Source organism: Chlamydotis macqueenii, chromosome 3 (assembly GCF_036417535.1).
Source record: "Chlamydotis macqueenii isolate bChlMac1 chromosome 3, bChlMac1.mat, whole genome shotgun sequence".
Classification (NCBI taxonomy): domain Eukaryota; kingdom Metazoa; phylum Chordata; class Aves; order Otidiformes; family Otididae; genus Chlamydotis; species Chlamydotis macqueenii.
In genome coordinates this window covers 101,284,770-101,356,334 of record NC_141558.1, presented here as the reverse complement: position 1 = coordinate 101,356,334, position 71,565 = coordinate 101,284,770, and the positions used below count along the sequence as shown (strand labels likewise).

Below are 71,565 nucleotides of genomic sequence, written 5' to 3'. Positions count from 1 at the left end.
TACGGAGCACAGAAATTGGCAGCATGTATTTAAACAGCTTCCTGCACCGCATGGAAAACTTTGGGAGGGATCCGCTTTAGTTGTAAATTCAGAAATATTTCAAAGTTAAATCTTTTGGGTTTTTAAAACAACATCTGCAAAATTTATAAAAGAGATACAAAAAAAAATAGTAGGTAAGACTAATCTCAACCATGTGTATATCCTAGTCTATAGTTACCCTTAAAAAAAAAATCCAGACATTACATCTAGTAGCATCTTAAGAATTAACTTAACCACATATTCTAACAAGTCTTCCGTACATCATCTCCCCGAAAACAACTTTGTTTTTCACCATTGTAACTTTTTTTTTCATATTTCTTGAACAACAAAAATAGATTAGAACAACTTTGCTTTCATCATAAGCCACTGACAGAAGGTCTTTTGCTTAAAAATCTTACATAAAATAGAGAAAGAAAAAAACCCAAGTGATTTCCATATAAATTTAAAATAAAAATCCTGGAAAATACTAAGATTGTTCTTAACCTGTTGACATAGAAACTTATCCCTTGTACTAACTGTGTTTTAATGCAATTTAAAAAAATCCTAACACAGATTTTTGTTGTTCAAAAAAATTCTATACGACTGAAGCATTTTACAACTTTTTGTTTTCAATATATAGTCATATTTCCAGCCTGATCAATTGGCCAAACACTAGTAAAACTGTGTCAAATACCTTCTTCTACCCTGGGAAGGTTCTCAGCTTTAAACTTATTTCTATCAGCTCAAGGCTGTACTGACAATGTTTGGTCCGTTTGATTTCAGCGGCCAACAAAAAACTGGACCATAGTCAATCATCAGTTACTCTTATTTGTCAGCTTGAAGAAAGTCTGGCAGCCTTTCTGTTTGTAATGCAAAAGCCAATAAGTGAGTATAGTTCTGAAATGACAAAGCAGTTTATTAATTTGAATGCTGGCTAATACGGGATTCCCCCCCACTTCCTCACCGTTTCTACAGGGCGAGTTTCATCTGTTCACTTAAGCCTGCCGTCTCAAGAGCACAGAAAGAGGAGAAGCAAAGTGCCGTCCAAAGATGTCTCATGGCTGCATTGCAAATGATTCAAAATACCCTTCTATCCATGCAATTGACTTCAAAATACTCTCATAAAGATCATCAAGCATATTGTGAAATGAGGCACCCAGCAGTATACAACTGGTATACAACTCCAAAGGTGCTGTTCCCCACATACATGGCTGCAGCTGTCACGGCACAATGGTTTACACAGTTGTTCTTTTTCAAGTCTCACCTGCTCACATGACCACTGTGCTGGAGAGAAGTTTCTCACCCTACTCTCGCGGGAAGTCCAGCTTTGAGAAGACACGTATGATGTCCTGAGCTTCAGGCATCGGATTTTTTTTGCAGAGGGAGGACGACAGCTCTAGAACACGGTCACAGTACCGTGAGTGCTGTGATGCTTGTGTAACTGCTTACAGTTACACTGAAAGAATAGCAAGAAGTCAAGTAATTACTGGTATCTCCTGCAAATCTACTTTGATTTCCTAATTGTATGACCTAAAAAGCTAGGGTGCAGGCTCAAGGGAGGAACATTTAAATCTTCAGAAAATGGGCAAGTCATAAACCAGAGCTCAATCAAAAATACAGGTTGCATGTATATATATATGCCTGCTGCTGTAACATAGACAATACATACAGATGCACTACTGCTTGCATTCTGTACTGCAGGCAGTGAGATGTGAAGAGCACGTGTGCCTGCAGCACTTGGGCATGTGTCCTCCATGACTTTGGGTGTCACTCAGCCAATGCTCCAAAACCGTAGAATCATAGAATGGTTTGGTTTACGTTGGAAGAGACCTTTAAATGTCATCTAGTCCAACCTCCTTGCAAGTAGCGGGGACATCTTCAACGATCTTGCTTTCCTGGTTTAAGCACTGTCTTTTGAAACCAGTACAGTCTTTATTACTCTCTACTGTCAGCATCCTTAACCTCATAAAGCCAACCTACACATGCAAAGTCAAGCCAGGTTTCTCACAGTGTCTTGCCAACCATTCATGTCAACCTTGGTGGGCTCAGTTCAAATTCTGACACGTGGCCACTGTTAAAGAGCACGTGGGAGGAACTGAACCCACTTAAGCAATGGCTGAATGCTTCGTGGGGAAGGGTCCTGGATATTTGAACTCTTAGGAATGCACATTATCTGTAGGTGTCACCAGCTCTGCGATCAAAGTTGAAATTACAGCACTTCTGGGTAAACACAAGCTAATTTTGATCTCTGCTGTCTGGGACCCCAATATCAGAGCAGCTGCAGCAATTCCGCCATTAGGGAAATTTGTGAAAGCTCATCCAGGCCACAGTGATGTATCTTACCATCACTAGCCCCAGTCTGGGACCAGGCCTGGCACCTGAGCCAGCAGACAATCACCTGCCTCCATCAGCTGATCAGAGATCTCTCTCTCTCTCTCTCAGCATGAACAACACAGGCAGCCCAACCTACGGTGTTACCAAAGCACTACCTTTGGGAAGACGAGGTGCTGATTTACCCTGAGGTGAACCTGCTGAAGTCAGCAGGGAAACTAACCTTGGCAAACTCACCTCAGGACAGCTCAGGTTTGCTAACTGCCCTGACACCAAACCACACCTTTTTCCACCAGTGAAGCCTAACTTCAGCATTCCACAAGAAGAGCCTTAAAGGATCTAAAAGTAGTGCTGGCAACTGTGTTGTTCTTTCCAGGACAAAAGTAAATAAACAAAGAAAGAAAGAAGAAAAAGGAAACCCCATGTTACAACAGCTTAGCTTGTTTGATCTGGGGCTATTTAGGTTCACAATAATAAGCTTGCTTTCACTTCCATCATGAAAGTGCTTTTTTCTCTCATCAGACTAGTGGAAAAGTAAAAATCACAACTGTATTTTTTTTTCTGTGAAAACAGTCCATATTGTAGAAGATAGATATCATCAGGGTATTAAAAAAATGTGTTATGCAATGTCTAAATTTTAAAACTTGGAGAACAGAAGAGGAAGCACTCTTCATTATTTACAAATTAAAGCACCTCTGTTTGGAGACCTTCCTTCTCTGTTTTTTCTTCAACTCATTTCTCAAATAAGTTTCAATCTAACATTCAAACAGAAAACAAAATCCCAGCTCATCAATCTATACATTTGTTTTACAGTGTCCCACAGATGTTTAACCATGCTTTACTGACCACTGTACGGTTTACCTGTGAGAGCTGATGCACTTCGTCTCTCTTGCCCTACATTCACTGTCATTTCTTTGATTTTTCAATTCCTCTCTGTCAGGACTAGGCTTGCCTGAAGGTACGAACAACAACAGACATCCTGTGAACTGGGAGAGAAAACCAAAGCATAAGAAAGATGAGAGAAGCTGCTGGTCTTCATGATCTTGAAATGAAAGATACGAAATTATAAAAACAGGAAACTGAAAATGGATGTCCACAGCTTCAATACAAATAACCACATTTTTTTTGTTTATATTTCAGATATTATATATTTTACATATAAAAAATATATCGCAACATTAAGAATGTGGCAATACCAAAACCAACAGGAAGAGTAATTAGCAGAGTCTGATTTAGAAATGTGCCACATAAAGAGCTCTATTTTATGCAGCATTTGAAATGCACACTTACCTTGAGGTCTGTCGGTACCAGAGACCGCCCAGAGCAGGGATACTGTCCCTGCCCAAACTGAGGCCAGAATGATTGCTCCATTCTAGGATGAATGCACAGACAAATACTTCCACTTCCGACAGCAAACACTCTGTTGACCTCTCCGTTATTTTAAAGAGTAAGCATTACATATCTGTTGTGGTTTACTTAATTTTTTTTCTTCATAGTCCTCAAGTTGTGCGGTGGGTTGACCCTGGCTGGACACCAGGCGCTCACCAAAGCTGCTCTACCACTGCCCTTCCTCATCTGGACAGCAGAGAGAAAATATAACGAAAGGCTCATGGGTCGAGATAAGGAGAGGGGGAGATCACCCAGTGATTACCGTCATGGGCAAAACAGACTCAACTTGGGAAATTATTTTAATTTATTATCTATCAAATCAGAATAGGGTAATGAGAAAATAAAACCAAATCTTGAAACACCTTCCCCCCACAGCACAGCAACTTCTCCCCTTCCTTAACTCTGTTATTCCAGAGGCACTACCACCATCACTGATGGGCTTGGCTGTGGCCAGTGGTGGGTCCATCTTGGAGCTGGCTGCCATTGGCTCTGTCGGACATGGAGGAAGCTTCTGGCAGCTTCTCAAAAAAAAACACCCATGCAGCCCTCCTGCTGCCAAAACCTTGCCATGCAAACCCGATACAGGTTGATTAATTATATTTGATATTACAACAGTTCACCTAAAATTTCAAAACAAAAGAAATGCTTATTTTTTAAAAGGTATGTATGATGCAAGTAATGTTCAGAAGAACCTATACTTCAAATTAATGTAATTTACTGAGTTAATTGTTTTCTGTTTTTATTTGCCATAATAATCAAGGTAGATATTTTGAACTTAAGTTTTATTTCGCTAATAAACATAAAAATATTACAGAATTAGGAATTTATATCCAAAAATTTTTGAATTTAAAATGTTTGCATTTATTTCCTTCTGGAAGGCGTCTTAAACCATGTTCTACCATTCGTAATTGCATGCAAAGAAACAAGACAGATGAGAGGTGAGGAGAGGAAAGAGAATATTATGCCTGATCTTTCAGGAACCATGTAATCATATGTTTAAAACACTCCTAAACAATGAAAACATAGCTCGAAGAAAACACTCAGGGTTCATACATTTCCCACCATGCTATGTGTCGCATACAGTACTGTGAAGAACTGTAAGAACATCAAAGAAAAAAAAAAAAACCTGAAAAAAACCTAAAATAATCCTGAAGCCCACAGGCTCCACTCAAGCTGCCTTCAGAATAAGCATGAGACATTCCCACGTGGCCTGTAACACTGAGAGAAATACCCATGTACACCCTGCTTCAGTTTTTGGAAGCAAGCCTCTAAATTGTTTGATGTGGGGTTTGACTGGACTGGTTGTGCCAGAAAAATACCTCAGGCACCATGGGTGGGCTTTGCTGGACCACGCATGGTGAGACGGGATGGCTTTGCTAAAGTGTTAGACAAAGAAGAGCCCGTGGAAGCTGTGAGCAACAGATAAACCACCTGCACGAAACCACGTTAACAAGGGCAGGAGGACAAATGACAGTAAATGACAAAGTCCTGCAAAGTAAGTGGCATGTGAAAAAGGAAAAAGGAAGAGATTTATTGCACACTGGTGATCCAGTGTCTGTGGTAGGAATGGAATAAGGAAATGGAGCTCAGGACATACATGTCATTTTCTACAGCGCTGTTTTTACTAAGGGATAAAAGCAGACTCTGCCCTGAGGGACCCACCACCACAAAACACAAAAAACATCACCACCTAGTGAGGGTCTGGATCGTGTCGGGGGAGCTCAGATTGCTGAGAGTCCTGCTGCAACCTGCCAAGGACCCGACACACACATAATGCTGCAGATTTACAAGCAGTAGTGAAGCACCACCCTTCCCAGCACCGGGAATGCCCCTTGCCTCCTCTGTAAGGTAGTTGAGCTCTTTCTTACTTCTTTGCCGTGCTCAGGTGCCTGTGAACCCCGTCCCCCAAAGATTCAGTGCAAGATTATTCGGACAGAATAACCCCGATACAAAAATGTGAGCATCTCCCCACAATGAGATTTCAAAGCACTGTGGTAGAAGCGCGGCTGTGCCATCAAAACACACACCTCACACCATGTGGGCTGTTACTCCAACAAGCCAGCCTGATGAAGGCTGCCTGTGGGACAAGCCACCCTTCAAGAACCACCCAACAAAGGCTGAAGAGTATAACGTGTGGTGAAACACCATGATGTGATCCATTAACAGATGATAAGCCATAGTACTACCTTCACGTTTCTTCTCCTCCTTCCCTAACTGACTTGCAATGATTTATCAGGTATTTATCAGGAATTATTTTTTCATTTGTGTTTCAGTATATTTCTTACATACTTCACGTACTGGGAAAACTGCACTAGTTCTCTAAAAAAAAAAAAAAAAAAAAAAAACCAAAACTCACTATTCATCTATGGAGACTACAGAGTTGAACTGAATTTTCAGTTTAAGACAAAAATGAGGAAACAAGAATAAGAACGTAATAATGTATTGCATACTTTTAGTTATGTTATACTCTGTAAAGAAACATGTTTATAGCAACTGCTTAGAATATCACATCCCATACCCAAGTAAGAGTAAGTTTTGAAAGGGGAGGATGTAAGACAGGGAATGAAAAGTCCTGATGGAAGATGCTTAGGGAAAAAAAAACAAAAAACAAAAACAAAAAAACAACAAACCCAAAAAAAACCCACAACCGTAACATTTGGGTTAAGTTTTCTTGGGTTTTGGTCTTTGTTTTTTTTTTTTTTTTTTAAACAATAAAGTTGAAAACAAACAAAATCCCAACATCCTTCCCACTAAACCAAATCTACCAACAATAATAAATACAATAAACCTCAAAACCAAATGCTCGCCTTGGCACAGGAGTGCTGAGTTTGGACACTACAGTATCCAAAGGTTTTGCGTGAGGCTGTTCAGCAAAGCTGCTGCTCATACTGGTCAAACTTTTTGTTACAGCTTTCCTTAAATACTGTGGCCAAAGCTGTTTTGGTTGTGGGTTGTTTTTTTAAAAAAATAAAAAATAAAAAATGGTGTAATGGCTTCAGACGCCTAGTTAAGTGGCCTGTTTCCCAAAAGTGCTGACAACCCAGGAGCTCCTATTCACTTCAAAGCATAGAATTTAAGGGTGTTTGTTGCCTTAAGATTTATGGTCTCCCTACATCCTAACCGAGAGATTCAAGAAATTACAACCAGTAGCTCATCTCCATTAAAATTAGAAAGAAGTGCTAGACTGATTTGTGGCATCTGTTCCAGAGGCCAACACGTTCATGCCTTCACCCTGCCAGAGGAATAACTCACGTGAAGAAATGGGGATACTCCAGAGAAAGCTTTTCTACGGGGCAGTGGGGCACCCCACTGCCAAATCCTTTAGCTGACAGAAGCAACAGCATGTGAGAGAGAGGAGAGGATGAGAGCTGTCCCTGCCTGCAGGCCAGTACTAAATGAACAAAATATTATTCAGCTCACTGCTTTGACTGTATTCCTGTCCGCGAGCCAGCTTAACAAGATTTTGTAAAAAGGGAACTACAAGCTGGGAAATAACAGTCCAAGACAGCATGTGGAAATTCATAGCTAAACAAAATAATACCATCAGGAGCAAAAACATTGATGCATGGGCGGGGGGGGGGGTGGCGGGGAGGGAAGAAGAAATCATACCACCTAACAAAGCTGTTGTACAGCCAAGCTGACAGACCAAACCTACAAAATCTATACAAAACTCCTTTACATTTAGATATCGATGTCCACTGGGATTTGGGGGACTGGCAAAACCCCAAAATACATGAGTTATTTCACTCAAGGCAGGATTGTTTCCCCAGTGCTTCCTGAAAACAGGGCATGCTTCACCCATGAAAATTTTGGAGGGCTTTCTTGTGAGGAAAAAAAAAGTAGCAACTGGGAAGGAATAAGAGTCCATAAAAGGATGCCAGCGTTAGGAAGCCGAGTGACAGACAGGAAGGAGATTTCCACAATTGGCATTTGGTGAATTGCAAGCTATAAAAACTGTTCGGAGATTGCTGGTCGTCTGCGGTTTCTAGGCACAGGAGTTTAATTTTGTCTGTTACTAAAAGATCTTAGTTTATTTAAAAGATTTATTTCAGTATTTCTTTGTATACTAAATTAAAGCAAGAAAAGTGAACAAATCACACTTCTTACTCTTAGTAGGTTACATTTTCAATGACCGCATAGCTAGAAAAGTGGTCTTTCTTTGCACCTATTATTGGAAAAAAATAGTTACTCACTGTTGTAGTTACTGTTACAAAGCGCCTTTTTTCCAATAATTCCATTTTTTTCCAAAATAATTCAATGAATTATTTTGCTTTTATTGTGCTTAGTGTACAGTCACTTTTTTTCTGCTTTTTATCTGCTTAGTCTTTATTAATTTGCATAAATTGTTGAAACATGTATGCACCTATGCTGTAGTTGCACATTAATAATCCAGGCCCTCAGTGCCAATTTGTCCATTTTAGCTGAGCTGGAGATAGAAAATCCTTTCCTGCACTCCAAAAAAAAAAAAAAAAAAAAAAAAAAAAAAAAAAAAAAATCTTTCAGAGGAAAACGTGAGTACAGTCTTTCTGAAAACAAATTTCTTCTCATAATTCAAAGAATTTCATACATCCACTGCAGTGGAGGTAGGGAAGAGGTTTGCCCTTTCTCTTCAACCAGCACAAAGTCACATTGTAAAGAACAGATGGAAATCTTGAGAGATACAAATGGATTTTAAAGGCTTAATGTTTAGCCATTAGAAGATAGGGAAAAAAAGTAAACAAAACCAAAACTACTTTCTTTTTTGTTCTTCTGGAGCTGTTAAGTGGTACAGCTTCACCACCACCCTGCCAGGCAATCCTTCCATAAGGCAATGCCCAGCCGTAGGAGTTGAATGAAGACTGGCTTACGTACAAGCGTCACTGCTCCCTTCTGTCGCAGGCAGCACCCTGTTGGACCACACCAGCTCTGCTTAACTAATAATGGCTCTGCAAGGGCAGGTTTTTGACATCTGCTTTCAAATTGTCTCTCTTAATGGGATTTCTCAGTCTACTTGGCTGTTTTGCTTCTTGCAACAAAATGGCTTTCCTACAGACTTCCCTAACTGGAAAAAAATATATTAATTTCCAGCAATAAAAACCACGTGGATCCTCCCATGAACGCACCAGTCTTATTAAAAGTAATAAATACTGGCTACACCGTTCCTGCTATGTTACCCCCTCTATGCAACATCCTCATGCCTCTCAACTTCACACCTTTTTCCTTTTTTTTTTTTTTTTTTTGCTGTTTTTGCTGTTTTGCTGGGGTTTTTTTGTTGTCAAGTCCCAGTAGCACTCTTACACATACAAAGCAAAGAGACAGACTGATCTTTGATACATACCTAAGAAATTTATCTGCGTTATATTGTTAAAAGAAACTAGTTAATGCAACAAAGAAGATGAGGCATAACTTTTCTTTCCTCGTCGTGTTATGGGGCTCTTAGGAGCAGATACATACCAACACTTCCATTTGATAGAACTACTGGTTGGCTAAATTGGAAATTGAGGTGTTCCGGGCATAGAGCAAGGGAAAAGAAGCAAAACCACCTCATACAGGATACTTTACAAAGAAACATATGGAAAAGTTGTAGACCAGTAGTAACTGCTTGAAGGTAATATCCACAGCGGTGGGTTTTTTTTTCCCCAGGGAAAGGCACCAGCAGGTTTAGTCCATGAATTCTTGTCCATCTCCAAATTCTGGAAGCCTCTTCCCTCTAAACTCAACTAGAAAGAACTTGGGCAGGAGGCTTTTCTTTTATAGAAATACTGATATATACTGCTTGTTTGTACACGCTATTACTTGCACGCTTTCAAACTCCAGGCCATGAACACCAGAAAGCAGTATTTTCCAGTTTCACACGACTGGCAGCTCCTGCCATCCCCCAGTAGATGGCAACGTTGACCTGACTGTCATCTCCTAACGCCTGCTGCCCACCCAGAACGTACCCACAGCATCCCTCCTCTGGGCTTGGGGTACCTGTGTGCCTTGGAGCCCACCTTCCCTCCATACACCTTTCTCTTCAGTAACCTTTGCAGTTTGTTTCTATACGCTGCCTGAGTCTCCGTGAGTTTGGATTATTGATTGCCTTCTTGCATGTCACTGTGGTGGCTCTGCCCTGGTCACCACGCAGTTTCTCGCTCACCCTCCCCCTCCCCAGTGGGATGGGGGAGAGAAATGGGAAGAAGGGAAAACTCATGAGTTGAGACGAAGAGAGTTTACTAGATTAGAAAAGGAAAACTACAATAATAACAGAATATAAGGATATTAAAATAGACCAAATGAACAACGCACAATTTCTCACCACCCGATGTCTCAATGATCGATACAGCCTGTCCCAAGCAGCGATCACTGAAACAAAACCAAGCAACAAGCAAAGGAGCAAAAGGGAGCCAGCAAGGTAGAGGGAACGATGCCAGCCAGTGAGGTGCTCCCCCGGCCAATCCCCAAATATATACTCAGCATGACATTTATGGTATGGAATACTCTCTTTGGCCAGTTTGGGTCAACTGTTCCTTCTCCCAGCTTCCTGTACCTGCACATTAATGAGACTTTGAAAGCCAGACAGTGTCCTTGGTCTCATTCACAACAACTCATATCATCAGTATGTTTATCAACATTCTTCCACTGTGAAATCCAAACCACAAAGTCTACTGAGGGGAAAATTAACTCCATCCCTGCCAAAACCGGGAGAGTCACATATACCCAAAGAAGATGTACAGAGAAGTGATTTCAGCTACCTAGTATGCCAAATAGCGATGTATACTCAGAAATACAGTAAAAAGAGGATAAGAAAAGCCCTAGGACTTAGCTTTCTGAAAGAAAAGTACATTCAGACTTTCAACAGAATAAAAGGTGTCTTTTCAATGTGTACAATTACAATCCCTGGCACTACAAAGTTATAGCTGTCATACTACTGCATTCCACTGTTATGCAAATGACATGATGGCACTCGAAGTAAAAGCAAGTCTCCTTTGGTTACCAGCACGGCAAGAGCTGAGACACAGGGAAGTGAGCTGCTGACTTTCCCCCACGCCCTGTTGGAGGAAACGCTAGAGGTGAGCGTTAACCATAAGAAAATACTAAAAGCAGCCCACAACGCTGACTACAAAAGGGTTTTTAAAAAAAGTCTCCTGACATACCACATATTTGCATTCGCCATTATGCAAATAAACACTGATAAATATCGTCCCTCTAATATCTAGGTTAATCAAGGTCAGCTATCATTTGATGCAGGTGAATACTCTATACTGAAAAGGACCAAATAACCCCTTACCAGCCTTCCTCTGCGGGCTCTCATCTGCTAGCTGTTGAAAACAATGAGCACTGCAGCACAGTAAGAGCAACATACCTAAACATCTGGTGTCCCTTAGCATGTAGATACAACAGGAGTTTTTCTGAAGGCTGTCTTCAGCATTAGGCTATATAGTCCAATTTTTCTACTGCCTGCACAGGCATAAACAAAGAATAAAAATGAACAAATGAATTAAAGATATAGGTAGAATAACCACAACCGCTACCAGAATCTGTTCTCTTACCAGCTAAACCAAGGAATTACCTTGGTGCCCCACCAATACAGAAACTCACCTGAGGCAACTCCCTGGGCAACTGAGCCATTTCATTGTTACTTGATCAAAAATTCTGAAACCCAGTAGTGTCCGTTCTCAGATAACTTGCTAAAACAGCATTACCTGATCGACCAGGGCTTGTTTCATCACATCTTTCTCATCTTCCTCACAAAATGCTGTTTCTCCTCTTCTCTTTGCCATCTTTGATAGCTCCCTTCTACTTATGGTTGTTCCATACAAAGATAAACTGGTGTCAAAAAAAATTGTGGCAATGGGTACTTGCTGGGATGCTCGTCTTTGTGAATATATAATTCAGACCCTGCTAAAGCACATGTAATTCATGCATCTCTTAGAGCATGTAAGTTTTAATTCATAAATACTCTTCCTTTTGCTACTACCAAGCGACAACACAGGTTAATGAACCACTTCAAAATATAAAGAACTGGTGTGAGCACTGTGTTTCTAAGGCTTTGAGTAACTGACTCAACACGCATGCCTAGGTTGCTCCCCCGAGGTATGAAACTCAGGGCTAACTTCAGCCAATAACTACAATGAAGCTAGAATATAATGGGCTGTGACACACTTTTCCATGCTATGCATACTTCAAAAGCCAAGAGCCTGCTTCTGATTCTCAGACATCTCCAGTAAACCGGAGTTAAAGTTGTATGTACTCGTCGACAAGTTACCATACTCAGCAGACACGCTCTTCTGCTGTCCGGAACAGAACTGGACAGCCAAAATCCTGCAGGCTGCCCCGGTAAACCATGAAGATATTCTCCTATGCAACCTGTAAATCCTACTGAAATGCAAGGCTTCTCGTGCCACATCTGATGTAATTAGTCTATCAGGGACACCTGTACCAGGGAGGCAGGCGTGACGCAGGACCTGCAGGTGGTCTGGAGGGACAGCCTGCGGCAGCACAACAGCTCTGGTGGCTCGCAGGTGGGCCAGGCTTGCCCAAAGCTTTGATACAGACAAGAAGTTGAACGTCTGTTGCACATTTTGTGAAACAGAATTTTAGTGGGATCTCAAGGAATCAAAGTGCTTCTTAGAGTACAGAAAAAAAAAAAAAAGTTTTATTAATGCCTCGCTAACACTAGACTACTCTGGAAGAGCTGCATTACCTGACTGAACAAGGTATCTGTCAGACCTTCTCTAAGCTTTAGAAAATGGCCAGCACTCCAGGCAAGCACAACGTGCAGGTTCAGGATAAGCCCCTGATGTGCTCTCATTTTTGACATCTGGGTTGGAATGGGTTGTTTAATGGCACAAGCACAAAACAGGTCAGCTCTTTGTCCTGCACTGACCTGCTATTGCAGCTCTGGCTTAAGGAACTAAAGTACTTGCGTACCAGATACAGGAAAATCTGGTGTTATTCAGTGAATTCTAGCTGTGACATGTTGGTTTTTACTTGGTTTATTCTAAACTATCAACTGTTCAGCATCCAGCTGTGGCTAAGCCTGATACTTCCCAGGGCTGACCAAACTTCTAAGTGTCATTCCAAGAAACGGATGCTTCGGAAAGCATCCTCTCATCCCAAACCATACAAGCCATAGCTTTTGTGGCCATGCTTCTGAGATGGTACAAACTCCCACGCCAGTGGTCGAGAGGTGTGTTCCTACCAACCAGGTAGGAACACGTACATTCACTTGCCCCAAGCAAGTGCTGTGTGAGATGAAGTCTGAACACATCTTTCTTGTTTGCAGGAGACTTATATCTGCAAATAAAATAAGTTATCATCTCACACAAATACCTGGCATGACTGAAAATATTCCTGTGCAGTTCGCCTCTCTCTCACTAGTACAATTTGTTGCTATGAAATCTCAAGAATGCCAGTGACTGATTTTGAATATCTAATGTGCATCTAATAAGCAGCAAAATGAGGCAGATGTGACAACAAGCAAAAAGACAGTAAAATAAACATGTGTCGTAGTTCAGCCCCGATCAGGACCAGACTACACAGTCTCTCTCTCGCTCCCCCCACCCTCCGAGAGAATAGGGGTAGATGATATAAGAAAAACAGCTCAAGGTTTGAGATAAGGACGGGGAGAAATCCTTAAAGTTACCGTTACGGGCAAAACAGACTCGACTTGGGGAAAACTATTCATTTATTTCTAAAACTAGCAGGAGAATGAGACAGGGAACAAGATAACCTCCCCCCACCCCTCCCTCTTCCCGGGCTTAACATTATCTCTATTACCTTCCCCTCCCGAGCGGCACGGGGGGGGAAAAGGGAATGGGGGTCGCGGTCAGTTCATCACGCGTTGTTTTACGCCGCTGTATCATCATTGGGGGAAGAACTCCTCGCATTCCTCCTCTGCTCCAGCGTGGGGTCCCTCCCACGGGCCACAGTCCTTCGTGACACTGCTCTGGCGTGGGTCATCTCTTCCACGGGGTGCAGTCCCTGCAGAACAGCTGCCCCAGCGGGCCCTCCACGGGCCACAGCCTCCTTCAGGCATCCACCTGCTCCGGCGTGGGGTCCTCCACGGGCTGCAGGTGGATCTCTGCCCCTCTGTGGACCTCCATGGGCTGCAGGGGGGACAACCCGCTCCACCATGGTCTTCACCACGAGTTGCAGAGGAATCTTGGCCAGGAGCCGCATTACTCCTCCCCCTCCTTCTTCACTGACCTTGGCGTCTGCAGCCATTCCTCACAACAGGCTGGCAGACACCTCTCAGGATCCTTTTTACATCTTATTCACTTCTCATCTCCTCTCCACTTCTTGCAGCCAGGCCGGGCCGAGTTGGGCCCAGTCGGCTGCCCGGCGGGAGGCCAGAGGGTGAGGCCTGCAAGGCCCACAAGGCTCGCGCCTCCCCCTCTCTGCCCCCCGCTCAGCTGCTTCACATCTTCTCCTCCTCTTTTTCCTGTTTTCCCCTACTTAAATACGTTATCACAGAGGCGTTATCACGGGACATTCTGCTACCAATTGGCTCGGCCTTGGCCAGCAGCGGGTCCGCCCTAGGCCCGGCCGAGTCCACTGAACAAAGAGGAGCGACTTCTAGCAGTTTCCTACAGAAGCTACCACCTTAGGCCCCCCCTCACTAACAAAACCAGAACAACATGACTGACATATAAAATAAACTTTGTTTTGTTAAAAAAAAAAATATACAAAAAGCCACAAGCAAAGAGCACCACTACTTCTTCCTCCTGCTTATTTGCCAAATCCATCTCACTAGCTGAACACCAAAGCCCTGATCCACAGGCACGCTGCTCACAGCGGGAAGAATCCCGCTTGCACTGTAAGTGATCCTTTGCTACCAAGGACACGAGCAAACACGCACCAAATCTTGGCGGTTCCCACCCTGCAGAAAGGCCTGCAGACACCCACTGTGCTGAGGAGAGTGAAAGGCAGCCTTGGCACCCACCCCACGGCCCTCACCCTCCAAGTGTGGGGCAGCAACAGCAGCTGGGGCAAAGGAACACACGGACAAGACCTTCTGGCACTGACAGCATTTTGTAAGCAAGAGGGCTGAAGACAGAAACCAGTAGCAATAACTCCACCCATGCCTGTTCTCATCTCACTTTTGAATCCAATATTTGAAGGATCCCGAGCAGCGAAGTGAAGCAAACCCTTACAGTCCTGTCAACAGCAGTGAGGGCAATAAGCACCAATTACACTGTGGGTTCAGATGAACGTGCTCCCACACTGAGCTAACGCTGAACAGCACGGGGACCTCCTGCCTCAGAGAGGACGAGGCTGACAGATGGTGCAGGTGCTCATCTTCTCCAGAGGCAAGAGGATGCTACTGAGAACCATGTGGACAGTATGAGATTTACGAGCGAGAAATGGAACCGTGCCACAGACTGAGGTATTTTGTTGTTGTGCCATGTCCCTAAGCTCCTGCCTACTCTTCTTCATGTCAACCCTGGTTTTCTATTCCCCCCACCTCCATCTTGCATCTCTGGTGACATCCTGTTCGCCTCACCCCACACAGAGGTTCCCAGCAGCGCTGTTCTGAGACAATTCAGTAAGCGTCCTGGGGCCCAGCTCACATCTTTAGCCTACAGCGGACACAGACATATAGAACAGACGTATAGATTAGCTGAGATGAAGATGGACTGTCGTGCATCTGTGGCTATTCACCTGTTCCCTGCCTACACAGTTCTGAAATTTATCTCTGATCCAGCATCAAAGGGGCTTGAAGATAGCGCAGCGAGAGTGCAGACAGCTCAACAAAGAAGCAATTAAACCACCACGAGAAAACTGTCTGGAACAAGACAGCCTAAGACTCCTTTTAAACTCATGCAACTCTCCACCTGCAATGCTTAAGATTTTGTAGGCAGTGTATCTTTTACCATACGTTTCCATATCTCCTGCAGTACCAGCCAAGGGTAATTCAGCCTCGAGACAGGCGAGGAACAAATCGATGGGTTGTTGTTGGAAGAAGAGGAAGTAACATAAGCAATTCAAGGCTGGCATCACACAAAGGCGAGTTACACCATGCAGCATCCTGGCGCGTACACCAGGAAAAGCAGAAAAAGTATTCAGCGGATGAATAATCAAATACATATGTTGGCGTACTTGTCCTTCCTTCACATGATCCAAGTTTTGCCCCAGGTAAACACAACCGCTGAGAAGCCACTGTAAATGTACTGTTTAAGTATGTATCTGCCCGCGTGTGTGCTAACGTTCTTAGCTGGTTAGTTGTATGTTGGATCAGTTGGCGGCTGCACGCAAGGTGCTCTGTTGAGCCCGCACAAAGCAAACCTTCTGTCAACATCGCCTTGTTCTTCTGTTAGGTGATGCATTGTCTACCTTTTCTAAAGAATTGAAAGCAAGCAGCCTAGAAAGTACACATTACAGTCCTAACCTCAATACTTTTATCATTTTCCCACATTTTTGTTGTGCAAAGCCACCTGAATCACAACACATAAATAAAGGCAAGGGCCTGAACCCACGGCAGTCAAGAGAGGCACACGCTTGCAGTGAGGCAACACTTGGCATTGCCCCATCACATTTTTAGGCATTCAGCTCACAGACTGGCATTCATGAGCCCAAGTCAGACACCAAATCTCCCATCAACAGCACCTGACAGAGCCTGGGGCTCAAGTGCTGAAGGTTTGCCCTCTCACAGCTGCACTAACATTTTTCATACCCTGAGTTGCAGATGAGGAAAAAAAAAAAAAATGAAAAAAATCCTGAAGTAACAAAGAAGAACCCAAGAAGAACGTTTCTCAAACCTACATTCAAATGTTTCACTAACAATTACTGTAGTGAATTAATTATTGATTTAGCCATCTGTAGGAGCCTGGGCTCCTTCATAAGCAGAAGCATTTCACTGTCATCTCTCCAGCCATAAAAACTGTCCTGCGAAATGGCAGACATTGAGAAACAGGCTAGTAGTAGTCACTGCGCTCACCTCCTCTGCGCCAAGGAGAGGAGACCCCCTCACCTTCTGGGAGAGCAACGTAACAACCAGGCTGTTGACTACACCAAGGGAGAATACTCTACTTCTCTTCTGAGCCTACTAGGTAAGGAAAAGAGGACACACGTGAAGCAGTAACTCTTCTCTTTGACAAGGACACGAACCAGGTAGAGAGGAATCCTGCTCTTCATTTACTTCTAAAACTATGTGTTTGTTTGTTTGTTTGTTTTTTTAATTACAGTAATCTGACAAGAAACAGTAACCCACAAACAAACTTTCCCTCTTCCAAATCTCAGTTTCCTAGCTCCACACAAACATGCAGTTCCCCCTCTCCCTTCCCCAAAGCTGCCCCTGAGAACTTAAGAGCTGTTTTTGAAAATGGAGCTCCACAAGTCAGGTGGAGCTGGCACAGTTTCACAGGGAGAAAAAAAAAAAAAAAAATAAATATATATATATACACACACTACTCACAGACAAGCAATAAAAATACCCTTCAGGCAACTGTTCAAACTGTGAAAAAAGACCAAGTTACATGATCTTTATTTGTTCCCTTCCCACACACAGACTCCTTGGCAGATGAAACGCAAGAAAGCCCCCATTAGCATGCTCAGGAGGCGAGGGCTCAAGGTTTGCCAGCCTTTCACCAGGCAATATGGTCAACATCAACCAGAGCAGGTCAATGTGCAGCCCATCAGGCTGCATCATTAGGTGACTTCTGGCATTTTCCTGTCACCAGTGCAGAGAGCTACCCGTCACGGCAAGGTATAATGAACTCCTCGAAACACAACAGGGCTGCATGAGGAAGAACAAATCCTAAGCAGAAAGTGGTGTTGAGATCACTTATGAAAAAAAAAAAAATATATATATATATGAGCACATAAATAAAGGGGGATGGATGAATTACTTCATACCTAAGTAATTAGTTAGTGTGCTTGACCCCATAACCATAGTGTGTATGTGTATGGGCGCTCTTTTCACAGAGGAAAAAGTAAGTGCCAGCCTTCCTCCTGCCTTCTCAAAGAAATGTCACCCTGCGCATTGCCTTGCCTGCCCCACCGGCTGCCAGCACGGCGGGGATCATCTGGGTGTCAGCGCAGAGCTGAGCCAAGGAAATGTCTCCCTCTGCAGAGCCACTTTGTCACCCGCGGCCTGAGTCAGCCACGGGAGCAGCTGAGCCAGAGCATTCACGTCTGGGCTTCACAGGGGTTTGCCAGCACCCCCAACCCAGCCCCTGGCTCTCACCCGAATCTGTATCACTTTCCCAGGCATCTGAGGAGAGCCCACTTTCCCTAGATCTGCTGCCTCCAGCTCTTGTCCTTCTTGCTTTAATCCCAAGCGGTGTTGGAGGCTGGTGGTGTAGGAAAAGCTCTTCCCACGGCCACTTCCTACCTGCTCATCCCAGGCGGCAGCGAGCAGAGGTCTGCTCGATGCTCTAAGCCTTCATGTTCGGGCAGAAAAAGCCTTCAGAAAAAACCTAACTTTCAAATTAATAAAGCCTCTAAGAGTGTGTGACAAGTAACAGATTTTCTTTTTAATCCATCATTTGATCAAATACAGATAAGTTTTCCTAAAAAAAAAAAAAAAAAGGTCGTTATCAGACACAGAAATGCAACAAGTTAAATGTCAAATTCTTGCTGCAAAGCACGCTGAAATTACACCAGTAATAGTGCACTGAAATGGGAGCACTTCTTTGTTCTTCTTGAGAGTAATCAAACTATTTCTTTTTTCACTCAGGTTCCAAATACATATATTTTTACCTGATGCACACACCTGGAACAGAATTTCATCCCCTCTGAAGGTTGTTGAATGCTTAAAGAACAGTACCAGGATCTAGGAGATATTATGCAGTCCTAAATGTGCAAAATACTTTACCCACTTATACTTTAATCCGGATTAGAGCGTAGCCAGGCTATACTGCAGTACAAATATTTGCCAATAGCCACAGCCAAATGCTATGCCAGAAATATATTAGGCAGAAAAAAAAAAAAAAAGGAAAAAAAAAGAAAAAGAGAGAGAGACATTGTTGTTCTCATGTAAATTTAATGTCAGAATATATTATCTGTGACTGCACTTCACAACTCAGCATGGCTTTGTGTGAAAGATAAAACAGTCTGATTTACAGCGTTATAAACGTTTGCTAAATGCCTTAATTGCCCTCTCTTCTTTCAAAGTGGCACTTTATTATTAGCTTAGAGAGTGTGCTATGCAAGGCAGATCATTTTTTCCTAATTCCTTACTGACACCTTAAAAATCTGTATTTTGCTAATATTCCTTTGAATAAGAAGAGTGTCTGCTTTACCTCGGCATCCAGTGATGAACAGCCACATTCAGCTCCTCGTTACTATGGCAATATTACGTAGGAGGTACCGAAACAGAGTGATGCTTTTATCTTCTCCCTTTGTACTTAGAATATGCTCTCTTCCCCCCTCTTTATTGTCGAACAAAAACAGCCACAAAGGGGGATGGTGAATCATTCAAAGAATCAAAACAAAGGTTGTTTTATTAACTTTGTTGTTATATTAACTGAGGATAAATGGCAGGGCTATGAATGAGATATAAACACCAAAGACCTTAAGATATGATCTTGCAAACAAAGTATTTTCTTTCTTTTCATAAAAAAAAAAAAAACCAACAACAAAAAAAACCCCACCAACAACGCCGAAACGAAGCGCCAGGGACCCGCTCTGCTTGCTTCTCAAGCAAAAGGGAACCCTTTGCTGTTTAGCAGGGCCCAGGCAAAAGATATGGAATGCAGAGTAAACTCTTCAGGTGGGCAATGCAATACGAACAAAGCGTTCAGTCCTCCTGAGTGCAACTGAGGGATTCACAGCAAAACATCTCACTTCCATCTATCGACCGAGCCACTTGCAGAAGCTCTGCCTGGTTGGATCAGGCAAAGGAAACCAGAGGAGCAAAGCCCCAGCCTGGGCCAGCCAAGCTCCCTGGACACGATGGCTCAGGGAGCAGCTGCGTAAAGCAGTTTGACAAGGGGGGACCGCTGCCACAGCTGAGGATCAGCCAGAGGTGCCACAGCTGGCGGCAGAGCAGGTTTGCTGCACTCCTCCTGTTCTGCTTACATTCCATATTCACTCGCCAGAGGTTAGTGCTACAGTTATTACCTGCGAATTTATTGTCTGAGTCGACATTCTGAAGTTTGGAAAGAGAAAAGAAAAATAACAGGATTCCACAGCCCACCCTCCCAAATAAATAAACTTTTCAAACTCAAGAAAGGTACGTTTTAGGAGTCCTAACTTGATATACTACAGGAGAGTACCAGCCCAACATCTCTTCAGTTGCTCCTTCAGACAAGAGAGCCATTTGGTAGATGACTAGTCTATGATTCTACTTGCACTTTAGTACTGCCCTAGACAACCCATTTTTCTTCCTTGCCAGCTTCCTTTTGACAGCTACACAGTCTTAATGTACATTCCTGTAGCTTTCAGCATTTTTAAATAACTTGCCAGCTGAGGCAGAGGTTCCTGATTACCAGGTTTAAGCCTATGTGTCATTGGCTTATTTTTCTTTCAGAAATTTCATTAAACCTTTAGAAGTAACCTGCAGTTCCAAGTAATCTACAAATTGCAGGATTTTTAACTCCTGCTGGAATAAAAACAGAGTTTGTTTTGCCATATAGCTATAAATAAATGCAGGGAAAAAAATCCAGAAAGTGATTAATCTTAACTTTGCAGCAAGGCACTTCCCACGGACAGCAGAGAGAAGCAGTTTAGAGACAAGACTAGGAAAAGAAAAAAAAAAAAAAAAAAGACACCTCCCAACAGTAAAGTGTCAGTATGACCTGGAGCAAGGTTAGCAAGAGGGATGTGAATGTCATACCTTGCACAATAAGCTTTCCCAAACATTCCAGGAACCGAAAACCAGTCCAAAATGTACTGTAAGCATCAACACGAATTCAGCGTTTGCTATTTCGCAGTGATTCCCCCCTGCAATACTGCCAGTTTTAAATGAAAGATATCACGGTGATCGCTAACACTATCTGGGTCAGACTATTTCCCATTTCGAGAGAAGCTGATCCTAAGCTCAGTGGGAAAAATTAAGAAGCCATGAGATTGGAAGTGGTAGATTAATATTCTCCTTCTATTTGTAATTTAAAGGAATCACTTGCTAATGGCATCTGGTGCATCATCTTCCCGATACACCCGCCAAGCCAAATTTCTACCCTAAAATGATCTGTGTAAAGTCCGCACACAACATTTTCCTCCAAGTTAAAAGCAGCTCAGTGACTACCTATGAGCTGGAAAAAAGAAAAAAAAAAAAAAAAAAAAAAAAAAATCATTCTCCATGGAACAAATAGTCAAATACAGTTGGCAGTACAAAACAGCTTCATAACAAGTACTAAACCCCGGGGCATCACAGTGTTCCTTTTGAATGATGTTCGTACACAGTGTTTGTGCCTGTCCCGACAAGATAATGCAGTCACTGCAAACAGAGAAGTGGAGAAGGCCTGCTAACGTGTAGGAGAGCCCACTTGGGCAGAGTCATCAAATTCACTCTCAAGATCTGCTCAGCACTTCACACAGCAGTAAAAAAATAAATCCTAACGACGTCTGGTCCCACACAACAGCCTCCCAGAAACACTTATTCAACTATTCTTATTCAACTATTCAACTTTCTCTCTTTGCTTTGAAATTTTGTCTGACAGGGCTTGGGGGGAGAAAGGGGAGATGGGTTTAGCTCATGATCAGAACTGTACGAGAAGTTACCATTAGTGGTTGCGACAGGGAAAAAAAAAAAAAAAAAAGTGGAGGGGGGAGAAGGGAGATTGTATGATATGAGCATCTATTAAAAGGGCTGGATCTTTGTTAAGACTTTCAGATACTAGGCAGTAAGTAAATAAAAATGTTTTCAAAGAACATAACCATAATTACTATGTGGATTGTATTTTAACAAAAAAAAAAAAAAAGTAAAGCCACAGCTTCTCACTGAGCACTATTACCTGTTTCCTACAACCTGCTTCCAAGCTGGAGGACATGGCCACCCATGTTTCTCCCCACCAGGGAGCCTGCCCCACTCCACGCTCCAATCCAGCCCCTCCTGAACAGCTGACAACTTTTTTCCTCTTAATGGCAGCCAGGTGCCTCATGCACTTCTTGCCTTTTCTTAAGAATCTTGCTTTTGTCTGCTCCTACTTCCATTCAAGTCATAAATAGCCCCCGTTAGTTTTTAATTTAAAGCACTGAGAGTTTTGTTGCTTAGCATCGTTCCCACACGGGGATTTTGCTGTTCAGAAAATGCCCTGTCAAAGAAAATGCTGCAAATCAATTCCCAACCCCTTACTATCGGACGTACCTGGTCTGCTGCTGGGACTACGCTGACGGGTGAAACTCAGTCAGCCAAGTGAGTGCCAAAAAAAAAAAAAAAAAAAAAAAAAAGGCAAAATACCACAGATTACTACAATTTGCTCTCTTCTATGCTAATTGCTAAAAAGTTAATAGCTCCTTGCTAATTTATTTTTATGCTTCATTAGGAACCTTTTTTTTTCCTTTTCATTCAAAGCTCAGCTTTTGCCAGCACTCAGAAGTGCGATGATGACAGGAAAAATGATGAAACCATTACATTCCTCTAGTCAAAGTGCTGAAAGCTGAACATCAGTTGACTGTCACTCAACAGTTCATTTAACCACGACGTGAAACTAATTTGGGGAGCAGAAATTAGTCTTAAAGATTTTATCACCCCTAGCACTTCCACCGAAGATGTGAGCCCTCACAGTAAGAACGACCTCAGGTCACGTTCTCAAGACGCCTTCATGCAAAACACAGACTGGATGTTTTTCACATCTTCAATTTTATAAAAACAAAACAACCACAAAACTTTAAGCTAGTCTAGAGCTCTCAAGCCTTCATCGTACATTGCAAAGAAGGAGAAAAAATTAAAATAATGTCCTTCTAAAAAAAACTTCTATAACCCTTTCAGTAAAATTAAAAGGGGCTAAAAGCCCTTATTTCATTGTCTATGCACTCATCTTAACTGTTATCGCTGGGGACCAGCTGCTTCCCCTGCAAGCAGCTCCTCACCCACCCCACATCCATCCTCTGTCCTGCCCCTGAGGCCGGGTGCAGATCCAGACCAGAGCACAGTGGCCAAGCTGCCCAGCTACAGGCACTCCGTCAGCCGCTGCCGCCGGGTCTTCCCCATCTTCTCAGAAGAGCATCTATGAGTAACAAACTACCAGCACGATTTTGAGAGACTATTGCTTCTGGTATTCCTCCCTGGGAAGGGAAAAAGACACTCATGCCTTTCTCTGAGCTGCAGTAACTTTGGTGGTTCCTGGGCTCAGCAGAAAAGGGTGGGTGACCAGCTGGCTCCAGGCTGGCCTTACATGGGTGCCAGCTGGGAGCTCGCACATTGCCGCAACCAGTTCTTGCAAACCGGTGATTTCTCTGTCAGGAAGTATCAAAGCCCAACCTGCTCAAAAGCTCTTCCTCTCTTTACAAAACCACCGCTTAGGAGAGGCTTGTCTTCAGAGAGAAAACAGAATGTGTCTTTAAGTTGCTCACAAAAAAAAAAAACCAAAAAAACCACCTCTCAACTGGAAGGAGAGCTGATGCCCAAGACAGGACCCCGCTGCTCCTCCTCGAGCTCTCCGTGGGCTGGCTGACAACAGCACGTAGGGAACACCGCTCATCTGGGCCTTACAAGGGTTCTGGTGAGGAAGAGCACGAGAGAACACAAAAGCTGGGTGACACCATGCTCTTCCCTCAACCCTGAGAAGAAGGAAAACGCAAACTGCGGCAGGGCGCTGAGGAAGTTGAGATTTGGGCTGGGACCCCAGAGCAAATGCAGCAATGTGGAGGGGTGGGGCTGGTCAGTTAGATAAACATGAGCTTCACCTCTGCCTGGCTTCTGCAGGCTGGCTCAGAAACAGCAGAATGGCTGACACCATCTGCTCCTGATCTTAAAAAAAAAAAAAAAAAAAAGAAAAAAAAGAAAAAAAAAGAGAGAGAGACACACACACCCAGAATATGTGGTTTGTTTTTTTCCCCTCTTTTTTCCACCATAAATCATACTGATGTGTTTGGAGGAAGAAGGGAAGCTATCTACCCCAAAGCAACTATTGATTATTTTAAGCATCCATGGCACCAGCTGCTCATAAGTGTCTTTCAGCAGCTAAAAGGGTCATGAGTGGGAGCCTTAGGCCGAGGCACCTTGAAGATGGCGAATACACTGTAAAAAGCAATTGGAGGGGAGCTGGTGGAGGAGAGATGCTGTTTCACAGCATCCTGCTTGTATTTTCCAGTCGTGCCAACGGCACCTGGTCCTGAACCCACGGCTCAGGTGGAGGAAGGCTCCAGCTGACTGGGAACTGGTGGGATGGAGGTGCTGTGATGGGAAGTTTCGGTTCTCAACAATTCAGAGGGCTCTCACTCTTTCAGCAAAAGAAGGAACCGTTATTAGTTTGTGATATGATGCCTACTGGCATATAATTAAATAACGGATCCTAGACAGCAGGAGCGATGCTGCACAAACGCAATGACTTATCTGAGGGTTTGCACCGCTGTCTGAATCTCCAGAGGCATTTTTGTCTTTCAAAGCCTGCCACTGGGCTCAAACATCTATCATTAATGAAGTAAACAAGCAGTTCTATCATGTTTCATTTACCTTCAATTTTTGGATGCTAGAATCTATCAGTTTTCTTTTTAATGGAAAAAATACCGAGAGATAAGCTACATGGAAAATTAACAGAAGTTACTGTTAGTACGTAGGAATAATTTCCTTTGTCTATTCTAATAATGCTTGTAAGATTTATGGGCATTTCAGATAAAAGTATTCAGAACAACCGGGGCATAATTTATTCTTAGAAGAGAGCAGAAACCTAGCAAAGACCAAAACCAATAAATCTTGCTGTTAGCAAAAGAGGGACTGTTCCAAGCAGACATTAGTTATGTGACTCCAGAGAGCCCAGTGGCTCCCAACCTCCAGCTCAAAATCAGGACTCCATATCCTCCTCTCAGGATGACCCCCCCTCATGCCCACTTCCAAATACCATGCATGATGACTTAGCTTAGAAGATCTTAGCTGCTTCGTCTCTGGTAGGTTGGTACAAATTAATTCTTTAGGGGGGAAAAAAAAAAAAAACAGCAAACACAAAAAACCACAAAACATCTATCCAGGCAGCTCCCGAGCTCTCTAATTCTCCTTTCTAGTGTACTTTGAGCAGGTTCCTCCTTTGCCAGACTTGACAGTCCCCTTCAATGCCACCCCCACCCCAAGTCACGCTGCATTTGCTGCTGTTGTGCGTTCAACTTCATTGAATTTTGTGCCGTGCTTCAGACTCTGAACAAAGCAGCTTTCAGCCTCGCAAGTAAGCTTTATCATTCTTCAGCCCTTAGTGAGTAAATCGCTTTCTGTTGCAGTTGGAGATACTGATCATAGTCTACGTGAAAGCATGGAACAGTTCCAAGGAACAAGATTTGTGAGAGTCCAGGATGCTCCTTTATAAACTCACCTTCCCAAAAGAAGGGACACATGAGGAAAACCTGGCTACAGCTCAACTACTACTGCTTTCCTCATTGTTAGAAAAGGGAAAAATGACACAAACGTGGGTCTGACATCAATCCAGCATAAATTAAATCTGGCGGGAAATTTGCAATTGTTAAGGCAGATTTGCTTGAAGATGTTACTGAACATTGACGACTATGGCAGAACTATGTGGAAACTCAGTTCAAATATGAAGATGCGTATTTCACAGCTAGCACTACAAGTGACTCTACGTTTGCTTAAATGAAACAGAATTACTCTCCATACATTCTTTTCCCCCACGCTTTTCTCTCTGGCCTTTGAGCATAGCTCTTTCACACCTGTATTAGATTGGTTCATTATTTTTTTTCAGTGGCTGTACCGGTGCACTTACTAAATAAATATTTTTGCAAAGCATCAACTTCATTCCTGAAGCTGGGGGGGGGGGGGGAAACATGGAAAAAAAAAATATTTGAACAAACCTGGAGCAAAAGGGAATACTGTACAAAATGTAGCATTATCACTATGTCATGCAACTAATGTAGAGAAAGGTTTATCTCCCGTGATTTAATGGAACAGTCGACACAGGCATCATTGGGTGTAAACAACTGACATCTACGTGAAATGTCTAATTCCCAATTTGCGGCACTAAACTCACCGTAACCTGTCCCTAGCTGCGCAAACATTTGCACAATGTTTACTGTACCATAGCAAATATTTAGGCCTTACTTTTGCTCTGAGAAGTTGGGCGACGGCAAGATGAGAGCAGCAGTAAGTGGCCAAGACAAGCGTAAGCCCGTCCAGACTTACCTTTTCCTTTCCAGCAGCACTTTTTGCACGCCCAGCCTCTCCCGCTGCCCCCGACCCCGCACACTGAGCTCCGGGGAGCATCGGCCACGACCCAGCGTGGGGGGAACAGCTGCCGCGGGGGCGGGGGGGCCGCACAAAGGAAAAGGATGCGGATGCCGCTGTCTCCCGCCCCCCTCCATCACCTCATACATCGACGGCAGCTGGGGAGGTGGGTGTGAATTTCTGCGCGGGGGTGTGTGAAATCGCGGCGCCCCCCCACAGGCCCAGCCTCTGCTTTCTCCTTTCCCGGCATAGGGGGAGCGCAGCAGCCGCTGCCCCCACCCTGGGGGGCTCTCACCCGCCAGCCTAAAGCTGCCCGTATTCGCACCGCACACGCTCTCCGCTCTGCTCCCGCTCGCCCTCCCCATTTTGAGACGCCCGGAGAGTGAAGACCGGCGCTCGGGCGGTCACAGCCCAACGCGAAGCGGCCAAGGCTGCTGCAACACGCACGTCGAGTAGTTTATTCAAATAAATAAAAATGAACTTTTTATGTACAAATATACAAAACCATTACGCACATCGTACAAAGTAGAAGTCTTTTTTAAAAAAAAAAAAAAAAAAAGGGGAGGGGGGAGCGAGGGGAGGACGCCCAGAGCCGGCTCCTCCCGCACCCGGGCACGGCTCCTTTGTCCCCGGCCCCAGCGGCAGCCCCACCCCGGGCACCGGCACCCTCCGTCCCGCGGGCCCCACCGCCACCGCCGCCGGGCCCCCGCAGGGCACAGCAGCCCGCACCGGTGGCTGCCCCCAGCCCCGCCCCGCTCCCCGGAGGCTCAGAGGGTGCCGAGGTGCGGCAGCGTCTCCAGCCGGTCGGGGCGGTCGCGGCCAGCCGCGCTCTCCACGCCGCGCAGCCACTCGGTGCATTTCCGCACCAGCCCCTCGTCCACCGCCGCCGCCCCCTCCGCCTCCTCCTCGTATTCCTCGTCGTCGTAGCGGTGCCGGTCGTTCAGCAGCGAAACCTTCAGCAGGGCGCGCAAGTCTCCGCCGCCGCCCGCCCGGGCGCCGCGCGGGGCCGGGGCCGCTCTGCCGCCGGGGGAGGGGGCGGGCTGCCCCCGCTGCCGCTCCCGGCTGCGGCGCTGGAGCACCCGCACGGCCTCCGGGGGCAGGCTCAGCGAGAAGCGCGGCCCCGTCTCCCCCGCCGCCCCGCCGACGCTCTCGCAGGAGCGGCTGCCCGGCCCCGTCCGGCCCCGCGTCTGCGGCGGGGCGGGCTGGGGCCGCGCCCCCCTCTCGGTCGGCGGCCTCCGCGGCGGCGGTGGCGGCCGCTGCAGGGCGGAGCAGGGCCAGGAGCTGGAGAGGGGGCCCGCCCGCTCCGGGGCCGCCCCCCGCGCCTTCCTCGCCGCCTTCTCCTCCGCCGGCCGAGGCGCTGCCTTCTTGGGGGCCGCCGCCGCCGGCGGCTTCCTGGGCTGCGCCCGGGCGGCAGCGGGGCAAGCGGCGGCGGCGGGGGCCGGCAGGACGGGCGGCAGGGAGGCGGTGCGGCCGGGAGCGCCCTCCGCCTCCTCGCTGCGGGCCCAGGCAGCCGCCGTGCGCGCCGCGGGCAGGGCCGCGCATCTCCCCGCGGGCGGGCAGGGCCCCGCTGCGCGGCGGGGCTGCAGCCCCATGGCCAGAGCCGGACCAGCAGCCGCGGCGGTGCGGGGCGTCGGCTCTGTCTGCGCCGACAGCCGCTGCTTCCCCCCCCACCTACTCCACCTCGACAACCCGCCCCCCTTCCCGCCCTTCGCCCGCCCCGGAACACCCTTTCCCCGGCGCGGGTGGGCGTGCGGGAGGGGACGGGGTCCTCCCGCCGCCCCTCGCCCTTTCTGGACCGGCCGCCCCGCCGCGGGCGATGCGCTGCCGCCCGCTCTTTTTCCCCGTGCGTTTCCCGCCCGGCCCACGGCAGCGGCGGAGGAAAGGGACGGCGGGGCTGGTGCCCCGAGGGGCGGACAGGCTCCCCGTTCCTCCCCAAAGTCCCCAGGCGTCCCGCTGTGAAAGGGCAGGCTTTTCATGTCACGTTAACCTAGCTCACTCGCAGCACCTTCACAACATTACTGCTCTTTTGAGCTCCAGAAGCGCTGTCAGCCACACGAGGACCCAGAGCTGACTCGCACCTCCGTGAAATTCCAAAACGCACAAACCCCTTGGAGGACAAGAGCAGCCTGGCTGGGTAATGAAGAGCCTAGCCCAGAGATTCTTCTTCCTAGCCCCCATTCCTTCTGCGATTGAAGCAAAGCACATTGCTCAACACTTCTGGCTTTTTTTTTTTTTTTGTGTAGGAGGAGACAGACAGTACCCTAAACAATAACAATAAAGAAAATCTGAATGACTAATACCATTCTAACTAAAGATTACAGTGAAGGTGATGGTGTACCAGAACTGGTGGTTGACAGGCAAAACCAACTCCGGAACAAACAACTGCCCGGTCCTGAAGCACCGACAAGCAGGATCTGATCGCCCCGGTGCCAGTTACAGTCTGCAGCAGCAACTGGGGCAGGGGCAGTGACAGTCCTCTCCAGGATGGCATGCATCACTGCCTACTGGTTCAACACAAACTGAAAACTAGAAGGAACTACGACTACCTGGTCCCTTTTCACCAGCAGGAAGGATGCCTCACAGGCAATTTATTGTTACTAATCAGTTAAAAGGCATGACTGGGTTGTTAGTTTTGCTGCAAAATCATGCATCCTTTATACAGCTTCCCCAAAAGATGTTGCTATTTTGTGCAACATACACTGAGATTTAACAGGAATGTACTACAATTTGTGTCTCTAGCCTGAACCTGGAATAGTGAAAGATGGGTTTTTTGCCCCCTTCCTGGCACTGCAGCTTGCATCTTTTCAAATCCATTCCTTCCTCTATTTGTCGATTAGAAGGAAAAAAAAAAAATCCCAAACAACCAGGGTTTAGAACGCAGGTAATCAAGCACATCCACCCCGTGCTAAAAAGAAGCTCCTATAGCATAGTATCAGCCATCAAACATTAAGGATTTTACTTTGCTCCCGAATAGCTTTTAGTTGAAAAAACAAAACAAAAAAAAAACCAAAACGCAAACCAAAACAACCTAGAAATGAGAATACTTTATTGAAGCTAGGCAAAGAATTAGACTGTTTCACTTCAATCTGTTACTCGTTTAAGTAAAAATGAAGTTTGTCGAAACACTAACACAAAGAAACTTTAAAGTAACTTCCATAAATATAATAACCAAATTTGAATATAGTCACATACATATCCCACTTTTTATTATATTTTTGTATTTACTTAGGTGTAACGCTGAAATTTTCATCCCTCTAGCAGATTCATAAATAAAAAACAGGTTAGGCACCTTGAAAACTAATTTATTTCACAAATCTCATTTATACATTAGCTGTAAGTTCTTTTAATAAAAAGTATTTAAGTATGAAAGTTTTTTAAAAAATCATTTAAAATATAGCTTTTTAATAAAATCCAACCAGCTTTAAACAGACCTCTTACATATTCTCATTAAGCTTTTTCCATAAGGCACAAGTATAGACATTTCAAAGGAGCAGTTAATTATAACTTACCAAATCTTTACAATGTTTATAAAACTCTGTCTTTGGAAACACATACAATGAATAATACACAAATAGAAACGGCACATTGCAAGTTTTAGAGAGAACTTCAAATGAAATCTTTCTGCGTACTACCCAGATCTTCGTGGCTTGCCTCCACTGGGGAATAAACGGTGTTACCGGATGCAAGGCAATCTTAAGACTACTCTGCACAAGGTACTGAAATGTACTTTCTCGATTAAAAAAAAGCCTAAAAGTTCCAGGGTAAACAAAAACTGTTCACCCAATTTATTTTTAAAACTGTTTCTAGTAAAAATTATTTATTCCCCCAAATGCAAAAGGCAAGGAAAATACGAAACTGTTACTGGGTATTTCGGGAGTGGAAAAGTATAGTTTTCCAAGCAAAATTCACAGAAGAATAAAGTTGGCTTTTAAAGCACACAGTGGTTCCTGGTTTTAATTCACCCTAGACAGGACGAGAAGCATTTAATCACAGCATCCCTTTAAAAAGAAGAGAAAAAAAAGTCAGCTATTTGTTATTTTCTTTATATACATATCAACCATTACATTTTTGAAATTAATAACAGTACTTAAACTAAAGACAAAAATCAATGGTTTATCAAATGCAGGATGTTAGCAGCCGTTGTTATGTTGAGTACACCGTTTAGCACCAACTAAAGCAAGGGCCTCAAACCCAAAGCCCATTCTGAAGCTCAGGTCTGCCCGTATTGTCCAAGTCTTCCACACTGTTTGCACATGCTAAAACGCAGACACAGTGTTAAAAATTGTTCTGCGGCACAGTTGGTGGCTCAGCAAAGGTCACAAAGGCTGGCCAGCAAGGAAAGGGCTGAGGAGCGTGCCAAATCCAGACAATTGGCAAAGCACAGGTGCTTTGAGTCCAAGCCACATTTGAGTTAGACCATCGTGTTGTGGGAAAAAAGCACAGGCTGAAGGGTTTAAAGCACATGTACTACCAGTGCAGGATGAAGAGCTGGCTCAGCCTGAAGGTCTAGAGGATCTGAAGGCGTCTATTTCTTTAACCAACAATAAAGAAAGTATTTTCTGACTATTCTACTCAGAGCCCTCAGTCTCCTTAAATTTTCTTAAAAATGTAACAACTCATTAAGAAGTGGAAATTGTATTCTGTTAGCCAGTTTGAAAAATGAAGAAAAATAGTGTCATGACTCCTTGAAGTAATTTTATGTATAGATCTATGGTTTTTGGGTTTTTTTTGTGGGTTTTTTTTTGTTGTGGGTTTTTTTTTGGTCATGCCAGCAGGAGAGCCACCATTAATTGAGAAAAAAAATAATCAAAAAAAATCCACGAACAAGTAAATTGTTGTTAAGAGCAAACCATTACCAGAGTTAAATCAAGTAATGGTAATTTTGCCGAAATCCAGATAAATGCATACTTCAAACGAATTACATAATACTGTTCTCTGGCCCCTAACATGGTGTAGATCACTATTTCTGTAAGCAAGGCAGCCTAAACAAAAGATTTATGATGGCATTTTGCATAAGCAAGTAACTCAATAACCCCTAAAGAAATCACTGTACTATGAAAAGCAGCCTGTGTAAATTAAGTTCTTTGGATCATAAAATCTAATGGACAAATTAAAACAAAGAAATTAAGTGATGCATATAATCTAATGTTTTCCTGACCAGAACTTAAAGTACTGTTGGTAGGGAAGAAAAGACCAGTGACTAGTAGGTCAACTTGTTTTCTGTGCAGAGCAGAACATTAAAAAGAAAAGAAAAGAAAAAAAAAAAAGGAACGACCCTACTGAGACTGTCACATGGCCACCAGGAACTGTAAGAATTCAGAATACTACTTCTGACTGAGGTAGCTTGAGATGTCAGAAGTAGTGAGATGACAAGTTGAAGCTGAGATGACAGTTAAAATATTTAATCATTGTAATTATCAATTACTATCTTAAAAAAAATATATAGCTTAATCCTCCCTAGATCAAATCTGAAGCTTTAAAAAAAAAAAAAAACCAAACAAAAAACAAACCAAAACATTTTTCGGCAAAGTTACAGAAACACTACAGAGGATAACAGATAAAAGGTACAGACAATACTTCTTTTTTTTCCCCGCTTTCACTATAGAAAACCTCATTAAGTGATTCACAGACACGGAAGAACTTTATTTTTTCAAAACCCACACTGCTGAAAGACCAAACTGCATTTTACATTAAACATTAGAGAAGAAACAGATTCTTCTGTTTGTTTACTTGCATGTGGTTTCACTGTGTGTTTTGCCAGCTTTAGTTCCATTTTTGTACACACAAGAGTGAAAAAAAAAAGAGAGAAGCTTGCCACAACAAAAATTATTGCAAAGCCTTGCCTCTGCCTCTCCTAAAAATTATGGAGGAATTCAGAAGCAGACTTAGCAGCTGAAACTATGCTTACTTGTTTGCTTCTAAGACCTCAGATCTATAAGTTATCTTTAATCTAAGTACTGGAAAAGTCAGTATTGCATCAATGCATTTTTAAATCATTGGAGAAGGTAAGTAAAAACTCAAATTATTTTCAGTGCTGAAAACCAGAATGAAATTTGATAAAGAGAATTACTATGCACTTTACTTGTATTCAAAGCCTATATTAAGCATTACTTTTGAGTTCGGCTACATAATTTTCTAAAAATGAAAAGGAAAGGGAGCGGGTTACGTTTTTTCACACACTGAATTTAAGGACTTTTCCCCCTTCTCTAGCATAAAGATAACTGACTTCTGTTAAGATGGAATTAATTATGCAGACTCACCTTGCAAAAGGAATATATGACAGACTATACCTGAAAAAAAAAACCAAGAAAAAAGTATATTTGACAGACTGTTCATGTCTCTCCTAGAACCAAATTATTTCACTTCAGTCCAGCATTAAAGAAAGCAACCTGTTGTTACAAAACTTTAAAGAAAGATGACCTACTCAATTTAACGCTTACCTGAGAAAAGATGACAGGCTTGGACAAAACTAAACATACTGTCAAGGATTTCCTGGTTTACTTTTTCCCTTTTTTTTTTTTTCTAAATACATCTTGTAACTTCTATTGCACACAAACTTAAAAAAGCAGATTTACTACCATCAGATTCAAAAGGAACAGAGATTTCTGAAAACCTGTGTTCTTCAAGACGATAGAGACAACTTTTTTCATTTTAAAAGACAATATACATTACTATGCAAATATACATTTAATCATTAGTTATGTAACCCTAAATACAGATATATGCTGTAGTATGAGTAACATGCCACCCTTGTGGCACTCAAACAGCTGATAATTCTATTATCCTCTGAAACTTGCTTCTCGCAAGCCTCCAGGCTATGTGTTGTTCTCATGCCCAGCCTGATCAAGCTCTAGGACACTTAACAAAAGTGAAGCTGCCTGCTGTAAACATGTAGAACATCGTTTAAGTTAGCAGTCTTCCCTTACGTGGGCCCAAGACGATGCTCAACAGTCCCTATCCTGAACAAAAGATTATTTGTCCTCAGATCCAAGTTCAGTACAGACACTGTGTATGCAGGGCAAGTTCAAACAAAAACTGTGGTCACCTTGGATGGCCTAAGCATTAGTACCAAATAATGCAGCTCAGACAAGGAGACCAAGTATGTTCAGTCATATCTCCATGGAGAAAGCAGTAACTTCCAAAACTCCTGCCCAGGCTTGCAAGCACTCCCCTAACTGTGCTCACACATTCCCACGCCTAGCCCTTGATCGCATCTGGATGGTCATCACGGTACCTGCTGCACTGAGTTTACCCTCTAGCATCCTGCCACTCTTTCCTCAGTGATAGTGAATATTCTTGTGGCAGGACACACCCTACGAAAATGCTATTTAGCTTCTTCAACAATGAAAAGTTAGTTAGAACTCAAAAAAGGAGACGACAATTAAAAGCAGGGCATATGAATATACACAGTTACTTTCACAAGAGAGAAAAAGCATGAGAATTTTTTTGCCTATCTATTCCTTTCATAATGCCTCAAATAAGTTCACACATCGCAGAATATACTTAACATTACCATTTTTGCAAGATGACTGCATATAGATTTCGCTGAAGTTACACAACCTAGCTTAGAAAAACAGATTGAGGCTGGCATTTGGACACACTTATGTTATGTGAAGTGCATATATATATATAGGTTTATAATCATGCGAGTGCAGGGGCAGGGAGAAGAAATTAAAACGAATTTTAAGAATCTTACCAGGTCATTGCCAAGAACTGCAATATGCAGAATAACACTGCCAAACCTTTTTTGTTCCACTAGGTAAAAATAAAGCAAATATTGCAAGTTAGGTCATTTTGCACTAGCCTACACCGTAAACAATTGCAACAGCCTGTTCAGTCAAAAATTTAGTTAACTGACGATGCCTAAATTGCCTTGTCTTAACTTAATTTGCTGCTCCTTTCCAATCTAACAACTTCCCATTCATTTTATCCGTCACTCGATCTGCATCATGCTACAAAAACCTTCTCTAGCTTTGAAAAGATTTAACAGCATCAATGCTAACACTTTCACTTTCATCCATGATACTGTACTTCTGCAAATACGGAAGTTCACTTCAGCTATGTATTTTCTTCTATGGAACACAACTACAGCCGGTTTTTTAATCAAGGTGCCTGAAGGTACTACTTCTGTCTCTCTTCCTCTGTCTTAATCAGTTTAATATTCTGTACCTGTGGCTGCTACAGACCACTACACTTTCTCTGATGTAAGATGAAAGTATATTTTAACTTGCTTTTCTTAGTTCTTAGTCTAGAGGTCTGCAGACTGAACCTGATGCTCTAGATTTTGTATTCTCATCTACATCACATGCAGGTTGAAGCCAACATGCTCATCACTCCACCTAAACTCAGCTGCAGCTGAAAAGACAACTCCTGAACACACCTTTCCTCTGGAATGGAACTGTATGTTAAAGCTGTAATACAATTAAGAAACTAACCAAGGTAGATTGCTCCTTAGAGGAATAAAGTGTTCTCACTTACCCAGAATACAGCACACAGAGTCAATACTAGGAAAAGCTGGGGCAACATGAAAGGAGAGAGAGGAAAAAAAAAAAAAGGAGAAAAGAATGAATACTCAAACACACAAGCAAATACAGTAACTGTTTTCATGTTTTCAGTGGGTAATCAGCATTTTCAGAATTGACCACTGAACAAGCAGAGCCAAAGGCTATCACACGGCAACTATACGCTGAACTCCAGGTAAAGTGGTGTTTTCCAAAGCACAGTATGATGTGCTTCATGGCCAAAAGGGCTGGGACAGGTGTTAGGAGAAAGAGGAGGCAGGAACTAACTTCAGGAACCATGAGGGGTATAACCAGGTCTGTGTAGCCTTATGTGTTAGGTCTATTAAGAGGTGAGCTTAGATGATAAAGACTGCTTGAAAGCAATCAAGTAGTCTGGGAACTGCTAGTCTGTTATTTCAATACATAGTCTCATTTTGGATGTAGTATTTGTAATATCAACATTTGACAAGAAATGTGTGTGCATTACCAAGAACAACCCATCATTAAAAACATCCATTCACAATTACAATATTTGACAAACACAGGCTCTGCTTCTTTTGCCAGTGTTTTTTTATCTTCTGACAGTAATGAAGAGCCCACCAGGGAGCAGCTGCCTCATACACAGTGAAAAAGCTCACATGAAGCTTTATTCAAGCTACTTACACACATCTGATGGAACATTAATTTGGCATAGTAAGCCCTATCACTGTAATCACATCATTTGTGCAAGCTTAACCCTCACTTGGAACTTTTTCACTAAATCTCACCTGGCTCTCTCCATCTGTCAGTACACATAGCAGAAACCAGAATGACACTCTAATTTAATCTTCACCGAAAAAACTCTGTTGTTTTTATTTCTTTCAATGAAATGTCAACAGACTCTCTTGAAATATTCCAAACATAATTGTGACTCCTGAGTTGCCTACAGTTCTAGCTTTGCATTAGGATGGGGAAGAAAACAGTCAAATACATCAAAAGTTTTCTAAACTTCAGAAGGTTTCCAGTTCTTCTCTGTATTACTCAAGTTTTCCATCCTAACAGTCTTAGCTCTCATCCAATGTTTTTGCTCCCTATTAGACGAAACCTTTCATTCTGTCTTTTCCTAGCCTTGTTGGTAGCTTCTCTGCACAGGTAGGTAGGTAGGCTTGTGATGTTTTTTTTTTTTTCCTGCTTTCTGTTATCCTTCCATTTCCCAGACGCACCTTGTTTCTACAGCTTTCAAAGCAATTTATTTTCTTTGTCATCACATCTGAACATAGTGGATGACAGGACCATCAGAGCAAATTATTTTTGTGGTGGCTGTTTTAGTGTCTGGCTTAGGCTTTCAGCTTGACCAGAGAAAGCCCACAGTGTTGGAGAATTCATGCTCAGCAAACATAGACTCTAGAGAATCAGATACATTCTTGGACATTTTTACTGCATACCGATGAAACTTCCCTAGGACTTGTAACTTAGTATGATTTGGAAGAGACAGCAAAATGTCACCTCTTTAACAAAGCTTTGAGTCCAAGCAAGGATCAAGTCACTTCCCCAAAAGATATGGGCAAACATGAGCTTCTCAAATGAGATTATAACTTCTTTTTTTCATGTGGGTGTGCGAGAGAAAGAATATACAACTCTCATTATGGACATCCACAAAGAATTCATAAGTGTTTCTTATCCACATGGGCTGTAATAAACTGGAAAAGCAAGCTATATGATAGGGAGAATAGGACAGCCAACAACATTTTAAAAATAAAAGGTGAAACAAATCAGGAGGACCAAGAGAGAAAATAAGTACAAAAGAGAAGCAGCAAGGGCAGACACTTGTTTTCAACTACCTAATACAGAGTTTTGGGCTAGGAATTCTGAGACTGGGGACGGGGCTGTTTTTTCCATCCTCCTGGAAAAAGAAATTATGATCATGGAAGTAAAGCAGCCAAGGACCTCACAATGGAGAAGGGTGAAGCTGAACATGTGGCTTCCCAGACTCTGGGGAGAGAAATTAATCTTCTCCATCGCTTTGGAAGTGCTGAACCACTAAGCTATACAAACAGAGCTGCAGCTAACGAACAACTGTTAAGCTAGACTTGGCGACTGCTGACTTTTCATACCAGCTGAAAAGCCTCTCTCTAGTCTTGTTCTTGAAGAAATTGTTTTAGAAAATAAATTAACCTAATCTTAGCATTCAGTAAGAAATATTTAGTAAATAACATTTTAGTCCAAATGATTTTTTTTTGTTTTTAAATCATAAGCAACAAACACAGATGCTCATAGGAAGCAGGTAAATAATCTTTATAATATACAGAGGTCATCGGCTTGACTATTATTACCTAGTACAAAGAAGAGGTGTACGGAGAAATAACCTCCCTTTAGTAAAGCCTCAAATTTAGCTTTGAGGGTAAAGGAAAACTTTTTAGCAAAAGCAAGTAAAGATAGTATATTTACCAACATCACAACTGTAGCTATTAATCTTTTTGGCTCAAACATTGCTTTCAATTGCTTCAGTGGCCCCATCAGGAAACAGGTACTAATAGGAGGGAAAAAACAAAACAAATGGTAAATCACTTTCAAATAAAACTTTGTAAAAGACAATAGGTAATTACCCAGTTTTTCAACATTTTGGAGGACTATAAAGGCTTAAAAAAAAGAAAAAAAAAAGTATTTTGGTGTTTAGCAACAGGGACCTGCTAGAACAAAAGATGAAATACTCCATGTATTTAGTCCCGGGAACAGCTTATGAATTGAGTCAACCCTGGTAATGTTTTGGAAAGAATTTCATGACCACTTATAGCAGTGGGCTCTAACTCTTTGCCCAAACTCAGCAAGCAAAAAAAAGAAGGAAAAAGTTCAGTAGTTTGTATTAAATCCTCCAGCTTTCTTCTACTCTGCAGTTAACTTGAAAGGAGAATGAAAACCATCAGCAATGCTATGCTGTACCTGTTCATGCAAAGAAATGCAATGTGAACTAAGAACTCAACTGTAGGAGTAATTATCTGGCTTCAAGTACTCTGAGATGAGTCTCTTCCTTCCCTGCCATTGACGCCATTCTGCCTTGTAGAAAATATAAAAATTTAGTGAGAGAGTGAGAATGCCTAGAACCTTGTCATGATCTGAATGCCTTATTACAGAGCAGGAAACTTAGTTTAACTCCTTTTTCCAGTTAATATCTATTTATATGAAATAAAACAATCAGTAGCAGGAAAACAGCGTGGTAGAGCTCTCTCCTGAAACTAGTCATAAGCCTAGTGAAGCAGGCATCTTCTAAGACAGAAGAAATATGAGAGTCCACACCCCAAGCAGTAAACTGAATCAATAATCTCCCACATCCAGATGTTTCCCTTTTTGCAACTTTGTGTATATATCCCCTTCTCTTCACTTTTTTTTCTTAAGTTGTGTAGACAGACCTCAAAAGTCCATATTAAATGGAAAAAAAAAAATTTTTCTCAGTTCAATAGAAAAAAATGTTTTAAATTCACTGCAATTCAAACTAACTTTTTCTCAGTATTTTTTCATCTTGGCTGTTGTGCACACAATTAAAGACAAATAATAATAAAAAAGAGACCTGAAGAACTAGAAAAAAAAATACTTAGCTATTGGGAGGATAGGGATGATGAAAATATGGTGGTAAAAATGAGGGAGGTTCAGGCCACATAAAATAGACAGAAAAAATATAGGAAGCAAAATGCACTGATGCTAGTCTGATTACCATTGAAGGACAGACATCGTAAGAGCTTCTCCAAAGATGTGAGAGAATCCATAGGGAGCACAAGGGTTGGAAAAATCTAGAGTCCTCCACTTACATGGGATATTTCTTATATACAACACATTCCGTAGGAGGTACTCTAACCATCCCAAAGAATAATCAAATAAGTATTATTGGTTTCATGTTTGTGGCTAGAAAATTTTAGTAAAACCAGGCGAGACAGGACTATTTAGTGAGAGTGGTAATTGCATTTATTTTAAATACAGACTTGCAAACAAACCTGAAAAAGTTCAAATCTCCTTGTCAATTCAGGACTTTACTGTCATTTCCTATTCTTCATAGAACACAGTTGCCTGTTATTTACACCTAAAAGGACTGCTAATGGGGAAAGGAGCCTCTTTTTATTTCTAACTGTAGCTGTAGTCCAGACTAAAGTTTTTCAGCATTCTCCTAAAAGAAATGACCAGTTTGTAAAAGCTTTCCTCTTCAATCGCTGACAATTACACTTGGTTAGTATCAAGTGTCTAAAATGCTAATTTAATTTCAAGCAGTGAAAACACTCCCAAAATACTAGGTTAAAACAACAACAACAAAGAATAAGGTAAGGGAGAGAAAGGGAAATACATAGTTTTGCCTACCTCAGTATTAACTTTTTGTCTTATTTTAGTATGAGATAGAATAGTTATACAAATGAGAGACTCAATTCCACTATAAACATCTTTGCCCCCTAACAAATTCATCGAGGAAAAGTAGTACACCATCACATTTCTCAGAACTTAACGATACGTTGCCTGAGTTTTAACAGATTAACAGTGCTTTGACTCAAGAGTTAAGTGACTTGACTTAAGTCACAGAGAGTCCATAAAAGTCAAGACCAGACTCCATGGTTTCCGAGTCCCATGACCATGCTCCAACTACGCTAAGATAGTTAAAGAAGGAGGACAAACAGAAACTGAAAATACTTTGACATTAAGCTATTTCTTACACATCTTTCAAACAGTGAAAGAAGAGTTTTAGATCCTAGGAGGTCTGCAGATATTTTAAGACTAACCGCTACACAGAACACTGCAAAGAACCAAGCACAGAGTTTAAAATACACTGTGAACCATTTTTAGATTCTGCTGGGCCTTACAGTCAAAATGAGGCTTTCCTGAGCCTCTCCTTTTTCACAAAGTTTTCCTAGAAACAGGATGATCTCTCTGTTAGAAGCAAAAAGCTCCGTCCAGTAACAAAGCATCCACACAGCAGGCAGACTAGTTTGCCCCTGAAACTGAGATACCTCTGTATCTGGCAGAAGGACTTAGCTGTGAAAAGTACAAAACATTCAGCTAGCAATTTGTTATTCATACTTCAGACAGCACTTGTGATCTGTCCTACAAAACAACCACATAAAACACTACAATGGGGAAGTAACAAGTGAATAACTAATATTCACTAGTTATTAATCTTAAAACTGTAGGACAAATAAGATTTTATGTTATTAGCATTTCAATATGAAAACAACGTTGTTTACACACAACATAGACAGCATTTTAGAATAAAAGCAAACAAATGCAGATGAAAAGAAGGATGTTTCTAATAACAATAATTAAGAAATCATACCTGGCTAATGCAGCAATATTTCCCAGAGTGTAAAACACTGCAAAAAGTTTTATACCCTTCGGGAGCCATAGCAATGCTGTTCCCTATAAAAGATAAGTTATTTGTATGTTTTTAATTAGTTAATTCAATTTATTTAGATTTGATATTCTATAAATATATATTCAGACTATGAAGAGTGTAATTCTAGCACACACTAGCAGAGTATACGGTTCTCAGTTTTGTAGTAGTCAACATTCAGAATAATTCTATTGCCACCTACTGGCAAAATAATGTATTGATTTATTATATCGAGGTTTTAAAACGAAGCAATACTTATGTTGCTTATAACGTTTATTTGTATTGTTTATATTCTATTTATGATACTTTCCATTTTGTTACAATGCCCCACTAAACACCATACACTTCTGCACACAAAGGATAAAATGTCATAAAGCAACACTAATATCCACCATCTCCTTTCTCCTCCAACCAACCATCCAGACTCGCAGTCTGGATTGTGTTCTGGAGGCAGGGGAGAGAAGATAAAAGCAGCTATATTCTATCAATTGCAATTTCAGTGGAAATCTGTGGTGCCACTTTGCACAGACCACAGTACAAGCAACCATGGAAAGCTGCAAGAGGACTGTAATTGCATTCCACAAGGAAAGCCTATGGACACTTTGCAAAGACTAAAGAAAAAACACCACCTGTAATTTTGGCCAGCCAAGAACATAATAAATATTCCAAAAGGCCCATAATCTGAAGCAGAAGAAGGTGGAGTTGTCAGCTCTCAGCTTCATGTGAACTGATTACCACTTAAATAAGACCTCTCATAGGTAAGACCACCAACTGTTCTGGTTTACCTCTGGGTCTCAGGGAGTCTAACAAACTGCAAGTTTTGATGAAGAATCAGAAGCAGCCACTTGCTGGACAGCGGCTCAACGAGTGCCTCAAAACAAGCAAGAAACAGGTTGCTCCTCCACAGCTGCTTCTTCCTGTCATTACATAAGTCTCTTTGGTTTAAAAACTTTTTACAGTAAATGAAAGAGCAGCAGCAGGCACTTAAATAATAGCAAAACCAGAAACCAATGCACACAGGACAAGTTTTTCTATCCTACTACCAGAATGCATTACAAGTCAAGACAATCTGCCTGACAGTCTCCACAAAAAAAAATGCAAGTGTCATCCATATACATTAGCCAAAGGCTGCTGACTAGCTTACATCAAAAGTCACGCTCCGCAAAGAACCAACATCCTACTTCATAATGGAACAAAAAAATAAAGGGGGAAAAAAAAAAAAAAAAAGAAAGAAAGAAAAAACACAAACCAAGCAGTCTGCGTACTTTCCCAATGTTTTTTCACCTGCTTCTGAGACCTTCCGTGCAGATGCTTTGTACTGCAAGTTACCTGTGTCAGATTTTGATAGACCTAATCAATTACTGGTTCTCAACTTTTAACTGCAAACTTGAGCCTCCTGCCAACACGTCAAGTCTGAGAATTAACAAACTATTTTCTGCCCATAAGATCGATAGAAGTGCAGTAGGTTTTTCAAGTGTCAACATGCTACCACAGTCATCATCTACTGATTTGTGAGTGTGACAGGTTACACTTGTGGTTTCTTCAGCCCTTAAAAACCTTTCAAGCTTCTCTCTCCTTTTCTCCTTTGACTGGAGAGAATAGAAATAAAATGGGTACACACTGAACAACAGCAAAAGCTCTTTCCTAGTAGACCACTCACAAATCTAAATTAAAAATATAGCACATATTGTCAGTGTTCAAATCTTTTAGTAAGAAATTGTATTACGCTACAATAAAAATGCTCTTTGCTGTGAATGGTAGAAAGATGGTCAAAGTCATAATTTACAGAACAATAGGCCCTACAAGCTAATTATACATTTAATGTCCAGTTAAACTTATGTATATAAAATTTTGGACACAGGATAAAGCAAACACAGAATCACTTTACTTACAAGAACAGAACACACAATGCCAGCAACAAAACATATGGCAAACCATCTGACTCGAGTACCAAAGCTCAGTGTTGAGGCATCGAGGACCTTAAGAGGAGAAAAAAAAAAAAAAAAAAAATTACAAACCCAGTTTTGAACAATTTAAAGACTTTTTTTCCTTTACTACTGAAGTCCTTAATTTCAAACAAAATATTTTTTTTTAGCCAGAAAGTTATTTTACCGTGCTTAAGAAATTATATTAGCAATTTGAAAACATATTCTCAAAATTAAAAAAAATTAAAATAAAAAAATAAAACCTGTGAAGGTATATCCTGGCACTCAAGCAATACTGCTCCACTTTCAAACAGACTTTCTTTTCACTATACTACTACAATTGAAAATTCTCACAACTATACCCGAGCAGAAGAATGAATGTACCTTTCTAGTAATTCGCAGATGAACACATCTATTTCTGCAGCACTGTATGTTCCTACAGACACTACCACCTTCTCCTGCTACTAGACAGAACCCACTGTACATATCAGTACAAGTATCCACTGCAAGCATTATGATTCCACTTCAATTACTGTTCCTTACAGGGTGGAGGTGTAGGCAGGTTAACACCACTTGTTTCATTGACAGCCAACTTGCTGAAAGGGGTAATTTTACTTTCTGCTTCTCCTGTGTGACTCCAGAACTTGTAAGACCCTTTAATGAGACGAGCTAGCTGACACAACTCATGAAGCTGGAAAAGAACTAGTGTTCTTCTAGTCTGATGACTTAGTCCTATGCTAGACTAATGAGCCACACCAGCTCAGCAAGATGTCAGAAAAGCTGCGGGGCTGATATGAGGAAAGAGGCAGAACCACATAGCTGGCAGAAGAACAACCCCTTTCAGCAGAAGTGGCTGGTTAGAGATGCTCATCTTCTCCACCCACGCTGTAAGAACAATGTATTTCAGCTTACTCTAGGTCACTAAAATCAAATAAACTTCCTATTCCAAACTGGTCTTTTCAGTCAAGTGTTGCTTCAGCTTACGTAAGAGGACTATAAAAAGCTAACTTTCCTATTTTTTTTTCAGATGACACAAGCAAACTTGCCCTCTTGTTACCTAGTCTACAGACACTTTCAATCAAGTGTTATTAACCAAATAAACAAGTTAGGACTTCCCGAACCAATGAGTTTGATGTTTCTCCTACTCCTTTGAAAAATTTCTCTTTCAGGTAGTGGTCAACGAATGAATGAAACTTGGGTTACTGCTTAGAATGATTTCACATCTGTACAAATGAAGAACCCATACCTAATTAATAAAAAAGGGCCACATACAAGTACACATTTACGTGCTGTGATGAATCAGCATCTGGACGTATGAAAACAACAAATAGCCTGGACTACTTTCTGCTTATAAAAAAATTACAAACTCTGTTTCATCAAATTAAATACTTTCAATATTTACTTAAGAAGGGGGATCAGAACACTAAAAATAAGCTTTTACATTTGCATGCTGTCTGAGCAGACATACAGCTGGGATACAATATCGTACTGAATCTTCTTTCCCCTGCTTTGTGTTCAGCAGTTAAGACAGAACTTCCCAAAGGTCAGAAGATGCAGCTTACCTTGTTAGGTTCAACTCTTTATCCTTATGTACGCATTAAAGAAGCAAAGAAAAACAGTAACTGAAAGATGGTTTAGTATTTGAAATATTTGATAGTCACATTCTTGAATGCCTATACATGCATGAAGCGCAAGAAGAACTGGCAGGCCATAACAAGATACTCTTTTGACTCATGCATTAAGTTACATCTATTCATGCAACTAATTACACATACACCAAACAAACAACAAAAAAAAAGGAGTAAAAATCCTTTCCATCCCTGCTCAGAAATGAAGTGTGGATGGGCCAACACTATCAGTACACCCAACGCACACAGTTCAGATTGCCTAGAAAACAGGGAAAGGATGAAGGTACATAGTTTCTTCAGGTGGATCAGGCACATCGCTGTCACTTACTCTATTCTACTTCTAGCCTTAATATTTGACGGTGTTCCTGAAACAGCTACCAGGAAATTTCATTTTTCCTATAAATTTGAAAACAGCTTTATCTTCATTTAAATCCCTAACAGTTATTAGGTGGAAAAGGTACTATCACCATAAATAAGTGAAGGCTCAGAACAAAAAATGCCACAAGATTTAAAATACTATACATCTGTAGAGGTTGAGTACCTGACACAGCACCTGTCTATTCTACCACATCTGCTGCAGGAGCAGTAATTTCTGTAAGAGGGGCTGTGAGACACTCTGACGTAACAGCTTAGTTTCTTACACCTACACTCAGAGAACATGAACCAGAACCCTAAGAAATAGTTAGTAAACTTGCCTATGCAACAAAAGCAGGAAACAACATAAGGGTGATTACGGCTTTTTTTATTGTCTGACATAAGCTGTACAGCTAATCCTAGATTTCAGATAAAAAGAGTTGGCATTACACTCCACGACATTTGCATTAGCAGAAGCTTTTACTTAGAAGGCTGAAAAAAATGCTATGCAAATTCCTCATCTGGGGAAACATTCATATAGAGAACTGTGCAGCAGGGGAGTTCCTGTAAAACATATCCTTCTCATTATACTGCTTATCAGCTTGTTTCTAAGCAATAAAAAGAAAAAAGAAACAGAAATTAACAAACAGAAATCCTTAGTTTTCTATAGCTAACCTTTAATGCCAAACTCCTGAGCAAGAAGCAAAGACTATTATTCACAGGATATTCCAATAAAATATTACAACAAAAGAAATGACCAAAACATCCAAAAATCAAGAGGAAACCCTAAGTGGAAACTGGAATCTGGAAGGCAGACTTCCTGAAACACAAGGAATGGTCTTGCAATCGTCTAATACCCAAGTTGCCAGTGACAAATAACAGTGCAAGGTTGCCATTGTTCAAAAACATTTATTATTTTGAACATTTACCTAAACCCCTCCCATACATGGATTATCTTATAAAAGCTTTCCATGTGGGCAAGAAAAAAAAAAACAAAACAATAGAAGCACTTTCTTTTACAGGTTTTAAAGAAGATCCTAGAAGTTAACAATTACATCTTTTCCTGATAGCAAATTTAATAATACGCAAGTAATGGAAAAATCAATTTCAAATAAATGTTGAGTACATTTGCAAAATTGAGTTGCTAAGCAATATTTCAAAAAAATATTTAGAGATATATTTTCATCTTTCCCTAACAGGCTACCTTATATGTATTTCTACTAACACTTTAGAGTAAAATATGAGAAATTTAAATATCTAGTCTATTTCTCCTGCTAAAATCTTGTTGAATGCTTTAAGCAGTTGTCAGTCGACAACTATCATGAAACTACAGCCAGTAAATAAGCCTACGTGTAAAATGGACTGATTTTACACTACTTTTGGTCTTGACAAAACTAAGCAGCATAATGCTGCCCTGACAACATCATTACACTGATATATTTACAATTTAGAATTGATTTTTTTTTGTAACAAATTCCTTTAATTCTTTTTTTCCTCTATATTTAGAATAATTGATCTAATTGCAGCAAGAAGCGACAGCTGATCATCTGAAGAGCTTAGAAAGTACAGAAAGACTTCACTGAATCATCACACAATCGTCTCATTATATACTTTTCTTTTACTTTCCTTAACAGGAACTACTGCTGACTCCACGGTAATGGTTCCACAAAGATCAAGAAGGAGCAGAACACAGAGACAGCTATGAGCATAAACCATATGATGGCTATTACACAACTATCAGCTATTCTGAAGAGAGGGCCATTGTTTTTAACCAAACACATGATGCTGCTCCAGAAAGATCTAAAACAACTAAAGATTTTACACACAAAATGCACAACCTTATGTTTTCCTTCACAACCTTACCTTCTCTGCATGGAGGCACATACTTTTTTACTCTATTATGCACACTTTAAAAATAGTCAACACCACTCAGCTGTAGAGCTATTGCTTTACTGAATGTCACATATGAATTTCCTCACTTGAAAAGATGCTTAATTTCCCGTGTTCTAGAAACACACTGCTACTTTGAGAGAAACCTACAACAGACATTGCCTAACCTAAACACTTTAGTTTTTCTTCAGTGGGTATTTATTTACTTTAAAGAAGATCTTTCTGGGTCATCTTCTCAGCACGAAGCTCCTTTGCACTACACCAGAGGCATATTCGTATGTTTTCTTCCATCGTGTACTGGACAGGCTTTAAACACGCGCAGATTTTTCCTATTTAAAGTCTTCTCCAGCTAAAAGAACATCACTACATTCAATAATCAAATCATACATAGTGTAGTTACAGACATTTAACAAATGACACACTCTTAGCTCTGTTCTCTCCTTCTCAGGATATACACTTCAAAGAGGCATTTATCTATTGATTGCTGCCTTAAAACAAACACCACAGTGTCAAGTAAAGGAGAATTTTAAGTCGTTGTCATGTGTCTCATCTGACATGTGCCTTGGGATGGCAGATTAACAAATTATCTTGGAACTGAACTCAGATTAACAGAAATGTAAGTATTTCTTTGATAATCTTGAGATAAGATCAGAAAGTGAAGCATCCCTCCCAAATGCTGGCAGCCAGCTCTGCTGGGAAAGGGCACAGATGCTGCACTGCTTCCACAATCAGACAGGTGCAGATACAATTTAGCTGCTTTACTGTGGTAAAGAGGTCAGGTTCACAAATCTGGAAGATCAGCAGCAACTCCGTGCAAAGACAAGTGAAGCACGTCAGCAGCAAGCTGCTGGAACTAATCTTATGCCATGGACACCAGCTATACTGAGGCTGTGCTGGCTCACCACGGCTTATTAGCTGCAGCTCAGATCCAGGCTGCTCTACATCCCAACTTCTTCCACCATGCTCCAGCAACCTGTAGCACACAGCATCAAGATATTCCGTGATGCAGGGCACTTTGACCTGCAGTTACACCAATTCAAAAGGAGCTGATGGCATAAATAGTTCTTTCTAAGTATGCTCAGCTTTACTTCAACCTAGAAGTGAAGTCTCAGAAATGTATGGTGTTCAAACTCAGTAAAAAAAACATAACTGATGATGAGGAAGATAGTGGGGAGGTAACAGAAAAATTAAATTGTACCTGAGGAGTACTAGGCAAAAAAAAAAAAGGAACTTCAGCACAATACACACAAAACGAACTCTGTCTAGAGAAAGTCACAGCTTTTGCAAATTCAGGGGCAAAAAGAAACGAAGAAGCAATTTAGAAAGAAAACCTATTGTTTAAGTGATTATCAGTACCAGGGCGATCTAGGAGGAAGAGTACACACAAGACAAGGAGACCCTGTTATCTCGAAGTAGGAGGTGGAAAATAAAACCAAAAAGCCCCAAACCACCAACACAACAAAGAGCTTCTCCGCACACCGAAAATTCGAAACCTCTCACTTCCGGGCTGGGCCTGGTGCCCACAAACCTCGTCCTTCTGCGCAGGCAGCAAACTCGTCGCTCCTTTGCCCCCCACCCCGTCTCTCCCGCTTACTGACAGGGACAGGCGCGCAGGCAGACGCCGGGGAGGGGGGAAGTGCGGGGAACGCGGCGGCGCCTGAAGCCGCGGGCACCGGTGCGGTCCGGGGGCAGGGAGGCTTCAGTGACCGTCAGCCCCTCCGCGGGAGAGGGGGCGCCGGCCCGCGGGCCGCAGCTCAGCGGCCACCAAGCCGCCGATGCGGGGAGGAGGAAGAAGAAGAGGTTCCCGCCGGGCGGTACCTGCGCCGTCAGTCCCTGCTCCTCGTCTTCCTGCCCGGTCAGCACCCGCCGCAGCTTCTCCATGCCGTCGCTCAGGCCGGGCCGGAGGGGACGGGACGGGACGGGACGAGACGAGACCCCACTCCCCTGCCTGGTCGCTGGCCTAACCGGAAGTGACGCACCCGCCGGCTTTGCCCCCCGCGCCTCCCGGCGGGCGCAGCCCCGCACCACGCTCCGTTTCCCGCGGGGCGGCGCAGAGCGGCGGTTGGGCGCGAGGCAGCGGCGAGGTCCCGCGCCTGCGCACTTGGGCCGTGTCCCGCAGCGGGGCGGGGCGGGGCGGGGCGGGGCGGGGCGGGGAGGGTAGGTGGGCGCCTGTGTCGGCCGAGGTGCTGGGGAGGCGGGGGGGTTTTCCAGGCAGGCCCCCGCGCATCGCTGTTGCGGAGCTGGCTTATTTCCGTACGCTCAGGCACTGTGATTTGCCCGAGCCCAGCAGCCTGAATTCGCACTTAAATAAAGGCTTTTGTGTAGATCCAGAACGGTAACGCCATGGTGGTACCCGGCCCAGCTAGAGCCACGCTCAGGGCGCCATGGCGCTGCAGAGGGAAGGAGCCTGGGGCGTGGGCAGGCTTGCCAGCTCCCCCTTTGGTTGTGCCCCCAAAACGGTGCAGATGGGCCCAGCGTGCGCGCATCCGGCTACCAGGCAGCGGCTCCGCAGTGAACACCAGTGGAAACGGCCTCACACCAAAGAGCCTCGGCGCTCCTTGAATTAGGGGGCGTCTGTTGCATCCCCGTGCACCGCCTGCCAGCAAGTCCGATGTCTTTTCCAGCTATGAATGTGTGGGACAGAGAGAAATGGGATTAGCTGGAAAGGCCTTCTTCAATGAGTGAATGTAACACGTGTCAATGTGGCAATTTCCAGTGTGGCTCTGTGTTGTCCGTTAACCTCTGCCCCTGGGAGAAAGGGTACGGTTAGAGGCTGTCGTGCTGTCTCCCTGTCTTGGCTGCCTCACCTGCTAGTGCCCAGCAGCGCTTCAACCACCATCCCCTCTGTTCCAGCATGGTCACTCAACATAAGTGTTCCCTGTCCTGCTCTGTTCAGACACTGACCCCCTGGACACCCTTTAAGGCCATTCCTGTGTCCTGGCACATGGCTCTGCTCAGATGAGCGCCACGGCCGTGGCCTGAGTAGTTTGCAGGGGGAACAAGGCTGGAGGCTGGGGGAAAAAAAGCCAGCGGGTGTTCCCTGCCTGCTGCCTGGCTGCAAAGTGACAGCAGGCGGCAGGGTGGGGTGGGGTGGGAGAGGAACGTGAATGATAGGGGCTATGTAACCTGCTGCTGTGTGAGTGGAACTTGATAAGAGCCAGGGCAGCAGAGTCCCCTATGAAGACAGAAACCTTTTGTGAAGGTTTTAAAACCTTCGTTCTCTCTCCCCTCCATGAGAGGAGAGCTCCCACCCTGTTCCCCTCCCCATGCACACTTCTCTTAGGAAGAGTTTTCCACATGTTTTGTACATCAGCTTTTGGGTGGAACCCTTGGACACAAACCGTACCTTTCCAGCTTGATGATAGGCCATCAGCATCTCAGGAAGCTTTAGGTCAAGGCCAGAATTCTGAACGGGAGACAGCCTGCAGACATGGCTATGTGCAAACAGGCAACAACAGCCAGCACAGCCCATACCTTGCAAGAACCAGAGCAGGGAGGAGAGCATGTGTAAGGGAGCAACATGACCATGACGCCTCTGAACAGGGAAGAAGAAATGAGAAAAGGGATGGGGTGAGGGGGGGCAAAAATAATCCTCCCAGTATCTGGCATGCGCAGTGGCCTCATGCCCACAGCTGCCAGGAGAAAGGAAGAGGCCCAGCTGGTCATGGCATCCTGTCTGGAGCTTGCTGCTACTTGCTTGGTTTGGGTGCCTTGGGTGCTTTGCAGTTGACAGGGGCAGGAGGTGACGAGCAGAGGTGCTTGGTGACCTCCTCCTCCTCTGCAGCTGGCTCAAAGGTGTCAACCTGGGGTTGTCATCTGGTGGTGGTTCTGAAGGTTACTGGTTGCCAGTAGGAGCTGCTGTTTTCACATCTGTCCCTGCTACCCCAGACCACAAACTTCTTCCTGGAGGATCCTGACAGTGACTACATTGATAGGGTCCTTCCTCTCTCCTCCTGCCTCCCCAGGGCCTCCCTTCTCCATCAGAGGATCCTGTGGAAGAGAGGAAAGTATGCCTCCCTGTCCTGGAGGGAGAAGCCAAGGCAGTCCATGTCTTACAGCTGCTCTCCCACAGCCTCCAGCTTCCTGAGGACACAATTTTCTGCAGGGTAGTGGGACTACTAGGACAGACCCATCCCTGCCTTGACTTCTGCCTGTGAGGAATGAGGGAATTGAAGCTTTGAAGAATTTGTCTCACCAGGGCAGGCTATATTCATACTTGAACCCCAGGAAGCTCCCTCCCCTGTGGCCTGTTGACTTCTGCAGCAGCAGAACAGCTAGAAGCACAAGGTACTTGGACATGGGTGCAAGGGAGCAGAGCCGACATTAGCTGGTGGGGGCAGAAAGTAGCTTTGTTGGTTTTGCACTGAATGGAGAAGGAGGGAGAACCTCCTGATGCTTCAGGCACCTCTGGAGGTGATCAGTGAGACAGACACACTAAGCATCCAGCATATTTTGCATCATGCATCATGGTTGCACGATGCTAAGAGTTTTGTTTGCTTCACTGCTGTTTGCTTGGGAAGAGGGGTGGCAAAAATTACTCACAGTTTACTTTTACTAGTTCCTCTGTTCCACAGAAATGTTGCGGGTTCATGCTTTCACTGGAAATGGTGGTATGACAACAAACGTGTCAGAGCATGGCAGTCTCTTCCCTACCTCCTCCCAAGCCACACACAACCTGCAGCTGAAACCTTTGGGCCCCCCACTAAAACCAAAACTGTGCAAGCCATTGTGGACCTCCGTAGCCTTCCCACAAAGACCCAACCCAACTGACTGTTCAGTTGACTCCTCAAGGTGCCATGTTTGCTCTTTGGGGCAATGGTCCATGGCCAGGGGAAGCCTCAGGAGTAGGACCCCTTCCTCTCCCACTCACCAAAGCAGCTGAGAGAGAGCTATCACAATGCGCCTTTTCATGCATGTGCAGGGAGACAGGGGGCAGGCAAGCGTGTTATCCTGAGTGCCTGCTGCATTGGCTGCTAACTGCCCTCAGTTTCCAATCTGCCCCCATGACCTACTGATGGCTTCCCAAGCATTTGTGTGTGCAACACTGTTCCCCCATCATCAGCCCTAATCCACTGTGTTTGGGGAGGAGAAAGGACTGTGCAGCAGAAGCTCCATGCAGAGGCTGTGGGAGGCTGTGCGTAAAATGTGCAGTTAGCCAAGTGCTGGGACTCCAGTCCCTCACATGGGGCAGGCTCTGGGTACATGCTCTCTGCCTTCACTAGCTGCTACATACTACAGTTCCCCAGGGAGCGTTTTTTTAAAGACCTAACAGTCTTTGTGGTAGTAACAGTGATGTATGTCACCCCTTTATAGCTCTGAGATCAATGCAACAAGCCTCACACACCTCTTCTTCCCCAGCTTGCCCCCTCCCATGCGTCTGCAGAAAGGCAGTACGTTTTCATTCAGGTTGAATGCTGAAGTGCTAATACCAAGAATTACTGAGGTAGGCTGTGGTGGGGAGCAGGCCAGTGAGGTGTTGCTGCTTGTGCCGTCACAAAAGCCTTCTGCAAGGTCCAGGCATGGGCATCTGGCATAATGCCAGAGAGCATCTTCTCCTCTGGATTCACCCTTACGGCAATCCCAGGACTCAGAGATGTCCATGGAGGCATTAGATCCCACCTGACTATTCAAGACCTTCCTAACAAGGGTCCATCTCCTGTGCTACCTCCAACAAGCAGGTGTTGAGGTTTCAAAATCACAGTCGCCTTCTTCAAGGCTTAATTTTTCATTTAGAATCATAGAATGGTTAGGGTTGGAAGGGACCTTTAAAGGTCACGTAGTCCAACCCCCCTCCAAGGAGCAGGGACATCTCCAACCAGATCAGGTTGCTAAGAGCCCCATCCAACCTGGCTTTGAACGTTTCCACAGATGGGGCATCCACCACCTCTCTGGGCAACCTGTTCCAGTGTTCTAACACCCTCAGTGTAAAATTTTTTTTCCTAATATCTAATCTGAATTTGCCTCCCTCTATTTTAAAACCATTACCCCTCATCCTGTTGCAACAGGCCCTGCTGAAGAATTTCTCCCCGTCTTTCCTGTAGGCCCCATTTGTGCATTGGAATTAATTTATTTTATTAAATTTAACTAGATATAGAAAAAAAAAAACTAAGCCTAAAATTTAGAGCAATCTTCTGGAGTGCTACAGTCCATAGAGAGAGAGGGGCACTTTCAGAGGGAAGTTCTTCTCATCTCAGGCAATTATTTTAGTAAGGGGGAGGTTGCCTTCTGCTCTCCGGTGACTGTAGAGGAAGCATGGATGACTAGGTCAGACCAGACACCTAAGTTTCAGTCTGATGAATTAGGGTAATGAACCTCACATTACCTCTTCTAATTTAAATATAGGCAAGACCAGTCTTTATATATAATTTCTATTTACTTTTACAAAAATCTGTGTATAGTGAGCCTGATAGGACTGCTACTTTAAGCAACAGAAAGATAGATTAGATCCAAAAAACCCAGAAGTAGCCCCCAGAATTGATGGCATTGAAGTATGGCCAATGATTTGTTACAAATGCATCTTAATTCCAAAGCATATCTGAGAGTAAAATATAAAAACAAGCAGAAAAAAAAGCTCTCTTAAGTTTTTTCCCTCCGAATTTGATGCAGATAGACACAGACAATTTCAGTCTGGGGCTACTTTTCTGGTTCCGTGTGACTTTATGCAGGAGTATTTGTCTCTTTCTTGGATTACTGGTGGCTTTCTGGTCATACAGGGAATACAGACAGGCAAGCACCTGGCAGGCAGCAAGCTGAAGCTGTGTTTTTGCTTCAGTGTGAACAACTGCACAGTCTTGCTGCTGTAAAGCAGAGAAGAGCAGAGCAAACCTGGGCTGCCTGAGCCCGGAGCAGTGTGGGGGGACCAGCTTGCATCCTACTGCTGCCCCCTCCTTCCAGCTGCCTGGGCTGTGCTTTCCGGCTGGCACACACAGCTCTTTCACTCAATGAGGCAAACGGTTTTGTTGGCTTCCCTGCTATTTCTTGAGCAGAAGGCTGGCGTCGTCACCCCAAATTTATTTTTTCTAGTTTCTCTGCTCAATGGAAATTTTTAATTTTCTGCACTATTGTGAAATACCATAAGACAGTCATTACCTTGCCATGAAAAACAGGCAACTCTGGTCCAAGACCCCTGCAAGGAGCAGGGACATCTCCAACCAGATCAGGTTGCTCAGAGCCCCGTCCAGCCTGGCGTTGAACATCTCCAGGGATGGGACATCTGCCACCTCTGTGGGCAACCTGTTTCAGTGTTCCACCACCCTCATCATAAAAAAAAATTCTTCCCTATGTCTAATCTAAATCTACCCCCTTCTAGTTTAAAACTTGCTGAATTGATGCAGTCAGTGGCATAGTTTTAACGTACATAGAGCAGTGTCTGTACCCTTCAGTCTCGTAGCTCTATCAGCTTTAAATCTGTAAACCCTTATTCCATAAAAATGAGAGTTCTGTGATTGCTCTGGTCACAATTTAGGGCTCTAATGTCCGATATCCCTCCTCATCTTTGCATTCTTCACCTTTGGAAATGGGATATTTGAATGAGTATTGCTGAAAGGTGAAAGCCAGGGATTACAAGGAATGCTAAGTAAAACTGAGTAAAGGATCTTAGTAGGCATGGTGGTGTTTATTAGGCATGGTGGTGTTTGGTTGATGGTTGGACTTGATGATCGTGGCGGTCTTTTCCAACCTTAAAGATTCTATGATTTTATGATCTCTTGCAGAGACCCACTGGGAGCATGGCCGAAAGCAGAAAATGTAGAGCTGCTTTGAGAACTTGCCCGTCCCCACCTCAATCCTGCTGCTTGGTGCAGACAGCTCACATTGAACAAAGCAGCAGCTTCTGAAGCCCCCTGAAAGGAAGGAAGCTTACCACTAGGGACGAATGCCCCTCGTGTCTGCTGGAAAGACCCCATGCTCCTGAAAATGGAATTATGAACCTCCTCTAACAAGCCTGCATCACTGACAGTGGGAGGTAATGGTGATCCAAAAACAAGGAGCAAGGAAGCAAAAGCTGAAACATGCATCCCCTTTCTTATGCCTCAGTTCAGGAAACCCATCACTTCTAATTTATCTGAGTTCCTGCACATCACCCAGAGTCACAGGCCCATCCAGCTGAGCACACACTTGGTGGCTTCATACAGCTTCATGGTAATTGTTTCTGCTGTGACTCAAAACCTTTCCAGATCCAGTCATCGCTTCCTTAGTGTCAGAAACTGGTCTCAGCCAGAGGTCTCTGATGTGGGGAGCTGAGGCATACAAAAACCAACTGCAGACAAAAGAGCTGTTTCCCAGAGTGCTTGGCAGGCGCCTAGTAGCTAGGGGTGTTTGTGGTTCCCAGTAACACCCTGAGCTACTGCAAAGCTTTGGGGGGAAAGGCAGCAGCCTTTATTGGCTCGTCACGGCTAACACAACAAACGCAAGGGAGTAACAAACAGCCTTGTGTGCTCTTCTTTTTCTGTGGCATCATATGCTCAGATCTGGTATTGCAGAGGCTTGGTTAACTGATACACTATTGGGTACCTTGCCAAATCTTTGAACCCTTTCCTGCTCCTGGCAATAATCTGTCTCAGAGCTGATGTTTACCATTTTACAGTGTAAGAAACACAAAGTATTAGAGAGGTTACCAATCACGCTGCTGGCTTTGCGCTTTGCTCCAGGGTGACCCACAACATCAAGTGTGTACAAAAATACCCTGTAACTGTTGCTTCACGTGGCTTCCCCATGAATAAATGCAGTAACTGTCTTTGGATTTTTAAGTGATCCTAGGGGCAAGGAGACATGGCCTATCCGAATGTGTGAGAGGAATTTTTGAGACAATCTTGCTATTCCCTCGGCATTGCAACAAGTTAAAATCTGGAGATCTCTCTGTGTTTAAGGCATGATCGCAGATCCAGGCAGGCCGCAGAGTGACAGGTTAGAGGAGATGACTATCTTGTTCTGCCAGGAGACAGCTTTAAGATTTCACACCACCACATGTTGTCTTCAAAGAATGAGAGAGGCTACTAGTCTGATTTACATCACTCTAGACAACTCTGAGAAGTTAATACGTACCCTAGGACAACAAACATGACATGAGGGTATTCCAACCATCCTGTAAATCAATACCAATTAAAGCAAGTTACAGCATGGTTCTCTCCTGGGTAAGTTATGGATTAAATGCTTTCAAAATTATTAAATATTCTCAAAATTATAAGTGGCTTGCTTTATACCTTTATGTATTTCTACATAGTGGACCAAATACAGCCATCACATAAGTACTTGGCAAGTGCTGCTGTAATTTGTGCTGCTTTCTCTTGCACCAAGGGCTGAGTTTGGGCCAGTTATCCCCATACAACAGTTCCACTTAATGAAAAAGACATGACCCAGATTTCAGGCTGATTGAATACACTGAAAATTCCCAGGCTTGTTGCCATAGTTACCTGAAACCTACTGTTAAAAAAGGTGAGACAGAAGAGAGGGAGAGCGAGGAGGAGGAGGAAAAGAAGAGGAACATCATGGTCAGGGTCAGGCCATGGGATAGAGAGAGGTGGTGATCTTGAAGGAGCAGGATGTCAGTGATGACACTCAGAGCAGGTTATCGAGGAAGCCAGTATTTCTGCCTTCTGGTTGCTATTGGGTTGATTCTACGGACATTGGTACTTTGTAAGTGGTTACCACAGTGACTAAATACAAAGCACTGGCAGCTATTGGATCAGCAAAAGCAGAAAGGGGTTGGGTGGGGAGAAACAGACTTATCCACAATTTTTTAAATAAATTGCCTCAGTTCAGAACACCAGACTGCTTGCTTTTTCACTTTACAAAGACAGTGAAACTTGCAGCTATGTCTTATTCCATCAGAATAAACTTTTTAGCCTCTGTGTAAATGACAGCAGAAATACTCCAGCTCTACAGAAGCAGAACTGCAGACATATTACTTCAGGTAATTAGCACTGTTTTTCCCCAAATGCAGGCAGGATCAAAGTATCCTGTGAGAAACAGGCTGAAAACCTGAGAGTGCTGGTAACTATGCTTGTGAATCTCATCTATTATCATTTTATATTGTGGGTAGTCTGTCACATCAGCATGAAAAAACAGGGTTATTCATAAAAAAATAAAAAGCTAAGCCCATTAATGAATATATCACACTAGTAGCTTTTTAAAATTATTCTTTTCTATCTCATCGTTTTAGTCTTGCTCTTACTTTCTCCCCTTACTTATAACTGGCATGTAAAGCAATAACATGTGTCTGCACCCGTGCCAGTACAATACAGGTTCATGTACACTGGAAACATACACAATGGAAGTAAATATGTGTAAATGTTTGACGTATTAGTAAGACCATAGTGCAGTTAGTATCTGCATTCATGGAGAGAGCTCAGGGAAGACACTGGAGTAGTTGGAAGATTGCTCTGTTCTAATCCAGGATTGCATTTTCCAAGCACTTTACTTCTATGTTAAAACCTGTCTTGGCCCCAAGGAGCGAACTCTCCCTTGCTGCCTTCTCTCAGTCTGTAACCTTATTGAGGCTTCTGTCTGCCTCCCCCACCAAGGGCTCTACATTGCTGTCCTTACGCAGCTGGCACCATTGGGCTTTGTACGGAGGACGAAAGATAACCCACAATGCTATGGAGAACTACATTTTACTAGGAATGTGTTTTCTTTTGAGAGCTGGCGGGCTGTATTTGCAGCACCCTGGCTAAAGGGAGTTTTCTGCTGGTTTTAGAGTAAGGAGAACTCATTCACACAGAAGGCATAAAAACAAAATTAAAATAAAAATATACCATACGCAGCAGCATTAGCAGAAATTATTATATAACGTGAGATGGTTGTGGGAGGTTGAACAAAATTCACTGTAGGTAGCTGTTATTACCCTCATTAAAGAAGCCTTGCAACTAATTTCTTCTGTTCTGACCCTGCTATTATGCTTATTGCTTTTTTGCCATTTCTTACTCAGTGCTACGAAATTACCTCCACATTTGAATCATAAATCAGCAAGCTTCCAGCTCAAGGACAGTTAATCTTGCAACAGCAGAAAAGATTGTGAGCTATTTTAATGCCGTAGTAAGTTATAGTCTAAGTCTCCCCTTGAAAAAGTGGGTCAAGAAATCTCAAGCTCAAACTGGGGGAGATGGGGGAATGACATACGGACTGAGAGCTTAGCTGGTACTGTCTCCCGCTTGAATTCCCAAGGGTGTCACATTCCTTACCATCAGTCTAGCAGCACTTGCTCAGGAAGGTGAGAAATTCTTTTCTGTCTGAAAACATGAAAGAAGGCAGCAGCTGACACTACGGCAGCAGCCACTGCAGCAAGACAGGAAGGGCCATGTGGTTCCCAGTCTTAGTGTGGCGGAACAGGAGCAGTACACACAGGACGGGGCATGGGATCAGAGCAGTACAGGTTTCTAGTGGCAGAACATATCCTATGGTTGAAAAGTCGTTAGGATTAAAGCAAGATGTAAAATTAAACCCAAATAGATAATCCAGAATAACAGCATGGAGAGATAAGCCCTATAATCTTATAAATCAAATGCAAATACTGAGCTCTAACTTTGGATTACTGTTAATCAGTTAAGCTAGCATAGCCCCATTCTTTTATCCAATGCTACCTGAGTATAAAAAAAAAGAAGGCAGAAAGCTATAAACTCCATTAAGGTATTCAGACTCAAGAACATAAAAATCTCCAGACTCTCTTTAAAATATTCTATTTGGGTTACTCCAGACAGCACCATCCCAAAGTGACCACATGCCAACGTGTCTCAGAGGAACCGGGTACACATTAACTATACATTTATTGCAGTACTTCCCCATTTCTCCTCCTTAAGTTTTGTTTTTTCAATTTTGTTTGGTTGTTTCGTTTTTTTTTTTTTTTCCCAAAGCACATTATTTAAACAAAAAAAAGGCATGTAAATGCCTTGATAAATAATACTCTGAAGGACACAGTTCAGAAGCCACTTGGTGGCACTCTGCCCATATGAACGATTTTGTCACTAGGCAGATCGACAGGCTGTGGAACGTCCACCCACCCCCAAGGTCCCCATGCCAGGGGGTTCCCTGTCCCTCCAAGTCCCATGAAAGATGCTTTGCTCCACTCCTTCCCCTTTTTATAGAAGCCTGTATGGACTGCAGAAAGCATCACTAGTTAAAAGTCTAATCAAAACAAGTCAGAGCCCCCTTTCCACCTGCAATTCACTCTTGCACTACTTCAGTAAGAAAGAACTTGAGCCTTCTCACAGTGAATGGATGGAGCAAAGAAAGGAAAGGTAGAAGGAAATATATGAGAAAATATGGTGCAGGCAGCTACTAGGAAAATGAGAGATGATAAACTCTTGGAAACGGTATTCCCTAGATAGGGAAGTTAAGACAATCGGCAGCTAACGAACAGTGACTGAAGTACCAGGTGAGGCCAGAGTATTCCCCCTATTGCAAGCTTCACCCAAGAGCAGCCCAAACCACCACATTTCATACCTCTGAAGTTCAAACTCACCTGTGAGATATTTTATCTTCTGAAATAAGGTAACAAGCTATAAGGTGCTACAATAATCAGTTATCTTTATCTGCTTCTATCTCACTACTCATTTATACAAAAGTCTAATGCTTCTTCTATTTCAGGAGACAAGGAAGGAGATAGAAAACTACTTTTATGACAAGACAGCAGTACAGAAGGGGCAGCTTTATGCACTAACTTCTCTAAAGGAAGGAGGAGCAGGTAGTACTAGTTTTACTCATCCAGCAGAACATGCCCTAGAAGCTGCCTTCTTGTATGCCTGTTAAAGTTTACCCATCATACAATTGGGAAAACATATCAGCCCAGGATTAAACCAAGTTTTTAGTTGACTATCTTATAATTTCTAGAATACAATATATAATATTTACTCAGCTGCATAGTGGCAGCCCTGAATTCAACTCTGCCTGTCGTGACAGGAATTTTCAGTCATGTACCCACACCCCCTTTTCCTTGGCAGTGGAAAAGAAGTGGTAGGTATTAGGATCCAGAGGACACATGCCTAAACTCAATACATACAAAGGATAAGACCCTTTACTTTTCCAGCCCGTCTTTGCTTCATGCTTTTACAGTAATAAAGTGACACTCCATACTGAAATTTCACATCAGGATCTGGTATCACATTATGTTAAAACTTCTCAAAATTTGAAGGGATTTATTGCCATTTGGAACATGTTTATTGTTCAAAAAAAACCACTGCACTGGAAATAAAATCCACCATATACATTCTTTGTCGTCTTTTCTTTACATCAGTGTAGCTTTCAAGCAAGTCATGCAGGAAAACCACTCTCCTGATAAAGTCAAGAACTACTGAAAGGCACCTCATGTCCTTCAGATCTTAGACTCCAAACAAGCTAAGTTTTTGCCTGTGTAAGGATTACAAACATCTAGAACAACTCAAACAGTAGGGGGAAAAAAAAAAATTCATTTATAACTTCAAGAACAGCGTCAGACTTCGTTGCTTTCCTTCATTCAGTGCTAGGCTTTTGCTTTTCTGAGTCTTCTTTAAATAATGTGTGACTTAATGTATGTGAATGAAGTCTCTTCACTGAGACAAGGCATGCAGTAAGGGAAAAGGGAAAGCTGGTCACTTCCAGGGTGCCTGTCTACACATTTGTTCTTGTAGATCAGCAAGCCACTGCTTAAGTAAAAAAAGAGACAGAATAGGAATGAATGCACCCAAGTTCAATGGCTTTTAAGAATTTGTTAATACATAGAACAATGATACCACCTACAGTTCTGTTTACTGACCTCATGTTGATTTGAAAACAAGTTTTGTCAAACCATCACAGGCCGCTTTTGTAGACTGTTAGATAAAAAGTTGGTTTTCAAATATTGCTTGTTACTTGGATGACTAACTCTTTATTAAAAGGGTAGTTAATTAAGGCCCTGTAAGGCAGCAAGACTTCAAATGCAACGGTTTACATTGCTGAATAGTACTTTTTAAACGGCAAGATAAAAAAAATGTTAGTAGAAGGATTCTTGGTGGGGTCATATTCATAACACGTATTTCTGTTTTATCCCCACTGTAATTGTCACAGCAACTGTAGATGGCAAGTCTTCCTTGGTTGTAATTCAGGATGAACACATTCCCTGGCTTATTCCAAGTTAAATATTTAGTTCTTTTTCTCCAACCTGCCAAGAGAAGAACAGGTTTTGTAAGAGGGAATATTGAACTGCAATTGCTATTAAAAAAAAAAATCCAGACTTACAGTAGAACTTTAATTAAGGACACCTGGCCAGTTACTTATGCAAAGGTCCACTTACAGGTTTTGCTCAATCTCATTTTGTAATTTATAGTTCAGGAGGCTTCATCCTCTCCTTGCTCCACATAGATTTCTTGGAACCAAAGAGAGGAAAGCCATAATCCTGAATCATCAGGATTGCCTGGAGCAGTGTCTGCACTGCCTGCTACACAATGAGGGTATGAGACTGCCTGCAGTCTGTTCCCTGGTCACTCAGCTGGATTGACCCCATATATAGAAGACAGCTTAGAGAAGTTTTGCTTGATTTCTTTCAGACATACAACTCCTTCAGTTTTATGGGTGCTTCCATCTCAGGAATTGGTTACTGAGATGGATGCATGCAGACTAATGAACATAATATATGAGACAATCCCCCAAAATAGTCAGCAGCTGCTGAAAGCCCTGTCTACATCCATGACCATAAGGGTTTTCAGCCTTTTCTGTGTGCACCTCTCAGAAGCTTCAAAGGAAGTGCAAAGGAGGTTCAGCCTATTGACAACAAGCTTGTTAATGTTTGTAAAAAGTAATGAAGTTAAACAAGTTCAGAAACCACGTAGGTGTTTGCACCAGAGCTAAAAGCCACTAACAGTATTCCAAGAGCCATCAGTTTATGACTTCCCCTTTTTAAAGTGACTTGCCTGTGTTTGATCAGTCGTCCTCCTTGAATAAGTTGTGCAACTTCATTAGTGAAGTGGCATGCAAAAAGCAGCCAGTTCCTTGGCTGCACTTTGTAGGCAAACCTCATGAAAGTCAAGGAGTAACAACACAGTGCTGCAAAACATGGTGAATATTGTTAGTAGGTTATTTTTAGTATCTGCATTTTGTTGAGGCTTAATTTTCATACTAGTGGAATGTAATGACAAGTAGAACACTTCTCACTGCTTTTGAATTTTCCAATAATCCTACAAGGTTGTCCACTTTGAGGATCCAGTGGAGGAAAACATGGAACAGTGCTAGTTTTTGCTGCATAAGAAAAAAAAAAAATCTATGGAGATGCAGCTTTTCACAAACACTGATTTTCCTCATACGCTTTCCTGTGATGCAACTGAAGCCTTTTTAGTTTATTGCCTAAACTATCTCAGCCAGAGAGTAAGAGTTAATCCCAAGGAGACATGGCCTGTCCTATACAATTATTCTGACAATTTTTAAGACACAATATTTTTTAAAATACTAGTTAAATACAGTTCTTACTGGGAACTCTAAAATGGACTTTAAAAGGAGGAGATTTCCATCCCCAGGAAACCATGAACATTCAGAAGCATAAAGCTTTGTTAATTGCTTTCCAGGAAGACAAGAAACAATTTTAATCTCCTCTCCTGCCATAACTGCATGTAAATACAGGAAGTCACAACCCAAGAAATCACTAGTTTTGCAAAGTTCATTTTTAGCTTTCTGACAGGCTTAAAGAAAAAAAAAAAATCAAGAAATTGGTCAAGAAAATAGCTTTTTTTTTTTAGGTACAGAACCTAGAAGTGGGAAAAAAATATTTGTACACACACCATCATATATACACTTAAAAAAATTTAAGAAGTGTCTTAACTTCACTGAGCTGGGTAGCCACCACCAAAGGGCTATTTGCAGAACAGTTTCACTACACGAGAGACTATTCAAACTGGTCTTCCATCTCTAGGAAGTGATTAAGAAACTGAATTACTCTAAGCAAAACCTAGTGAGCATGAGGCTACAAATTTCCTTAACCCAAAGGTATTTTGCTTCAGGGAGAAGAATTACTCAGAATTAAGTTATTAACTGAGTTAAGGAAGAGGCATAATGCCAAAATTAAGCTAATGAATTAAAGCTATGAGATTTATGATCCTAGAGAGGTATTTGAACAATAAATTACAGAGACAGACATCTAGGCAAAGCTACACATGTTCCAAAAAAGGCGGAAAAAATATTGCTTATGCATTTAAAAATAAGTTCTCACTCTATTCCGTTAAGAGTGTTGTAGTTTAGCCCTCCTCAGGGCCAAGCTATGCAGTTTTTCACTAACTCCCCCCACCCTCTGAGGGAATGAGGGAGGAAAAAAAATATAACAAAAAGGCTCAAGGTTTGAGATAAGGACAGGGAGAGATCATTCAAGTTACTGTTATGGGCAAAACAGACTGAACTTGGGGAAAACTATTTATTTATTACTATAACAACCGAAGTAGGATAATGAGAAAGAACAAAAGAACAAAAAAAAAAAACACAACCACCCAGCTTCCTCCAGCTCTCCTTCTTCTCATTTCAAATTATCTCTACCTCCTTCCCTCCCACAAGTGGCACAGGAAGGAATAGGGAATGGGGTTTGCAGTCAGTTCATTTTCCACTGCTCCTTTCTTCTCAGGGGAAGGGAATCAGAATAGTTTGGGTTGGAAGGGACCTTTAAAGGTCATCTAGTCCAACCCCCCTCCCCTCCTCCTCCAGTGTGGGGTCCCTCCCACAGGCTACAGTCCTTCACAGAGTGCTCCAGCATGGGATACTTTTCCACGGGGTGCAGTCCCTCAGTAACCAGCTGCCCCAGTGCAGGCCCTCCATGGGCCACAGCCTCCTTCACACATCCGCCTGCCCCGGCGTGGGGTCCTCCACGGGCTGCCGGTTGATCTCTGCTCCTCCGTGGGCCTTCATGGGCTGCAGGGTAACGGCCTGCCTCACCACAGGCTGCAGGGGAGTTTTGTCAGGAGCAACTTTACTCCTTCCCCTCCTTCACTTGGTGTCTGCAGCCGTTCCTCTCAAGAAGTTCTTCACAATCAGACACCTCTCATTCTCTTCACATCTCCTCTCCATCCTCTCCACCTTCTTGTGGCTGGGCTGGGCCAAATTGGGCCCAGATGACCACCTCCTCCCTCTCTCTGCCCCTACTTCTACATCTTCAGTTCTTTTTTTAATTTTTTTTATTTCCCCCCTTCTTAAATACGTTATCACAGAGGCGTTATCACTGTCGCCAGTGAGCTTGGCCCTACCCAGTGGCAGGTCCACCCTAGACCCAAGGTGGGTCCACTGGACAAAGGGGAGACTTCCAGCACCTTACTGCAGAAGCTGCTGCTGTAGCCCTGCCCTGCTACACAAAACCAGCACAAAAAGTCAGGCTAAGCCTCTCAGAACTGCTGTGCAAGGATTTAGCCTCCCTCAACTGCTTTTGGCACCCTGCAGACCAACCATTAGCGTTTCTTCACTTTGTCAGTGTTGATATTTAAGTTCCACGCTAATCACAAGGTATCATTGTTCTTGATACAAAGAAAAAAGTTGTGGAAAGTGATGCATTCTGAATCAGTGCACGCAATAGTATATGATAACAAAATAATTACACTTTAGAAGTGAGTCTGGTGATCAACCTCCCTCCCCCCAAATTAGTAGAAAGCCCTCTGAAAGAGCACTCTTCAGAGACTTCTCAGTACTCCAACTTTTAAGTGGCCTCTGAAGTTATATAACAAGGTATTTAATATCTATATCTGCTTTGATCACAAGTTTGCAAGCAACTAATAATAGATAACTGCTTGAAGGACAGAATCTGTGTTCTGTAGTCAGTTTACTGGCAAGAAGTTTGTCTCAGGTCTTACCAAATGTCATTCGGCCACTAATGATTTCTGGAGATTTCTTCATGTCATTAATAGCAGCAATAGGAAGTCCCCAGTTGGCAACTGGCCCCCAAAAGTGCTGTAAAGACAGAAAAGGAAAATAAGATCACACAGAAACACAAGTCTCCTGCAGTTCTTACAGCTCCAGAGGACAGGGTTAAGGGTAAAATTTCAAGTTAAGACAGGGACTGCTTTTGATCTAAGGGAGAAAAACTTAGAAGAAACTCCAGAAAACTGGAGAAGAGGAGGCTCTGGGGAGACCTGATAGCGGTCTTCCAGTACCTCAAGGGGGCCTACAAGAAAGATGGGGAAAGGCTGTTTAGTAGGGCCTGTTACGATAGGACGAGAGGTAATGGTTTTAAAATAGAGGGGGGTAGATTTAGATTAGAAATTAGGAAAAAATTTTTTACAATGCGAGTTATAGAACACTGGAACAGGTTGCCCAGAAAGGTGGTGGAGGCCCCGTCTCTGGAAACATTCAAGGCCAGGCTGGATGAGGCTCTGAGCAACCTGATCTAGTCAGGGATGTCCCTGCTCCTTGCAGGGGGGTTGGACTAGATGACCTTTGAAGGTCCCTTCCAACCCAAAACATTCTATGATTCTAACTAAGCCCTTCTTTTAGCAGGATCTAGTCTTCTGGAGGGAAGGAAGAGCAACCCACCAACCCACTCTGAATCTTCTTCCTGTCTCAAGAGGAACTACTGTAAAGCCACTGAAATGCAGTTTTGTGTAATTATACCTCACCAGTCTGATTGGTATAGTCATATAATAACCTCAGATTTACAGCTCACTTCTGTGCAGAGAATTCACATTCATCTCTTTCAAATAAGGCTCCTCAAAAATGAAATGTTCATCTGCAATTGCTGAAACAACTTAGTGACTACTTAAAGCTCAGTGATTAGATACAAGAGTAGCGCAGCTAGCTACAGGTGTGTACACAGACAGAAAAACACAGACAAGAAGGGGAAAGAATTAGGTCAGAAATTGACAGGAGCTCAATTTGATGGGTATTGTCTAAAAGACTCCAAACTGATAAAGATAGTGTTATAACTCCAATTTCCACTACTGTTATAATGCTTCAGTGGAATTATTTCCACAAATTATGCATGCAGTACCTACATCAGCTTCTCCTAATGGCAACTAAGGATGCTAAAAAGTAACTTGGCTGGATACAGCAAAAGAGATGCACCTTGCAAGAAAAAGCTTTGCAGATACCAAATACACCAATTCTCTTGACATTTCCCTTAAGTGTAACACTGCAGATACTACAATGATGAGGAATTGTCAGTGGATACTTAAGTTTCTTGCCAGTCTGGATATTAGCTTGTAACAGTACAGTAGGATTAAAAGCCACACTTGCTTCCTGCAGATTTGGGCTGCAATACAAGAAAAACCTCACTTTTTTCTATACTTTTTTTTTAGTTAAGTTGTAGACACTGTTTTGGTAGTTTCACCACAGTGCAATATGTGGTTATTCTGCAAGTGTAGTATTTCTGCAAGTGTCTACAGAATGTGTATTGGTCCAAACTCAGGTTTATATTAAGAGTATTTTGAAGAGTGCAATAAATGCATTTGTTTACTATATTCCTACTGATAGGAAAACTGACATCTGTAATGGTTAAAGCCTCTCAAGCACATGAGGGATAACAAGGCATAACTGAGAAGAGTTGTATGGCTACATGGTATTTACACTGTACAGCTATGGTTATACAACATAAATAAATGCACCTATAATACCACTTACACACAAGATACATTGCAACAGAACAAAAACATTCACAGAAATCGAAGTCAGCAGTGCACAGGATATAGTTTTAAAGGCTTTAATGTAGCTATTTAAGTAGTTCTAAAGGACAATAAGAGGACCAGAAACAAACATCTAATCACATAACCATGATTATGTGCACAGTAAGGCAGCATAACAACTTGTATTAGCAAGAGCAACCTGATCTAGTTGAAGATCTCCCTGCTCCTTGCCAGGGGCTTGGACTTTAAAGGTCCCTTCCAACCCAAACCATTCTATGACTCTATGACCACACTAAAGCAGACTGCAAAAGGTAACTGGTGAGGCAGTACATGTACTTGGCGAGGTTTTTAAGAGTCATTTCAGTCATCTCATTTAAACAATTGTAGTTTCAGAAAACTAAGTCTTTAATGCTGTAAACTTGTTAATTTTTTTAATCTATGAAACAATTACAGATTTGAGAGTCTGTGGTGACTTCTATTTTGAAAGTTAAATCAAGTCAACTTGGCCTTTTTACTTACGTCATGTACCATTAGAAAATAACCAAATAATACACTGTAGACTATGGACCACTTCAAGCTCAGGCTGCACAAGCTGCAGAATGATCAGTTCACAATCCCAGCAGCACTGCAGCAGTAACTTTCCTCTGCTGACCAAGAGGACAGATTGATTTGGAATCTCATCACTTGAGATGGTTATCCCATTTTAAGTGCCTCCAGGAAGGCAGCCCTTCAAAGTCTCCACACACAAGAATTAAACTACATCTATACAGTTTGTCTTTGGTCTATGTAGAAGAGCAGAACACTCCATAACATCATGATTTGCAGTATAAGAGGCATAAAGAAAAGTTATGAGAGTTATATGGTACCATTTATTGTCTGAGGCTAGTTAATAATAAGCCAAGCAGTTCAGTTATGTACCAGTATTGCTGCTATGCAGAAGAACGGCTCCAGATTGATCTGATCTCCTTAGCAAAGAGTATGGGGGGGAAAAAAATGAAGCCCCTTTAATTTTTCTGTGATTACTTCAGGAGACATTCTGAAGGAGCAAATGTTTAGTCACCTTAACCCTCAGACTTACGAATAAATAGTACTAGTGCATCACTCCTAGAGGTTCAAAGTATGCTTTTCAGGTGCAGGCAAGGTCATAACAGTGCTGAGGCAAAAAGACAACAAGTTACTGAAGCTAGGGAGAAAGTGAAACCAGAAGTCCCTTCCCTTTTCTTACCGTACTGTTTGAGCGGGCCATCATTGTTTTCCATTCAAAAAGCACATGCAAGAAAAAAAAAGAAAAAATGTTAGTTTCTTTCATAATGAACATAAAGAAGTGTACCACAAACAGAAGACAGGTAGAAGTCAGGAAACTGCTGTGGCATTAACCTTGGTTAATGTAATAGCGTTTAAACAAACAACTCATTTCCCCTCAAGAGCTGCCAAACTGACAAGTGTTTACTGCTCAAGTACCTTTTTCCTAGCAAGATAAAATCCTGTTACAGTCTCTGGAAGACATTAGTCCCCTGTAGACTTCAAAGCATCCAAGATGCCACTCCCACTAGTTTAAAAGGATACCAAAAGCCGTCAAGGTTTGCCCATGACAAAGCTAAACAGCTACAGTTCCTCTGTGGAGGCTTTGAAGAAGTTGCTTGAAATTCTTTGTATAACCGCATAAATAGATCAAATCAAACTCTGCCAGAGATCTTACTGATCTTATTTGTCACTAAGCTCAGGCCAACTGTGGCTGTACCAAACGTGAACTGAAAATGTGTTACAACTATCTAACATGTATCTAGCACTCCAGTCATGTATGGGGTTCATTTAAGTGACCATATAGGTACCAATTTATTTATGTAACAACTTAGTGATCTATGCATGAAAGCCAGACTACAGCATACATTTCAGACTGTTTGCTACTATACCTTTAAAAATGCTTCAGAACTTTTAAACATTCTCTTTCTGACAAAGATACTGATAGGACTCAGTTCTGAATTATGACTTATAAGAAACGAGCTGCTAATAGAAAGCCTGCTGCTTATTGCTGCTCGCCTACAACTCCCCCAGACTGCAGAACACTTTGTAACAGTCACTTCCCTCACACCAATTTCCATCTTCTTAGAGCACTGTTTTACAAATAGCTATGGTAAAGGAACAGTCAGGACTACTTTGGAAATCATACTGGATGTGCATTTCAGTGAGTCTTTGTTACAAACCACAGGCTGGTTCAAGGTGCTTTGTCGGGGTGTCCTTGACCAGTCTAACCACATGATTTTGTTTTCTTATTAGCTGAACTGCAATAATTAATTGAAGTTCAGAAGACAAGTGCACACTTCAATTTTTTTTTCATAAGACTTTGACAAAACAAGTTCAAATGTGTCTCTTGGCACAATATTTTTGTGCCAGCAGAAGTCAGCCTTTATTTTTAAAGGGGAAGTTGTTTTCAGGCAAGTGAAAGCCTAAAATAGAATCAAACTGCTCCTGTTTTAACAGAGTAGGCAGCTCTGGCTAAGGTCTTGCAAGGTTGTGCTCACATCCACGTGAGACTGGAACAGTTATTATACTCCTAGAAGAGGGCAGAGGAAGGTCATACAGACTCTTCCAGAAGCAAGCATTCAGCCCCAAAACTCTGCAGCCAGTGCAGCTGCATTAAATGCACCGTATCTAACAGCAAGAATACTGCAGCAAGTGCATGTGTCTATTCCTGAAGTGACACCATTCCAAATTAGCAGTTTCCAAGAACTACATTCAATCCCTTGACAAAGGGAACACTTTGTACTAAAGTTTCCAGAACTGTGGACAACAGTTGTTGGATTTACTCACTCCTTAATTTCTGTGTAAGTATCTAGACATCACAAGACAAACCACCAGCCGACCAATACCTAATACTTCTACTATAAAAAGGTTCTATTGGGGAAGATTTATTTTTCCAAATTTTTTGCATGCATTTTCCTCATAGCGGCAATGAGGATATTACTAGGCCAGAGACCATTCTGCAAATATAGATGAACTGTCACTACTTGTTTCCCCTACACTGCCATCCCCTAAGTGGAAAGAGTATTACTGTAAAAAAACCAGCTGCAGGCACTGTGTCCTTTAATTTCTCAAACAGACCAGTAGAGGACATTAAGTTCTTACGTACTTGTGTTTAAAGATTCACTAATGAGGAGAACTGAAGATCAGCTAATTTTACTGCAGTAATTATACTACTGATGCTACCTCTTTTAAAGTTCATTTCAATCAAAAGAAAGGTCCTAGACAGCTTCTGCCAACACAAGCTTTACAAGGAATGAACTATCTATTTCAAAGCCACCTACATTAACAGAGTCAGTACATTTGCATTGCTGTCGAGTCAGCAGGAAGAGACATTCCAGAAGTGCTCCCAAAGATGGTAGTCTCCATGCTTATTTTTCTATTACCAGAAGACTTCAGGACTCCTCAGGATTCATTATGTGACTAAAGTAATTTAGGCTTATATCACAAGATGCCAGAGCTTGTCTAGAGTGGCCTAGAGAAGAGGAAAGCTGTCTTCCTGGATGTTTTTCAGAAGATAGTTTTAAACCTTTAGGATCAGAAGTAAGAGGACTGTTGCCTACTATTAGTGGCTTAGATCATACAACTTTAGTGACAGCTGACATTTTTAGGATCTACAGAAAAAAAAATGCAACTTCTAGCTCACAATATATAGAGCTACCGAGCTTTCATATGCTAATCAGCTGGTTTTAAACTAACATTACTGCTGCATTTTGCAAGCAGCAGGAAAAATCTCCCTACAGCTTACAATCTTATTATGCTTACTTTAAAACATTAAGACACAGTTAGGGTAAACCTATACTCACATGATTTACAGTTATTCAGATCCCTATTGATCACCACTTGAGAGAAGCCAGATGTGAAACTGGCAGAACATTTAATTATTAATGACAGTTTAAAAAGTGATTTATCTTGTTTCCTTGTGCAAGATCCCAAAGCTAACCCACGATGTGATGTAATTCTAATGCCAGATATATCCACCTGAGAAAAGCAGCATGCATTCATTATGCTTGCTTCCATGTTTTCAAGTTATGAAGCTGAAACTGAAGCTACTTATTCAGACATAAGTCTGCAAGTTTTGATTGCCCCAATAATAATTGAACACTCAATTCCATCACTTTGGGTAACTTCAGTTATTCTATTTAGGGTCAAGCAATTTAAGACACAACTCAGTTTTAGGATAAAATGCTTATTTCGGCTACCTTTTCAGTCTTTGGTAAGGAAAAAGATACTTCCAGCAAGTAACTGTGGTTAAGAAGCAGCTGTTTTCTCTTCCAGATTTTTTTTTTTTTTAATTAAGAAACAGACTGCTGTTTTGCTGGCCATTTACATGCTTCACACAAATTCTGGTACAATAATCTAGATGTTAACATTAAAATGCATCTGTCAAGCTTACACAGTATCTTCAAGACTTTTGAAAGGAATCCACATAGAAGCCTTCTCTGACCTTTCTTCATCTTCTTTCCAGGATGTTCTCTTCCTTCTTATATTTTACTCATCTTTTTGCCCCACTTCTTCAGTGGAACTTCATTTTGCAAGTGCCAAGCAAACCCTTCTGCTTACTGAGCCTTTATAGTACAACCTCCTTTCCATGCAGGCTTACACCATCTCCTGCTACTTTAACCAAGACTAAGTTCCTCAGATAAACCGATATCCTCCTACGTGCTTGCTCAACATCAACATCAGTTGCAATAAATGCAGGCAGAACAGCAAGCAACAGCTATAGTGAGAAGTTGCTCAACCACTTTTATTACAAGAGCTCATTTTTATTTGTTTAGTTTTTGATTAACTGCTTGTCAGCCAAGAAAACTTCACCCTGCCTACTTGAGAGAGTTCCCATACAGCAGTTCAACCAGATTTAAGCAAGTGTGCCACAGCTGTACCTTCAAGACGTTCTTGTGGTTTCAGTTTGAGGTGCCGTACCCCTTACCACAGCACGCAAACTGAAGCTTGGCAAAAGCATCGAGCTGTCTGGGAAGCGACTTAAGCCACATCCCCACCAAAGCGGGGCTCTAACAAGCCTCTGAAAGAGGCACCTATATGGACACATACTCGGAGATTTACATAAGCAGTCTTAAGGCGACATCTCTTCCCAAGCTGGCTTCCGCCCGCACCCGAGCAAAGCTGTCGCTGCCCCTGCCTCGGGCAGCGTGTCCGCGCCCCCGGCTCCGGTGCCCGCAGCCGTCCCCCCGCGGCGCGGGCCGGCCTGCGGTGGGGACGGGGCAGGGGGACGGGGGGAGGGCAGCTTTCCGCCCGGGTGAGCCGCTGCGGGGTTTTAGAGGCGGGAGAGGAAAGGTCAGCGGGAAGCGCAGCTGCCGCGGCAGTTTCAAACCGCGTCCCCGCGTTTCAAGGTCAAGCCTGGTCTCCCCGGGGTGGGGCGGGCGGAGATTGACAGCCCCGGCAGCCTCCGCAAGCCCCAGTGACGGCACGGCGGGCCCCGCACCCACCTCCCCCCTCAACACCCCCGGAGCGGCTTCGCCCTCGCCCAACGGGCGCCCGCTCCCTCCCGGGGCCCTCGCCCCCTCCTCCTCCTCCTCCCGCCCGGCCGCCGGCGAGGGCGAGCCCGAGCCCGGTAGAGGTCAAACGACGCCCGCCCGCCGTCCCGCGCGCCCCGAGGCTGCGGGAGACGGGCGGTCGGGGAAGGGACACCGGTCCCCGCCGCTCCCCCCCGGCAGCGCGGCGGGAGCGGTCGCCCGAGGCGCGGGACTCGGCAGCCGCTGAGGGCGACCCCCGCCCCGCGCTCACCTCATTAGGTAGTCCCTGAAATCCTTGCTGCGCACATAGTCCAGGGCCTTGCGGCCCAGCGCCCCCGCCATGGCGGCCCTCGGCGGCAGGGAGCGCCCCGCCCGCCCGCCTCGCGCTCTGCCGCCACCGGCGCCGGTGACAACTCCCCCACACCGCCGCCCGCTTTACGGCAGCGCCCGCGCCACCGCCCCTCCCCGTCACCATGGCGCTCTGGGCGCCTATTGGCCGCGGCGGCCCCGCCTCCCTCCTCTCGGGCTCCGCGCCTGGGAGGTGGTCATGGGGAGGGGGAAAAGGCAGGCTGCCGTAAAGCAAGGCGGCGGGAGGAGAGGGGGACATTGTCGCAAAGCGCGACGAGGAGGGTCGCCATCGGCTGAGCTGCCGGCATTCCTCTGCAGACCGCAGGCGAGCGCCGCGCGGCGGCTTTCCGAGCCGCTATTGGCTGCGGGGCGGTGGCTGGTGGCTTCCCATTGGCCGCCGAGGGGCCCATCCCACCCCTCGCGGTGTCTCGCTCCGCCTCCCTGGGTGGCGCGCGGCGGGGGCGCCGGTGGGGCTGGGCGGGTACCGGCCGCCGCCGGGCTGCGAGGGGCGGAGAGGGGACGAGAGGCGGGGAGGGGTGGTCGCCCACAGCCCCCCGGTATCGGTGCCTGTATGCGCCGGTCCGG

At 43.3% G+C, this 71,565-nt stretch overlaps 3 protein-coding genes across 6 annotated transcripts; all 3 read right to left on the bottom strand.

Annotated features, from left to right (window-relative positions):
• Positions 1-26,404: 26,404 nt before the first annotated feature.
• Positions 26,405-27,576, bottom strand: PRR18 (proline rich 18). The gene has a single exon (XM_086745285.1). The coding sequence runs from the start codon at positions 27,562-27,564 to the stop codon at positions 26,740-26,742; it is 825 nt and encodes a 274-aa protein (XP_086601411.1). The 5' UTR covers positions 27,565-27,576; the 3' UTR covers positions 26,405-26,739.
• A 1,682-nt stretch (positions 27,577-29,258) lies between these two features.
• SFT2D1 (SFT2 domain containing 1) lies at positions 29,259-47,692 on the bottom strand. Of its 4 annotated transcripts, none has more exons than XM_086744841.1 (9): positions 47,433-47,692; positions 41,710-41,796; positions 41,067-41,146; positions 39,761-39,843; positions 36,901-36,982; positions 34,451-34,486; positions 33,669-33,727; positions 32,233-32,262; positions 29,259-29,970 (listed from the first exon to the last, which is right to left on the bottom strand). In XM_086744841.1, exons 2-9 carry the CDS (start codon positions 41,753-41,755, stop codon positions 29,931-29,933), a joined length of 456 nt encoding a protein of 151 aa, XP_086600967.1. In that variant the 5' UTR covers positions 41,756-41,796; positions 47,433-47,692; the 3' UTR covers positions 29,259-29,930. The 4 variants fall into 4 exon arrangements, with proteins under 4 accessions (XP_086600967.1, XP_086600968.1, XP_086600970.1 ...); XM_086744842.1 differs by lacking the exon at positions 47,433-47,692 and adding an exon at positions 47,115-47,358; XM_086744844.1 differs by lacking the exon at positions 41,067-41,146.
• An 11,050-nt stretch (positions 47,693-58,742) lies between these two features.
• MPC1 (mitochondrial pyruvate carrier 1) lies at positions 58,743-71,071 on the bottom strand. Its single transcript, XM_086744986.1, has 5 exons — positions 70,904-71,071; positions 66,363-66,366; positions 63,374-63,470; positions 60,470-60,602; positions 58,743-59,721 (listed from the first exon to the last, which is right to left on the bottom strand). The coding sequence occupies exons 1-5, from the start codon at positions 70,972-70,974 to the stop codon at positions 59,703-59,705; spliced, it is 324 nt and encodes a 107-aa protein (XP_086601112.1). The 5' UTR covers positions 70,975-71,071; the 3' UTR covers positions 58,743-59,702.
• Between the last annotated feature and the right edge of the window lie 494 nt (positions 71,072-71,565).

Coding starts and splice junctions, on each gene's coding strand:
- PRR18 (XM_086745285.1), bottom strand. CDS start 27,564: ATGGGGCTGCAGCCCCGCCGCGCAGCGGGGCCCTGCCCGCCCGCGGGG.
- SFT2D1 (XM_086744844.1), bottom strand. CDS start 47,495: ATGGAGAAGCTGCGGCGGGTGCTGACCGGGCAGGAAGACGAGGAGCAG. Junction 34,487..36,900: donor TAGCTACAGTTGTGATGTTG/GTAAATATACTA, acceptor ATGTTGCCCCAG/CTTTTCCTAGTATTGACTCT. Junction 33,728..34,450: donor CTCTGTGTGCTGTATTCTGG/GTAAGTGAGAAC, acceptor ATTTTTACCTAG/TGGAACAAAAAAGGTTTGGC.
- MPC1 (XM_086744986.1), bottom strand. CDS start 70,974: ATGGCGGGGGCGCTGGGCCGCAAGGCCCTGGACTATGTGCGCAGCAAG. Junction 60,603..63,373: donor TAGTGGCCGAATGACATTTG/GTAAGACCTGAG, acceptor CATGTTTTGCAG/CACTGTGTTGTTACTCCTTG.